Below are 72089 nucleotides of genomic sequence, written 5' to 3'. Positions count from 1 at the left end.
GGGACCAGCACCGCAGTCATGGAGTGGAGGCTAACAGAAGGCCCCAAGTCACCAGCCATACGGGTGAGCACTACACTGTATACTCAGGGACGTGGGCTACTTCTACCCGCTTACAGCAAGGTAGCCAGGAAGAGTGCAGACAGACGGGGAGGCCTACAACTCCACCTGACAAGGGGAACTCCTGCTTGCTCACAGACTGACCAGGCCTCTTATGCTAGCCAGTACTCCCGGGAGGGTCTACCTTATAATCATCAGTAAAGACCTTGAACTGCACTGCAAAGAGTCTGAGTCATTCCTGCTGCGCTCGTGCACCATCACCCCCATCATCCACACTCACTGCCCTGAGACTATACTCCTCCCGAGGGGAGTTATCCCATTCTATGCTGCGCACAGAACACCAGCCTCAGCGGTCTGCCTCGCAGCGGTGGTACTCCCTGACCGCAATCCACGGGTGGCGCAGTCGGACAATTAACCTCAAAACCTAAGAAAGACTGCCACTGGTTTGACCAGCCTGAGCCACGGGACTGGGTCACCGCCACGGAGACTACAGACCCCAGAGACCCGGCACCGGGTATCCCACACACGTGTACACACGGCCCAAGGGGCGCGTCACATGAAGTACAGCATATTACAAACATAAGTCCCATTATTGGGGAGTGGCTGTCCCATGGTATTTGCTTATGCTTTCCAAGCAAAAGCTGCCAAAACATAGGACGGAGCAACTTGCAATGCCCCTTACAAGAGCCATGCAGTACAGCATATTACAAACATAAGTCCCATTATTGGGGATAGGGTGTCCCATAGTATTTGCTTATGCTTTCCCAGCAAAAGCTGCCAAAAATTAGGATGGAGCAACTTGCTGTTAGGCACACGCCCGGACTGACTGGCGTGTGCGGGTGTTGTGGTTCCACTGGACCATGGACCGGAGAGTGCCTGGAGGGGCGTGACTAAGTATCTGGCCGATCCGACCAAGGTGGCACGACGGCATACGACGCCAGTGCACCAGGGAGAAACCGGGCAGAGGGACCAGGTGCTACTCCAGGTCAAACTCCGGACACGGGGGTTGACCCTCACTAGGATTACTGGAACAGGCAGGTTAGACTGGCACAGACTGGTGGATGTAAGCAAACACGGCAGGTATGCAGATGGGTGGATACAGGCGAGTATGCAGGCAGGGAGGTACTGGCCGAAAGGACGGGCTGGAGCACAGAGAGGTTAAGACCCAGTACAGACTGGGTCACAGAACCGCAGATGCGGTAGACAACCACAGCAGAGAGGGAACGCCCGAAGCGGTGGGAAAGAACAGAGCAGGACGGGGCTGCAGGAGCAGCGAGCACAAGCAGGGCAGGACAGGACTGCCGGAGCAGCGGGCAGAAGCAGGGCAGGGCGGAAACCGCAGAAGCAGTAAGCAAGATAAGAGCAGAGCAGAAACAGCAGGAGCGGCAAGCAAGGCAAGAGCAGAGTGAAAACCGCAAGAGCAGCAAGCTAAGCAGGAGCAGAGCGGACACCGCAGAGCGGTAAACAAGGCAGGAGCAGAGCAGAAACCGCAAGAGCGGCAAGCTAAGCAGTAGCAGAGCGGACACCGCAGAGCGGTAAACAAGGCAGGAGCAGAGCGGACACCGCAGAGCGGTAAACAAGGCAGGAGCAGAGTAGAAACCGCAAGAGCGGCAAGCTAAGCAGGAGCAGAGCGGACACCGCAGAGCGGTAAACAAGGCAGGAGCAGAGCAGAAACCGCAAGAGCGGCAAGCTAAGCAGTAGCAGAGCAGACACCGCAGAGCGGTAAACAAGGCAGGAGCAGAGCAGAAACCGCAAGAGCGGCAAACTAAGCAGGAGCAGAGCGGACACCGCAGAGCGGTAAACAAGGCAGGAGCAGAGCAGAAACCGCAAGAGCGGCAAGCTAAGCAGGAGCAGAGCGGACACCGCCGAGCGGTAAACAAGGCAGGAGCAGAGCAGAAACCGCAAGAGCGGCAAGCTAAGCAGGAGCAGAGCGGACACCGTAGAGCGGTAAACAAGGCAGGAGCAGAGCAGAATCCGCAAGAGCGGCAAGCTAAGCAGGAGCAGAGCGGACACCGCAGAGCGGTAAACAAGGCAGGAGCAGAGCAGAAACCGCAAGAGCGGCAAGCTAAGCAGGAGCAGAGCGAACACCGCAGAGCGGTAAACAACGCAAGGGGATAGGACTCTGTTCACAAAGAACAGACGGAGAAGGAAAGGCAGAACCAGAAGCACGCACAGTACTTACATAGAAGTAGCGAGCGTACACTAAATACACAACAGAGGTACAGAGACGACGAGAAGGAATTTAGGAGCGGGTTCAGACTCTGCAGAAAGATGCAGAAAGCAGACATAGAGGGAAAAGGGAGACAAGGTTAAAGTAGAAACGAGGCACAGACAACAGGGAACAGAGGAACGGGAATAGAGACAGCAAGGCAGGAACACAAACAGGACTCTGTTCAGACGGGAACAGATACCGCAAGGCAGGAACACAAACAGGACTCTGTTCAGACGGGAACAGATACCGCAAGGCAGGGACACAAACAGGACTCTGTTCAGACGGGAACAGATACCGCAAGGCACAGACAGGCAGATCTAGGAATACGGCCCCTAGAAGGCGAAAGAACAGGCAAGAAGCGTGTTCACAAGAACAGACCACAGTTCAGACACAGAACTGGAAAACAGGCAGGAAAACAGGATAGGACCTGGCATGTCAGAGACAAAAAAAAGCCAACTGACAAGAAACAATGCTCAGGCCCCATCTTGAGGAAGAAGGTGGTATAAATACCCAAAGATGGACAGCAATAGGCTGAAGGTGCAACAGGGGCGTGTCCGCAGCAGGTACAAGAAACAGGAAGTTCAGCGGGCGTCGCCCTATGCAGCCAAAGTGGAGCAGAGCAGAGCACAAGGAAAGAAGCCAGACCAGGAAGCTGGGCGGGAGATGAAGTTTGCGATCTTGCATGATGAGAGATGGAACACCATGCAAGAACGCCGCCAGGTATGCTACAGTACCCCCCCCCCTTACGCCCCCTCTTCTTCAGGCCTGCAAGGATCTTCCGCAGGGAATTTGGGGGCCAATCCCTCTCTTCAAGGAGAATACTTCTATTGTCCACAGGAGGAGACAAAACTGGTCTTATAATCTGGATGGCTAGGATGCGACTTCCCATCCAGCCATCTTCAGCAACAGATGAAACGGGTGAAGTACCAGAAACAGCACCCAAAAAAGTCTCTCTACATTTATTTTTAGGCAGCACCCCAAAAAGTTCAGGAGACAACTGGAGGTCCTCTGCCGGGTTGGAGGGGTGCAGAGACTCGGGGGTAGCCTCTGCTTCGGGGTACATCTTGTCAAGCTCACAGGATGAAATGGGCAAAGTATCAGGTACAAGGTGTAGAGAAGACACTGCCTCTTTGTTATGTGGTGGTACCCCGGAGGATTCAGGAAACAACTGGCGGTCCTCCGCCAGGTTGGAGGGATACCGAGACTCGAGGGTAACCTCTGCTTCGGAGTACACAAGGTCAGACTCACTGGAAGAAGCGGGCGAGGTATCAGGTACCGAGTAAAGGAGAGTCTCTGTCCATTCGCTATCAGGTAGCATCCCGGAGGGTTCAGGAGACGACTGGAGGTCCTCCGCCTGGTCGGAGGGGTGTAGAAACTCGGGGGTAACCTCTGCTTCGGAGTACACTAGGTCGGACTCACTGGAAGAATCGGGCGAGGTATCAGGTACCGAGTAAAGGAGAGTCTCAGTCCATTCGCTATCAGGTAGCACCCCGAAGGGTTCAGGAGACGACTGGAGGTCCTCCGCCTGGTCGGAGGGGTGTAGAGACTCGGGGGTAACCTCTGCTTCGGAGTACACTAGGTCGGACTCACTGGAAGAAGCTGGCGAGGTATCAGGTACAGAGAATAGGAGAGTCTCTGTCCTTTCGCTACCAGGTAGCACCCCGAAGGGTTCTGGAGACAACTGGAGGTCCTCTGCCTGGTCAGAGGGGTGTAGAGACTCGGGAGTAACTACCACTTTGAGGCACCCATTGTCAGGCCCACAGGACTGAGCGGACGAAGTATCGGGTACCGGGTGTAGGGAAGTCTCTCTCCAATTGTCATCGAGTGGTATCCCGGAGGATTCAGGAGGCAACAAGGGGTCCTCCGCCAGGTAGTAGAGGTGTACAGACTCGGAGGTAAACACAGCTTTGGAGCATCCTTGGACATGCACACTGGTTAAAGTGGGTGTAGAATCTGATGCCAGGTGCAGGAAGCTCTCCTGTGTGGACTCTGGATGGGTAGCAGTCTCTTCTGGCTGGAGAACTGGTGCAACACCCACGCACATCACCCGCTGGGGCTTCTCCGGGATACAGGAAGATGAAGCTTCAGCAGGGGCTTCAGGGTTAGGATCATCGAAAGCCAAAAGGAAGGCCACCAGGAAGGCCTGTAGGTCAAGAACGATAGGATCCTGTGCTTCCCATAGGGGGTTGATCCATTCCAAGGCATCACCCGCTAGGTTGGACATTATAAATCCCACCTTAACCCGATCAGAAGAATAGGCATTAGCATAGAACCGGAACTGCAGCAAGCATTGCCACACAAACGCACGGCATTGTTTTGGATCCCCGTAGTACCGTGGTGGATCCGCGGGAGCAGGTGCAGCTTCAGCAGGGACTCCAGGGTTGGGGTCATCGAAGACCATTAGGAAGGCCACCAGGAAGGCCTGCAGGTCAAGGACGATAGGATCCCAAGCTTCCCATAGGGGGGTGACCCACTTCAAGGCATCCCCCGCTAAGTAGTCAATTACAAATGCCACTTTAGACCAATCAGAAGGAAAAGAAAGAGGGTAGAACTTGAAGTGCAGCATGCATTGCGACACAAATGCACGACTTTGTTTTGGATCCCCATAGTACTGGGGCGGATCCGCAGGAACGGGTGCAGAAAGCTCCATCTGGACGGGTGCGAAATTAGCCTGGAACTCAGCTGGAGAAAAAAAAAAATTATTTATTTATTTTTAATGCACGTATTAGCTGGAAAACGTCTCAGAGAGCGAAGGCCATGGGGCTCAACGGGAACCATGGCCTGAGCATGCTGTTAGGCACACGCCTGGACTGACTGGCGTGTGCGGGTGTTGTGGTTCCACTGGACCATGGACCGGAGAGTGCCTGGAGGGGCGTGACTAAGTATCTGGCCGATCCGACCAAGGTGGCACGACGGCATACGACGCCAGTGCACCAGGGAGAAACCGGGCAGAGGGACCAGGTGCTACTCCAGGTCAAACTCCGGACACGGGGGTTGACCCACACTAGGATTAATGGAACAGGCAGGTTAGGCTGGCACAGACTGGTGGATGTAAGCAAACATGGCAGGTATGCAGATGGGTGGATACAGGCGAGTATGCAGGCAGGGAGGTACTGGCCGAAAGGACGGGCTGGAGCACAGAGAGGTTAAGACCCAGTACAGACTGGGTTACAGAACCGCAGATGCGGTAGACAACCACAGCAGAGAGGGAACGCCCGAAGCGGTGGGCAAGAACAGAGCAGGACGGGGCTGCAGGAGCAGCGAGCACAAGCAGGGCAGGACAGGACTGCCGGAGCAGCGGGCAGAAGCAGGGCAGGGCGGAAACCACAGAAGCAGTAAGCAAGATAAGAGCAGAGCAGAAACCGCAGGAGCGGCAAGCAAGGCAAGAGCAGAGTGAAAACCGCAAGAGCGGCAAGCTAAGCAGGAGCAGAGCGGACACCGCAGAGCGGTAAACAAGGCAGGAGCAGAGCAGAAACCGCAAGAGCGGCAAGCTAAGCAGGAGCAGAGCGGACACCGCAGAGCGGTAAACAAGGCAGGAGCAGAGCAGAAACCGCAAGAGCGGCAAGCTAAGCAGGAGCAGAGCGGACACCGCAGAGCGGTAAACAAGGCAAGGGGATAGGACTCTGTTCACAAAGAACAGACGGAGAAGGAAAGGCAGAACCAGAAGCACGCACAGTACTTACATAGAAGTAGCGAGCGTACACTAAATACACAACAGAGGTACAGAGACGACGAGAAGGAATTTAGGAGCGGGTTCAGACTCTGCATAAAGACGCAGAAAACAGACATAGAGGGAAAAGGGAGACAAGGTTAAAGTAGAAACGAGGCACAGACAACAGGGAACAGAGGAACGGGAATAGAGACAGCAAGGCAGGAACACAAACAGGACTCTGTTCAGACGGGAACAGATACCGCAAGGCAGGAACACAAACAGGACTCTGTTCAGACGGGAACAGATACCGCAAGGCAGGGACACAAACAGGACTCTGTTCAGACGGGAACAGATACCGCAAGGCACAGACAGGCAGATCTAGGAATACGGCCCCTAGAAGGCGAAAGAACAGGCAAGAAGCGTGTTCACAAGAACAGACCACAGTTCAGACACAGAACTGGAAAACAGGCAGGAAAACAGGATAGGACCTGGCATGTCAGAGACAAAAAAAAGCCAACTGACAAGAAACAATGCTCAGGCGCCATCTTGAGGAAGAAGGTGGTATAAATACCCAAAGATGGATAGCAATAGGCTGAAGGTGCAACAGGGGCGTGTCCGCAGCAGGTACAAGAAACAGGAAGTTCAGCGGGCGTTGCCCTATGCAGCCAAAGTGGAGCAGAGCAGAGCACAAGGAAAGAAGCCAGACCAGGAAGCTGGGCGGGAGATGGAACACCATGCAAGAACGCCGCCAGGTATGCTACACTTGCAATGCCCCTTACAAGAGCCATGCAGTACAGCATATTACAAACATAAGTCCCATTATTGGGGAGTGGGTGTCCCATAGTATTTGCTTATGCTTTCCAAGCAAAAGCTGACAAAAATTAGGACGGAGCAACTTGCAATGCCCCTTACAAGAGCCATGCAGTACAGCATATTACAAACATAAGTCCCATTATTGGGAAGTGGGTGTCCCATAGTATTTTCTTATGCTTTCCCAGCAAAAGCTGCCAAAAATTAGGATGGAGCAACTTGCAATGCCGCTTACAAGAGCCATGCAGTACAGCATATTACAAACATAAATCCCATTATTGGGGAGTGGGTGTCCCATAGTATTTGCTTATGCTTTCCCAGCAAAAGCTGCCAAAAATTAGGACGGAGCAACTTGCAATGCCCCTTACAAGAGCCATGCAGTACAGCATATTACAAACATAAGTCCCATTATTGGGGAGTGGGTGTCCCATAGTATTTGCTTATGCTTTCCCAGCAAAAGCTGCCAAAAATTAGGACGGAGCAACTTGCAATGCCCCTCACAAGAGTCATGCAGTACAGCATATTACAAACATAAGTCCCATTATTGGGGAGTGGGTGTCCCATAGTATTTGCTTATGCTTTCCCAGCAAAAGCTGCCAAAAATTAGGACGGAGCAACTTGCAATGCCCCTTACAAGAGCCATGCAGTACATCATATTACAAACATAAGTCCCATTATTGGGGAGTGGGTGTCCCATAGTATTTGCTTATGCTTTCCCAGCAAAAGCTGCCAAAAATTAGGACGGAGCAACTTGCAATGCCACTTACAAGAGCCATGCAGTACAGCATATTGCAAACATAAGTCCCATTATTTGGGGAGTGGGTTTCCCATAGTATTTGCTTATGCTTTCCCAGCAAAAGCTGCCAAAAATTAGAACGGAGCAACTTGCAATGCCCCTTACAAGAGCCATGCAGTACAGCCTATTACAAACATAAGTCCCATTATTGGGGAGTGGGTGTCCCATAGTATTTGCTTATGCTTTCCAAACAAAAGCTGCCAAAAATTAGGACGGAGCAACTTGCAATGCCCCTTACAAGAGCCATGCAGTACAGCATATTACAAACATAAGTCCCATTATTGGGGAGTGGGTGTCCCATAGTATTTGCTTATGCTTTCCCAGCAAAAGCTGCCAAAAATTAGGACAGAGCTACTTGCAAAGCCCCTTACAAGAGCCATGCAGTACAGCATATTACAAACATAAGTCCCATTATTGGGGAGTGGGTGTCCCATAGTATTTGCTTATGCTTTCCCAGCCAAAGCTGCCAAAATTAGGATGGAGCAACTTGCAATGCCGCTTACAAGAGCCATGCAGTACAGCATATTACAAACATAAGTCCCATTATTGGGGAGTTGGTGTCCCATAGTATTTGCTTATGCTTTCCCAGCAAAAGCTGCCAAAAATTAGGACGGAGCAACTTGCAATGCCCCTTACAAGAGCCATGCAGTACAGCATATTACAAACATAAGTCCCATTATTGGGGAGTGGGTGTCCCATATTATTTGCTTATGCTTTCCCAGCAAAAGCTGTCAAAAATTAGGACGGACCAACTTGCAATGCCCCTTACAAGAGCCATGCAGTACAGCATATTACAAACATAAGTCCCATTATTGGGGAGTGGGTGTCCCATAGTATTTGCTTATGCTTTCCCAGCAAAAGCTGCCAAAAATTAGGACGGAGCAACTTGCAATGCCCCTTACAAGAGCCATGCAGTACAGCATATTACAAACATAAGTCCCATTATTGGGGAGTGGGTGTCCCATAGTATTTGCTTATGCTTTCCCAGAAAAGCTGCCAAAAATTAGGACGGAGCAACTTGCAATGCCCCTCACAAGAGTCATGCAGTACAGCATATTACAAACATAAGTCCCATTATTGGGGAGTGGGTGTCCCATAGTATTTGCTTATGCTTTCCCAGCAAAAGCTGCCAAAAATTAGGACGGAGCAACTTGAAATGCCCCTTACAAGAGCCATGCAGTACATCATATTACAAACATAAGTCCCATTATTGGGGAGTGGGTGTCCCATAGTATTTGCTTATGCTTTCCCAGCAAAAGCTGCCAAAAATTAGGACGGAGCAACTTGCAATGCCACTTACAAGAGCCATGCAGTACAGCATATTGCAAACATAAGTCCCATTATTTGGGGAGTGGGTTTCCCATAGTATTTGCTTATGCTTTCCCAGCAAAAGCTGCCAAAAATTAGAACGGAGCAACTTGCAATGCCCCTTACAAGAGCCATGCAGTACAGCCTATTACAAACATAAGTCCCATTATTGGGGAGTGGGTGTCCCATAGTATTTGCTTATGCTTTCCCAGCAAAAGCTGCCAAAAATTAGGACGGAGCAACTTGCAATGCCACTTACAAGAGCCATGCAGTACAGCATATTGCAAACATAAGTCCCATTATTTGGGGAGTGGGTTTCCCATAGTATTTGCTTATGCTTTCCCAGCAAAAGCTGCCAAAAATTAGAACGGAGCAACTTGCAATGCCCCTTACAAGAGCCATGCAGTACAGCATATTACAAACATAAGTCCCATTATTGGGGAGTGGGTGTCCCATAGTATTTGCTTATGCTTTCCCAGCAAAAGCTGCCAAAAATTAGGACAGAGCTACTTGCAAAGCCCCTTACAAGAGCCATGCAGTACAGCATATTACAAACATAAGTCCCATTATTGGGGAGTGGGTGTCCCATAGTATTTGCTTATGCTTTCCCAGCCAAAGCTGCCAAAATTAGGATGGAGCAACTTGCAATGCCGCTTACAAGAGCCATGCAGTACAGCATATTACAAACATAAGTCCCATTATTGGGGAGTGGGTGTCCCATAGTATTTGCTTATGCTTTCCCAGCAAAAGCTGCCAAAAATTAGGACGGAGCAACTTGCAATGCCCCTTACAAGAGCCATGCAGTACAGCATATTACAAACATAAGTCCCATTATTGGGGAGTGGGTGTCCCATATTATTTGCTTATGCTTTCCCAGCAAAAGCTGCCAAAAATTAGGACGGACCAACTTGCAATGCCCCTTACAAGAGCCATGCAGTACAGCATATTACAAACATAAGTCCCATTATTGGGGAGTGGGTGTCCCATAGTATTTGCTTATGCTTTCCCAGCAAAAGCTGCCAAAAATTAGGATGGAGCAACTTGCAATGCCCTTCACAAGAGTCATGTAGTACAGCATATTACAAACATAAGTCCCATTATTGGGGAGTGGGTGTCCCATAGTATTTGCTTATGCTTTCCCAGCAAAAGCTGCCAAAAATTAGGACGGAGCAACTTGCAATGCCCCTTACAAGAGCCGTGCAGTACAGCATATTACAAACATAAGTCCCATTATTGGGGAGTGGGTGTCCCATAGTATTTGCTTATGCTTTCCAAGCAAAAGCTGCCAAAAATTAGGACGGAGCAACTTGTAATGCCCCTTACAAGAGCCATGCAGTACAGCATATTACAAACATAAGTCCCATTATTGGGGAGTGGGTGTCCCATAGTATTTGCTTATGCCTTGCAAGCAAAAGCTGCCAAAAATAAGGACGGAGGAACTTGCAATGCTGGCACCCTGGTGGTATAGTGGTGGTGGAGGCTGAGGATAAGGAGAAGAAGATTAAACAGCCGAAACGAGGAAGCGTATACCCATGTGTGGGTGTGAAGCGGTGCATGTGAATACACCTCCCGAAATAACACAGTGGATTTGACTTTATGTTACTCTGCTGTCATTTGGTGGTGATGAGAAGTCTGGCCCAATCCAGCCCTTGTTCATTTTGATAAGGGTCAGCTTGTCAGCATTGTCAGTTGACAGGCGAGTGTGCTTATCAGTTATAATTCCCACAGCGGCACTAAAAACACGCTCCGATAACACGCTAGCGGCAGGGCAGGCCAGGACCTCCAAGGCGTACAGAGCGAGTTCACTCCAAGTGTCCAGCTTGGATACCCAATAATTAAAAGGCACAGAGGAATCACGGAGGATGCTGGTACGATCGGCAAGGTACTCCCTCACCATCTTTTGAAACTTTCCACTCCTTGTGAGAGTACCCCGCGCCTCAGGGCCTGTAAGCTGGGTGGGGGTCAGAAAACTGTCCCAGAACATTGACAGTGTTCCCCTGCCTCTGCTGAATTGGAGTTGCATCTCTCTCGCCTGTACGCCTTGGTTGGGCAGCGAACTGTGACCTCTGCCGCTAGCATGTTCAGATGGGAATTTTTTTAAGAGTTCTGCAGCAAGGGCCTTCTGGTATTGCCCCATTTTTGTAGACCTCTCCACCTCAGGAATAAGAGAGTGAAAGTTCTCCTTGTAGCGGGGGTCTACAAGTGTCACCAACCAGTAATGACTGTCACCCAACATTTTGACAACGCGAGGGTCACGGTTAAGGCAGCTTAACATAAAGTCAGCCATGTGTGCCAGACTGGTAACGGGCAAGATTTCCGTGTCCTCACCAAGATGACGACTAACCATGCTCTCCTCCTCCTCCTCTTCCTCCTCCCCCCTGTCCTCAGGCCACCCATGCTGAACCGACGGCATGACACTTGTACAGGTTCTACCGTCTACAACGCATGATAGCTGTTATGCACACGCCCGGACAGACTGGCGTGTGCGGTTGATTGGTAGTGATTCCACTGGACCGTGCCGGAGAGTGAATGCCTGGAGGGGCGTAACTAGGTATTCACCCGATCCGACCAGGGTCGCACGACGGCATACGACGCCAGTGCACCAAGGAGGAACCGAGCAGAGGGACCAGGTGCTACTCCAGGACAGACCCCGGACACGGCTGTTGACCCACACAGGGGAATACAGGAACAGACTGGTAGGCTGGCACACAGACTGGTGGGTATAGGCAGGCACGACTGGTATGCAGGCAGGCGGGTAAGCAGGCAGGGGGGTACAGGCAAGCACAGCTAGAGTGCAGACAGGGAGGCACTAGCAGGTAGGAACACAGGCGGGATAGGGCCCAGTACACACTGGGACTCAGGAACATTACAGGCAGAGGGGTACAGGCAGGGCAGGACAGGACTGCCGGAGCAGCGGGCAGAAGCAGGGCAGGACAGGACTGCCGGAGCAGCGGGCAGAAGCAGGGCAGGACAGGACTGCCGGAGCAGCGGGCAGAAGCAGGGCAGGACAGGACTGCCGGAGCAGCGGGCAGAAGCAGGGCAGGACAGGACTGCCGGAGCAGCGGGCAGAAGCAGGGCAGGACAGGACTGCCGGAGCAGCGGGCAGAAGCAGGGCAGGACTCTGTTCACACGGAACAGACAGGAAGGGAAAGACAGAGCCAGACACCCACAGGGTACTTGCAGTGAAGTAGCGAGTGGACCACAAACTCACAAACGGGAGTACAGAGACAACAGGCAGGAGTTAGGTACGAGTTCAGACTCTGCAGAAAAAGGAAGGGAACGGACATAGAGGAAAAACAGGTAAAGGATAGGAGAGAGTTCAGACTGGAACTGAGTGTACGGAGGAGACCGACACTGCAGCGGGATACAGGAGCGGGTCTGGGAATACTGCCCCCAGAGAGGCGGGACGAACAGGCAAGGAGCGAGTTCAGACAGGACAGACAAGATACAGGAGCGGGTCTAGGTAATCGGCCCCTAGAAGGCGGGAGGAACAGGCTAGGAGCGTGTTCAGACAGGACAGACAAGATACAGGAGCGGGTCTAGGTAATCGGCCCCTAGAAGGTGGGGAGGAACAGGCTAGGAGCGTGTTCAGACAGGACAGACAAGATACAGGAGCGGGTCTAGGTAATCGGCCCCTAGAAGGCGGGAGGAACAGGCTAGGAGCGTGTTCAGACAGGACAGACAAGATACAGGAGCGGGTCTAGGTAATCGGCCCCTAGAAGGCGGGAGGAACAGGCTAGGAGCGTGTTCAGACAGGACAGACAAGAGAACACAGAAAGGACTCAGTTCAGACACGGGAACTAATACCGCAAAGCAGGAGACATACAGGACTTAGTTCAGACACGGGAACTAATACCGCAAAGCAGGAGATATACAGGACACAGTTCAGACACGGAAGCTGATACCGCAAAGCAGGAGACATACAGGACTAAGTTCAGACAGGCCTGGAAATACAGCCTCCAGGAAAGGCAGAAAAGGAAACAAAGGACGGGACCTGGCACCTTCAGAGTGCAAGCACACACTGAAGGAAACACTATGCTCAGGCAGGGATAGAAGGGAGCTGCTGAGCTATATACCAAGTGTCAGACAGCAATAGGCTGAGGACGCACAAGGGGTGTGACCCACAGCAGGTACAAAAAGCAGGAAGTGATCGGGCGCCGCCCTTAAGCAGCAGAAACAGACACAAACAGACAGACAGCATGGAGGGAAGCCAGAGAGACATTCTGGACAGGAGATCAAGTGCGCGCTCCTGCACAGTGGGAGATGGACCACTATGCAAGGACGCCGCCAGGTATGTTACAATAGCAGCCCCTGTTCTTCCTCCTCCTCCTCCTCTCCCTCATTGTCCCCCAATGCACGTTGGGATGAGATGAGGCTGGGCTGTGTGTAATCGCCCGCTGCGGCTTCTTGATCCATCTCATCATAGTCTGGCTGCAATGCCTCCTCTTTAATTCTCTGCAGAGAGCGTTGCAAAAGACAGACAAGTGGGATGCTGACACTAATGATGGCGTCATCGCCACTCACCATCTTGGTGGCCTCTTCAAAGTTTGTCAGGATGGTACATATGTCAGACATCCAGGTCCACTCCTGAGGTCTTATGTGTGGAGTCTTACCTGAATATCGACGGCCTTGTTGCAGCTGGTACTCCACAACTGCTCTCTTCTGCTCACAAATCATTTGCAACATGTGGAGGGTAGAGTTCCAACGTGTGGGGACATCACACACCAGTCGGTGTGCCGGAAGCTGCAAACGCTGCTGCAACACAGCAAGGGCGGCGGAAGCTGTAGCCGTCTTGCGAAAATGAGCTGACAGGCGGCGTACTTTCACGAGCAGATCTGGAACTCGGGGTACGATTTAAGAAATTGCTGAGTCACGAGGTTAAGCACATGAGCCAGGCATGGTACGTATGTGATCTCACCTCGCCTCAGAGCCGCCACCAGGTTTCGGCCATTGTCACACACGACCATGCCGGGATGTAGGTTCAGCGGTCTCAGCCACAGATCTGCCTGCTCTTTCACAGCTGTCCACAACTCACAAGCAGTGTGAGGTTTATCACCTAAGCTTATGAGTTTCAGCACAGCCTGTTGCCGCTTGGCGGAGGCAGTACTGCAATGCTTCCAGCTTGTAACTGATGTGGTGATATCTGAGATGGAGGCTGAACAGGAGGAGGAGGAGGAGGAGGATGCGCAGGAGCTGTACACTGTGGGGGCAACTCTGACTGACATAGGGCCCGCAATCCTCGGTGTGGGGAGGATTTGTTCCGTCCCAAGGTCCGACTGGGTCCCGGCTTCCATTATGTTTACCCAGTGTGCCGTCAGAGAGATGCACCGTCCCTGGCCACAAGCACTTGTCCACTTGTCCGTTGTCAGGTGGACTCTCCCTGTAACTGCGTTGTTGAGGGCACGGCAGATGATTTGGGACACGTGCTTGTGTAGTGCGGGGATGGCACACCGGGCAAAATAGTGTCGGCTGGGGACCGAGTACCGAGGGACCGCCACCGCCATAAGATTGCGGAAGGATTCCGTCTCCACCAGCATAAAAGGCAGCATTTCCAATGCAAGCAGTCGTGAAATGTGCGAATTTAGGACTGTGGCCTGTGGGGCGTTAGCTGCGAATTTCCGCTTTCGTTCAAAGGTCTGGGATATAGACAATTGAACGCTGCGGTGGGACGTGGACGTGGACGTTGATGCTGTTTCTTGAGAAACTGCCATAACAAGTGAAGACTGAGAGGAGGGGGCATCTTTGAATGCAGTATGGACAGGAGATTGCCTTGCACACACAACAGGGGGTTCTATTGCACGCACAACAGTGGAAGAAGCAGTGGTGACAGTCGCTGACACTGGTCGTGGACCCTGGGTTTCGCCCCACAAAGTCGGGTGCTTTGCTGCCATGTGCCTGATCATGCTGGTGGTGGTCAGGCTGGTAGTTTTGTCACCCCTGTTGATGCTGGCATGGCAGGTGGAACATATGGCCTTTTTGGGGTTATCAGCAGAGTCTTTAAAAAAATTCCAGACTCTGGAAGACCTACCGCTTGTACTGGCAAGGTCCCTCGTATTGGTGTTACGGGGAACGGTTGCCTGCCTTCTGTCTGCGGCCACCACACTGCTTCTTCCTGCCTGTTGGGGTACTCTGCCTTCCTCCCCCTGTGTGCTGCTGGCCTCACTCTGCATGTCCTCCTTCCATGTTGGCTCAGTTACTAGATCATCCACCACCTCCTCCTCTTCCACTTGCGCACCACGATCCTCTTCCTCACTTCCTGGCAATTGTGTCTCGTCATCGTCCACCTCTTGTGACAGATTGCCAACGTCGACTTCCTGTGGCCGTTCAAATATTTGGGCATCGCAACATGGTATCTCCTCTTCCACCACTTCAAGCGTATCAGGCGAGGGGCCCAAATATGGAAATGGACCAGTGAACAGCTTTTCTGAGTGTCCAAGTGTGGGATCACTTGCTGTCTGACGACACTCGGCATGGTGGGAGGAAGGAGCATCAGGGTGAGGAGGAGTATGCGGTTGAGACTCATGGCTACTAAGAGTTGACCGTGTGGAAGACAGACCGGAGGTGGTGGTGCCCAGGTAACTGGAAGTATTATCTGCTATCCAATTAATAACCTGTTCACACTGATCAGTTCTCAATACTGGTGTTGTTCTGTGCTTCCCTAGTAATTTGGTCAAGAAGTGGGAGCCAGAAGATGTGGCTGTTGGTTGTGGCACATTTTCACCTTGGCCACGGCCCCGTCCTCTGCACGAACCATCACCAGAACGTCCACTTCCACGTCCCTTGCCACGCGCCTTGCCCATTGTAAATGAAGTAAAATAGCTTACACTTGCACTATCAATGGAAAAAGGGTAATAAAGAGTAGATTAGAACCGTGGAAGAGGAAAACCACAGTTATTGCTTACTGGGGAATACCACACTTTTTTAAATAGAGATATTTGCGGCTGAACAGTGAGCGACACACTCAAACTGCTTTTTTTTTAGATACCAAAGGCCCAAAACTGGATAGTACAGCGATTTGACCCGTGGAACTGCGAAACCAAACTGGGATGTCGGGCCTGCACAAGACTATTTTCAACAGATATATTTTTGTGTCACAACAGTCAGGAGACACTACTGTTTTTCTTTACGGAAAAAACTACCAAAACCTGAATAATAGAGATTTTTTACCATGGGATGGCAAAACCACAGTTATTGTTTACTGGGGTATACCACACTTTTTTAAATAGAGATATTTGCGGCTGAACAGTGAGCGACACACTCAAACTGTTTTTTTTTTAGATACAAATGGCCCAAAATGGATAATACAAAGGTTTGAACCGTGGAAGTGCAAAACAACACTTCTGTTTCTCTAGCCTACACCAGACTATTTTCAACAGTTATATTTGTGTCTGAAAAATCAGAGACACGCTTTTTTTTTTTGGGGGGGGGACACACCAAAAGGTTAATAAGACGGGTATTTGTACAGTGTTAAGGAGGAAAAAAAAGGAGGATTTAGATGAAAAAAAAAGGATTTTTCCTGGCCCCCGACACCTGGTGCTATGACCAGCAATTTCAGCAACAGGAGCACACAGGACTGTAATGCAGCGTTTGCTGGTATAACCACTGTGTCTCCTATACAGCCTGCCTGCCTGGTATCTGGGATGGATATTAGTCCTGAAAAGGACTGTTTGTTTGTTCTGGCAGCCTTTACAGACCCTACACTAACTATTTCGCAGTTTATATCTCTCCCTAAATCAGCAGCGCTGTCCCTACACTGTCTAATATGGAGCGACTGTGTCCAAGATGGCGGCGCCCCATTTTAAATACTCGAGGTGATGCTGCGCGGCCAGCCAATCACTATAATGCCCACAACCAACATGGCTGCAGCATTACAGTGACTGGCTGGCAATCCCTGCATGTTCATTGGCTCTGTAAAGAGCGCCAAACATGCAGGGCGGAGACCCGAGCTCCCACCCGAGTAACCCGGAAATGCTCGGTGCTCGCCGAACATCCCGAGTAGCGTGATGCTCAGGAGAGTACCGAGCAGTGTCGAGCATGTTCGCTCAACACTAGATATTTTTACAAAAAAGTGAAATTTTCAAAAATTCAGAAAATTGACTGAAAACGACGAAATATCAAGGACTCATCGGGCGAATTGCTCTTGAACTGAAATCGGAATGCTCACTGACATTTCCCCTATCTGAAAGCCTGAAAAACACGGGAAAAATGATTAAGTCCAAAAAAAATGTTTTTTAAATTTTATCCCCGTGGGATATATATTCTACCCACACACATTTGGAACTCTCCTGGAGTACCCTCACACATATTATTCCCTCATTTAGTGGATATTTTCACAATAGAGTGAAATTTTCAAAAATTCTGAAAATTGGCTGAAAACGACTAAATATCAAGGACACATCGGGCGAATCGCTCTGGAAATGAAATCGGAATGCTCACTGACATTTCCCCTCTCTGAAAGTCTGATAAACGCTGGAAAAATGACAGTCCAAAAAAAATTTTTTTCCAACTTTTTTCAATTTTACCCCCGTGGGATATATATTCTACCCACACACATTTGGAACTCTCCTGGAGTACCCTCACACATATTATTCCCTCATTTAGTGGATATTTTCACAAAAAAGAGAAATTTTCAAAAATTCAGAAAATAGGCTGAAAACGACTAAATATCAAGGACACATCAAGCGAATCGCTCAGGAACTGAAATCGGAATGGTCACTGACATTTCCCCTCTCTGAAAGTCTGATAAACGCCGGAAAAATGACAGTCCAAAAAAAATTTTTTTTCAATTTTTTTCAATTTTACCCCCGTCGGACATATAATTCTACCCACACACATTTGGAATTCTCCTGGCGTACCCTCACACATATTATTCCCTCATTTAGTGGATATTTTCACAAAAAAGTGAAATTTTCAAAAATTCAGAAAATTGGCTGAAAACGACGAAATATCAAGGACTCATGGGGCGAATAGCTCTTGAACTGAAATCGGAACGCTCACTGACATTTCCCCTCTCTGAAAGTCTGATAAACGCCGGAAAAATGACAAAGTCCAAAAACAAATTTTTTTCCACTTTTTTCAATTTTATCCCCTTGGGATATATATTCTGACCACACACATTTGGAACTCTCCTGGGGTACCCTCACACATATTATTCCATCATTTAGTGGATATTTTCACAAAAAAGTGAAATTTTCAACTGAAAACGACTAAATATCAAGGCCACATCGGGCGAATCGCTCTGGACCTAAAATCGGAATGCTCACTGACATTTCCCCTTTCTGAAAGTTTGATGAACGCCGGAAAAATGACAGTCCAAAAATAATGTTTTTTCAACTTTTTTCAATTTTACCCCGTGGGTTATATATTCTACCCACACACATTTGGAACGCTCTTGGGGTACCCTCACACATATGATTCCCTCATTTAGTGGATATTTTCACAAACAAGTGAAATTTTCAAAAATTCTTAAAATTGGCTTCAAACGACGAAATATCAAGGACTCATCGGACGAATTGCTCTGGAACTGAAATCGGAATGCTCACTGACATTTCCCCTATCTGAAAGCCTGACAAACGGCGGAAAAATGATAAAGTCCAAAAAAATTTTTTTTTTAATTTTATCCCCGTGGGATATATATTCTACCCACACACATTTGGAACTCTCCTGGGGTACCCTCACATATATTATTCCCTCATTTAGCGGATAATTTCACAAAAAAGTGAAATTTTCAAAAATTCAGAAAATTGCCTGAAAACGACTAAATATCAAGGTCTCATCGGGCAAATAGCTCTGGAACTGAAATCGGAATGCTCACTGACATTTCCCCTCTTTGAAAGTCTGATAAACGCCGGAAAAATGACTAAGCCCAAAAATACAATTTTTTTCAATTTTACCCCCGTGGGATATATATTCTACCCACACACATTTGGAACTCTCCTGGGGTACCCTCACACATATTATTCCATCATTTAGTGGATATTTTCACAAAAAAGTGAAATTTTCAACTGAAAACGACTAAATATCAAGGCCACATCGGGCGAATCGCTCTGGACCTGAAATCGGAATGCTCACTGACATTTCCCCTTTCTGAAAGTTTGATGAACGCCGGAAAAATGACAGTCCAAAAATAATGTTTTTTCAACTTTTTTTAAATTTTACCCCGTGGGTTATATATTCTACCCACACACATTTGGAACGCTCTTGGGGTACCCTCACACATATGATTCCCTCATTTAGTGGATATTTTCACAAACAAGTGAAATTTTCAAAAATTCTTAAAATTGGCTTCAAACGACGAAATATCAAGGACTCATCGGGCGAATTGCTCTGGAACTGAAATCGGAATGCTCACTGACATTTCCCCTATCTGAAAGCCTGACAAACGGCGGAAAAATGATAAAGTCCAAAAAAATTTTTTTTTTAATTTTATCCCCGTGGGATATATATTCTACCCACACACATTTGGAACTCTCCTGGGGTACCCTCACATATATTATTCCCTCATTTAGCGGACAATTTCACAAAAAAGTGAAATTTTCAAAAATTCAGAAAATTGCCTGAAAACGACTAAATATCAAGGTCTCATCGGGCAAATAGCTCTGGAACTGAAATCGGAATGCTCACTGACATTTCCCCTCTTTGAAAGTCTGATAAACGCCGGAAAAATGACTAAGCCCAAAAATACAATTTTTTTCAATTTTACCCCCGTGGGATATATATTCTACCCACACACATTTGGAGCTCTCCTGGGGTACCCTCACACATATTATTCCCTCATTTAGTGGATATTTTCACAAAAAAGTGAAATTTCAAAAATTCAGAAAATTGTCTGAAAACGACTAAATATCAGTGCCACATCGGGCGAATCGCTCTGGAACAGAAATCTGAATGCTCACTCACATTTCCCCTCTCTGAAAGTCTGATAAACGCCGGAATAATGACTAAGTCCAAAATAATTTTTTTTTCAACTTTTTTCAATTTTACCCCCGTGGGAAATATATTCTACACACACACATTTGGAACTCTCCTGGGGTACCCTCACACATATTATTGCCTCATTTAGTAGATATTTTTGAAATAAAGTGAAATTTTGAAAAATTCCGAAAATTGGCTGAAAACGACTAAATATCAAGGACACATTGGGCGAATTGCTCTGGAACTGAAATCGGAATGCTCACGGACATTTCCCCTTTCTGAAAGTCTGATAAACGCCGGTAAAATGACAGTCCAAAAAAAAAATTTTCTAAACTTTTTTCAATTTTACCCCCGTGGGATATATATTCTACCCAAACACATTTGGAACTCTCCTGGGGTACCCTCACACATACTATTCCCTCATTTAGCGGATAATTTCACAAAAAAGTGAAATTTTCAAAAATTCAGAAAATTGCCTGAAAACGACTAAATATCAAGGTCTCATCGGGCAAATAGCTCTGTAACTGAAATTGGAATTCTCACTGACATTTCCCCTCTTTGAAAGTCTGATAAACGCCGGAAAAATGACTAAGTCCAAAAATACAATTTTTTTCAATTTTAAGCCCGGAGGATATACATTCTACACACACACATTTGGAACTCTCCTGGGGCACCCTCACACATATTATTCCCTCATTTAGTAGATATTTTCACAAAAAAAGTGAAATTTTAAAAAATTCAGAAAATTGCCTGAAAACGATGAAATATCAAGGACTCATTGGGCGAATTGCTCTGGAACTGAAATCGAAATGCTCACTGACATTTCCCCTATCTGAAAGTCTGATAAATGCCGGAAAAATGACTAAGTCCAAAAAAAAAAATTTTTCAACTTTTTTCAATTTTACACCCGTGGGATATATATTCTACCCACACACCTTTGGAACTCTCCTGGGGTACCCTCACACATATTATTCCCTCATTTAGTGGATATTTTCGCAATAAAGTGAAATTTTAAAAAATTCAGAAAATTGGCTGAAAACGACGAAATATCAAGTACTCATCAGACGAATTGCTCTGGAACTGAAATTGGGATGCTCACTGACATTTCCCCTCTCTGAAAGTCTGACAAACGCAGGAAAAATGACCGTCCAAAAAAAAATTGTTCTCAACTTTTTTCAATTTTACCCCCGTGGGATATATATTCTACCCACACACATTTGGAACTCTCCTGGGGTACCCTCACACATACTATTCCCTCATTTAGTGGATATTTTCACAAAAAAGTGAAATTTTCAAAAATTCAGAAAATTGCCTGAAAACGACGAAATATCAAGGACTCATTGGGCAAATTGCTCTGGAACTGAAATCGGAATGCTCACTGACATTTCCCCTCTCTGAAAGTCTGATAAACGCCGTAAAAAAGAATAAGTCAAAAAAAAATTTTTTTTTACAATTTTACCCTCGTTAAATATATATTCTACCCACACACATTTGGAACTCTCCTGGGGTACCCTCACACATATTATTCCCTCATTTAGTGGATATTTTCATAAAAAAGTGAAATTTTCAAAAATTCAGAAATTTGCCTGAAAACGACTAAATATCAGGGACTCATCCGGCAAATCGCTCTGGAACTGAAATTGGAACGCTCACTGACATTTCCCCTATCTGAAAGTCTGATAAACGCCAGTTAAATGACTAAGTCCAAATAAAAATGTTTTCAACTTCTTTCAATTTTACCCCCGTGGGATATATATACTACCCACACACATTTGGAACTCTCCTGGGGTACCCTCACACATATTATTCCCTCATTTAGTGGATATTTTCACAAAAAAGTGAAATTTTCAAAAATTTAGAAAATTGGCTGAAAACGACTAAATATTAAGGAATCATCGGGCAAATCGCTCTGGAACTGAAATCGGAATGCTCACTGACATTTCCCCTATCTGAAAGTCTGATAAACGCCAGTTAAATGACTAAGTCCAAATAAAAATGTTTTCAACTTTTTTCAATTTTACCCCCGTAGGATATATATTCTACCCACACACATTTGGAACTCTCTTGGGGTACCCTCACACATATTATTCCCTCATTGAGTGAATATTTTCACAAAAGAGTGAAATTTTCAAAAATTCAAAAAATTGCCTGAGAACGACAAAATATCAGGGACTCATTGGGCAAATCGCTCTGGAACTGAAATCGGAATGCTCACTGACATTTCCCCTCTCTGAAATTCTGATAAACGTCAGAAAAATAACAAAGTCCAAAAAAAAAATTTTTTTCAACTTTTTTCAATTTTACACCCGTGGGATATATATTCTACCCACACACATTTGGAACTCTCCTGGGGCACCCTCACACATACTATTCCCTCATTTAGTGGATATTTTCATAAAAAAGTGAAATTTTCAAAAATTCAGAAATTTGCCTGAAAACGACTAAATATCAGGGACTCATCCGGCAAATCGCTCTGGAACTGAAATTGGAACGCTCACTGACATTTCCCCTATCTGAAAGTCTGATAAGCGCCAGTTAAATGACTAAGTCCAAATAAAAATGTTTTCAACTTCTTTCAATTTTACCCCCGTGGGATATATATACTACCCACACACATTTGGAACTCTCCTGGGGTACCCTCACACATATTATTCCCTCATTTAGTGGATATTTTCACAAAAAAGTGAAATTTTCAAAAATTCTGAAAATTGCCTGAAAACGATTAAATATCAGGGACTCATCGGGCAAATTGCTCTGGAACTGAAATTGGAATGCTCACTGACATTTCCCCTCTCTGAAAGTCTGATAAACGCCGGAAAAATGACAAAGTAAAAAATTATATATTTTTTTCAATTTTACCCCCGTGGGATATATATTCTACCCACACACATTTGGAACTCTCCTGGGGTACCCTCACATATTATTCCCTCATTTAGTGGATATTTTCACAAAAAAATGAAATTTTCAAAAATTCTGAAAATTGGCTGAAAACGACGAAATATCAAGGACAAATCGGGCGAATCGCTCTGGAACTGAAATTGTAATGCTCACTGACATTTACCCTCTCTGAAAGTCTGATAAATGCCGGAAAAATGACTAAGTTCAAAAAAAAAATTTTTTTTCAACTTTTTTAAATTTTACCCCCGTGGGATATATATTCTACCCACACACATTTGGAACTCTCCTGGGGTACCCTCACACATAATATTCCCTCATTGAGTGAATATTTTCACAAAAGAGTGAAATTTTCAAAAATTCAAAAAATTGCCTGAGAACGACAAAATATCAGGGACTCATTGGGCAAATCGCTCTGGAACTGAAATCGGAATGCTCACTGACATTTCCCCTCTCTGAAATTCTGATAAACGTCAGAAAAATAACAAAGTCCAAAAAAAAAATTTTTTTCAACTTTTTTCAATTTTAGACCCGTGGGATATATATTCTACCCACACACATTTGGAACTCTCCTGGGGCACCCTCACACATACTATTCCCTCATTTAGTGGATATTTTCATAAAAAAGTGAAATTTTCAAAAATTCAGAAATTTGCCTGAAAACGACTAAATATCAGGGACTCATCCGGCAAATCGCTCTGGAACTGAAATTGGAACGCTCACTGACATTTCCCCTATCTGAAAGTCTGATAAGCGCCAGTTAAATGACTAAGTCCAAATAAAAATGTTTTCAACTTCTTTCAATTTTACCCCCGTGGGATATATATACTACCCACACACATTTGGAACTCTCCTGGGGTACCCTCACACATATTATTCCCTCATTTAGTGGATATTTTCACAAAAAAGTGAAATTTTCAAAAATTCTGAAAATTGCCTGAAAACGATTAAATATCAGGGACTCATCGGGCAAATCGCTCTGGAACTGAAATTGGAATGCTCACTGACATTTCCCCTCTCTGAAAGTCTGATAAACGCCGGAAAAATGACAAAGTAAAAAATTATATATTTTTTTCAATTTTACCCCCGTGGGATATATATTCTACCCACACACATTTGGAACTCTCCTGGGGTACCCTCACATATTATTCCCTCATTTAGTGGATATTTTCACAAAAAAATGAAATTTTCAAAAATTCTGAAAATTGGCTGAAAACGACGAAATATCAAGGACAAATCGGGCGAATCGCTCTGGAACTGAAATTGTAATGCTCACTGACATTTACCCTCTCTGAAAGTCTGATAAATGCCGGAAAAATGACTAAGTTCAAAAAAAAAATTTTTTTTCAACTTTTTTAAATTTTACCCCCGTGGGATATATATTCTACCCACACACATTTGGAACTCTCCTGGGGTACCCTCACACATAATATTCCCTCATTTAGTGGATATTTTCACAAAAAAGTGAAATCTTCAAAAATTCAGAAAATTGGCTGAAATGACGAAATATCAAGGACACATCGGACGAATCGCTCTGGAACTGAAATCGGAACGCTCACTGACATTTCCCCTATTTGAAAGTCTGATAAACGCCAGTTAAATGACTAAGTCCAAATAAAAATGTTTTCAACTTTTTTCAATTTTACCCCCGTAGGATATATATTCTACCCACACACATTTGGAACTCTCTTGGGGTACCCTCACACATATCATTCCCTCATTGAGGGGATATTTTCACGAAAAAGTGAAATTTTCAAAAATTCAAAAAATTGCCTGAAAATGACTAAATATCAGGGACTCATTGGGCAAATCGCTCTGGAACTGAAATTGGAACACTCACTGACATTTCCCCTCTCTGAAAGTCTGATAAACGCCGCTGGAAAAATGACTAAGTCTCCCCAAAATTATTTTTCTATTTTTTCAATTTTACCCCCGTGGGATATATTCTACCCACACACATTTGGATCTCTCCTGTGGTACCCTCACACTTATTATTCCCTCATTTAGTGGATATTTTCACAAAAAAGTGAAATTTTCAAAAATTCTGAAAATTGCCTGAAAACGACGAAATATCAAGGACAAATCGGACGAATCGCTCTGGAACTGAAATCGGAATGCTCACTGACATTTCCCCTCTCTGAAATTCTAATAAACGCCAGAAAAATGACAAAGTCCAAAAAAAAAATTTTTTTCAACTTTTTTCAATTTTACACCCGTGGGATATATATCCTACCCACACACATTTGGAACTCTCCTGGGGTATCCTCACACATACTATTCCCTCATTTAGTGGATATTTTCACAAATATAGGAAATTTTCAAAAGTTCAGACAATTGGCTGAAAACGACGAAATATCAAGGACTCAACGGGCGAATTGCTCTGGAACTGAAATTGGAATGCTCACTGACATTTCCCGTATCTGAAAGTCTGATAAACGCCAGTTAAATGACTAAGTCCAAATAAAAATGTTTTCAACTTTTTTCAATTTTACCCCCGTGGGATATATATTCTACCCAAACACATTTGGAACTCTCCTGGGGTACCCTCACACATATTATTCCCTCATTTAGTGGATATTGTCATAAAAAAGTGAAATTTTCAAAAATTCACAAAATTGGCTGAAAACGACTAAACATAAAGGAATCATCAGGCAAATCGCTCTGGAACTGAAATCGGAACGCTCACTGACATTTCCCCTATCTGAAAGTCTGATAAACGCCAGTTAAATGACTAAGTCCAAATAAAAATGTTTTCAACTTTTTTCAATTTTACCCCCGTGGGATATATATTCTACCCACACACATTTGGAACTCTGTTGGGGTACCCTCACACATACTATTCCCTCATTTAGTGGATATTTTCACAAAAAAGTGAAATTTTCAAAAATTCTGAAAATTGCCTGAAAACGACTTAATATCAAGGATACATCGGGCGAATCGCTCTGGAAGTAAAATTGTAATGCTCACTGACATTTACCCTCTCTGAAAGTCTGATAAATGCCGGAAAAATGACTAAGTTCAAAAAAAAATTTTTTTTTCAACTTTTTTCAATTTTACCCCGGTGGGATATATATTCTACCCACACACATTTGGAAATCTCCTGGGGTACCCTCACACATACTATTCCCTCATTTAATGGCTATTTTCATAAAAAAGTGAAATCTTCAAAAATTCAGAAAATTGGCTGAAAACGACTAAATATCAAGGACTCATCGGGCAAATAGCTCTGGAACTGAAATCAGAACGCTCACTGACATTTCCCCTCTCTGAAATTCTGAAAAACGCCGGAAAAATGACTATGTCCAAAAAAAAAATTTTTAAACTTTTTTCAATTTTACACCCGTGGGATATATATTCTACCCACACACATTTGGAACTCTCCTGGGGTACCCTCACACATATTATTCCCTCATTTAGTGGATATTTTCACAAAAAAGTTAAATTTTCAAAAATTCTGAAAATTGGCTGAAAACTACTAAATATCAAGGAATCATCGGGCAAATCGCTTTGGAACTGAAATCGGAACGCTCACTGACATTTCCCCTCTCTGAAATTCTGAAAAACGCCGGAAAAATGATTATGTCCAAAAAAAAATAAAAAAATTTTTTTTTAACTTTTTTCAATTTTACACCCGTGGGATATATATTCTACCCACACACATTTGGAACTCTCCTGGGGTACCCTCACACATATTATTCCCTCATTTAGTGGATATTTTCACAAAAAAGTTAAATTTTCAAAAATTTAGAAAATTGGCTGAAAACGACAAAATATCAAGGAATCATCGGGCTAATCGCTTTGGAACTGAAATCGGAACGCTCACTGACATTTCCCCTCTCTGAAATTCTGATAAACGCCGGAAAAATGACTAAGTCAAAAAAAAAATTTTTTACAACTTTTTTCAATTTTACCCAAGTTGGATATATATTCTACCCTCACACATATTATTCCCTCATTTAGTGCATATCTTCACAAAAAAGTGAAATTTTCAAAAATTCAGAAAATTGGCTGAAAACGACTAAATATCAAGGACTCATTGGGCAAATCGCTCTGGAACTCAAATCGGAATGCTCACTGACGTTTCCCCTATCTGAAAGTCTGATAAACGCCAGTTAAATGACTAAGTACAAAAAAAATGTTTTCAACTTTTTTCAATTTTACCCTAGTCAGATATATATTCTACACACACACATTTTGAACTCTCCTGGGGTACCCTCACACATATTATTCCCTCATTTAGTGGATATTTTCACAAAAATGTGAAATTTTCAAAAATTCAGAAAATTGGCTGAAAACGACTAAATATCAAGGACTCATCGGGCGAATCGCTCTGGAACTGAAATCGGAATGCTCACTGACATTTCCCCTCTCTGAAAGTCTGACAAACGCCGGAAAAATGATTAAGTCCAAAAAAGATTGTTTTCAACTTTTTTCAATTTTACCCCCGTGGGATATATATTCTACCCACACACATTTGGAACTCTCCTGGGGTACCCTCACACATATTATTCCCTCATTTAGTGGATATTTTCACAAAAAAATGAAATTTTAAAAAATTTCTGAAAATTGCCTGAAAACTAGTGTTGAGCGAATATGCTCAACACTGCTCGGTACTCGCCCGAGCATCGCGCTACTCGGGATGTTCGGCGAGCACCGAGCATTTCCGGGTTACTCGGGCGGGAGCTCGGGTCTCCGACCTGCATGTTTGGCGCTCTTTACAGAGCCAATGAACATGCAGGGATTGCCAGCCAGTCACTGCAATGCCGCAGCCATGTTGTTTGTGGGCATTACAGTGATTGGCTGGCCGCACAGCGTCACCTCAAGTATTTAAAACCGGGCGCTGCCATCTTGGACACAGTCGCTCCGGATCAGACAGTGTAGGGACAGCGCTGCTGATTTAGGGAGAGATATATCCTGCAAAATAGTTAGTGTAGGTTCTGTAAAGGCTCCCAGATCAAACAAACAGTCCTTCTCAGGACTAATATCCATCCCAGGTATATCAGGCAGGCAGGCAGGCAGGCTGTATTGGAGACACAGTGGTTATACCAGCAAACGCTGCATTACAGTCCTGTGTGCTGCTCCTGTTGCTGAAATTGCTGGACTTAGCTCCAGGTCCCGGGGGCCAGGAAAAATCCTTTTTTTTAATCTAAATCCTCTTTTTTTTTTCCTCCTTCACAATGTACAAATACCCATCTTATTAACCTTTTGGTGCCCTCAACCCCCCCCCAAAAAAAAGTGTGCCTCTGATTTTTCAGACACAAATATATCTGTTGAAAATAGTCTGGTGTAGGCCAGAGAAATAGAAGTGTGGTTTTGCAATTCTATGGGCCATTTGTATCTAAAAAAAACAGTTTGAGTGTGTCGCTCACTGTTCAGCCGCAAATATATATATATTTTAAAAAGCCTGGTATACACCAGTAAATTATTACTGTGGTTTTGATGTTCCACGGTAAAACATCTCTATTATCCTGTTTTTGGCATTTTTTGCTGTATAAAAATAATAAGTGTCTCCCTGATTTTTCAGACACAAATATATCTGTTGAAAATAGTCTGGTGTAGACCAGAGAGACTGAAGTGTGTTTTTGCTGTTCCACGGTAAAAAATCTCTATTATCCTGCTTTTTGCATTTTTTGCTGTAAAAAAAAAAATAGTGTCTCCCTGATTTTTCAGACACAAATATATCTGTTGAGAATAGTCTGGTGTAGGCCCGAGAAATACAAGTGTGGTTTTGCAGTTCCACGGTACAAACCTCTGTATTATCCACTTTTGGGCCATTTGTATCTAAAAAAACAGTTTGAGTGTGTCGCTCACTGTTCAGCCGCAAATATATATATATTTTAAAAAGCCTGGTATGCACCAGTAAACTATAACTGTGGCTTTGCTGTTCCACGGTAAAAAAATCTCTATTATTCAGGTTTTGGTAGTTTTTTCCGTAAAGAAAAACAGTAGGGTCTCCTGACTGTTGTGACACAAAAATATATCTGTTGAAAATAGTCTTGTGTAGGCCCAACATCCCAGTGTGGTTTCGCAGTTCCACGGGTCAAATCGCTGTACTATCCAGTTTTTGGCCTTTGGTATCTAAAAAAAAAGCAGTTTGAGTGTGTCGCTCACTGTTCAGCCGCAAATATATCTATTTAAAAAAATGTGGTATACCCCAGTAAACAATAACTGTGGTTTTCCTCTTCCACGGTTCTAATCTACTCTTTATTACCCTTTTTCCATTGATAGTGCAAGTGTAAGCTATTTTACTTCATTTACAATGGGCAAGGCGCGTGGCAAGGGACGTGGAAGTGGACGTTCTGGTGATGGTTCGTGCAGAGGACGGGGCCGTGGCCAAGGTGAAAATGTGCCACAACCAACAGCCACATCTTCTCGCTCCCACTTCTTGACCGAATTACTAGGGAAGCACAGAACAACACCAGTATTGAGAACTGATCAGTGTGAACAGGTTATTAATTGGATAGCAGACAATACTTCCAGTTACCTGGGCACCACCACCTCCGGTCTGTCTTCCACACGGTCAACACTTAGTAGCCGAGAGTCTTGACCGCATACTCCTCCTCACCCTGATGCTCCTTCCTCCCACCATGCCGAGTGTCGTCAGACAGCAAGTGATCCCACACTTGGACACTCTGAAGAGCTGTTCACTGGTCCATTTCCATATTTGGGCCCCTCGCCTGATACGCTTGAAGTGGTGGAAGAGGAGATCCCATATTGCGATGCCCAAATATTTGAACAGCCACGGCCACAGGAAGTCGACGTTGGCAATCTGTCACAAGAGGTGGACGATGACGAGACACAATTGCCAGGAAGTGAGGAGGAGGTTCGTGGTGCGCAAGTGGAAGAGGAGGAGGTGGTGGATGATCTAGTAACTGACCCAAGGAAGGAGGACATGCAGAGTAAGGCCAGCAGCACACAGGGGGAGGGAGGCAGAGTACCCCAACAGGCAGGATGAAGCAGTGTGGTGGCCGAGACAGAAGGCAGGCAACCGTTCCCCGTAACACCAACACGAGGGACGTTGCCAGTACAAGCGGTAGGTCTTCCAGAGTCTGGAATTTTTTTAAAGACTCTGCTGATAACCCCAAAAAGGCCATATGTTCCACCTGCCATGCCAGCGTTAGCAGGAGTGACAAAACTACCAGCCTGACCACCACCAGCATGATCAGGCACATGGCAGCAAAGCACCCGACTTTGTGGGGCGAAACCCAGAGTTTGCTTCTTCCACTGTTGTGCGTACAATAGAACCCCCTGTTGTGTGTGCAAGGCAATCCCCTGTCCATACTGCATGTAAAGATGCCCCCTCCTCTCAGTCTTCACTTGTTATGGCAGTTTCTCAAGAAACAGCATCAACGTCCACGTCCACGTCCCACCGCAGCGTTCAATTGTCCATATCCCAGACCTTTGAACGAAAGCGGAAATTCGCAGCTAACGCCCCACAGGCCACAGTCCTAAATTCGCACATTTCACGACTGCTTGCATTGGAAATGCTGCCTTTTAGGCTGGTGGAGACGGAATCCTTCCGCAATCTTATGGCGGTGGCCGTCCCTCGGTACTCGGTCCCCAGCCGACACTATTTTGCCCGGTGTGCCATCCCCGCACTACCCAAGCACGTGTCCCAAAGCATCTGCCGTGCCCTCAACAACGCAGTTACTGGGAGAGTCCACCTGACAACGGACACGTGGACAAGTGCTTGTGGTCAGGGACGGTACATTTCTCTGATGGCACACTGGGTAAACATAGTGGAAGCCGGGACCCAGTCGGACGTTGGGACGGAACACATCCTCCCCACACCGAGGATTGCGGGCCCTATGTCAGTCAGAGTTGCCCCCACAGTGTACAACTCCTGCGCATCCTCCTCCTCCTCCTCATGTTCAGCCTCCATCTCAGATATCACCACATCAGTTACAAGCTGGAAGCATTGCAGTACTGCCTCCGCCAAGCGGCAACAGGCTGTGCTGAAACTCATAAGCTTAGGTGATAAACCTCACACTGCTTGTGAGTTGTGGACAGCTGTGAAAGAGCAGGCAGATCTGTGGCTGAGACCGCTGAACCTACATCCCGGCATGGTCATGTGTGACAATGGCCGAAACCTGGTGGCGGCTCGGAGGCGAGGTGAGATCACACACGTACCATGCCTGGCTCATGTGCTTAACCTCGTGGTTCAGCGGTTTCTTAAATCGTACCCCGAGTTGCCAGATCTGCTCGTGAAAGTATGCCGCCTGTCAGCTCATTTTCGCAAGTCAGCTACAGCTTCCGCCGCCCTTGCTGTGTTGCATCAGCGTTTGCAGCTTCCGGCACACCGACTGGTGTGTGATGTCCCCACACATTGGAACTCTACCCTCCACATGTTGCAAAGGATTTGTGAGCAGAAGAGAGAAGTTGTGGAGTACCAGCTGCAACAAGGTTGTCGATATTCAGGTCAGACTCCACACATAAGACCTCAGGAGTGGACCTGGATGTCTGATAATATGTACCATCCTGACAAACTTTGAGGAGGCCACCAAGATGGTGAGTGGCGATGACGCCATCATTAGTGTCAGCATCCCACTTGTCTGTCTTTTGCAACGCTCTCTGCAGAGAATTAAAGAGGAGGCATTGCAGCCAGAGAATGATGAGATGGATCAAGAAGCAGTAGCGGGCAATTACACACAGCCCAGCCTCATCTCATCCCAACGTGCATTGGGGGACAATGAGGGAGAGGAGGAGGAGGAGGAAGAACAGGAGCTGCTATCATGCGTTGTAGACGGTAGTACCTGTACAAGTGTCATACCGTCGGTTCAGCGTGGGTGGCCTGAGGACAGGGGGGAGGAGGAAGAGGAGGAGGAGGAGGAGAGCATGGTCAGTTGTCATCTTGGTGAGGACACGGAAATCTTGCCCGTTACCAGTCTGGCACGCATGGCTGACTTTATGTTACGCTGCCTTAACCGTGACCCTCGCGTTGTCAAAATGTTGGGTGACAGTCATTACTGGTTGGTGACACTTGGAGACCTCCACTACAAGGAGAACTTTCACTCTCTTATTCCTGAGGTGGAGAGGCCTACAAAAATGGGGCAATACCAGAAGGACCTTGCTGCCGAACTCTTAAAAAAATTCCCATCTGAACACGCTAGCGGCAGAGGTCACAGTTCGTTGCTCAACCAAGGCGTACAGGCGAGAGAGATGCAACTCCAATCCAGCAGAGGCAGGGGAACACTGTCAACGTTCTGGGACATTTTTCTGACACCCGCCCAGCTTACAGGCCCTGAGGCGTGGGGTACTCTCACAAGGAGTGGAAAGTTTCAAAAGATGGTGAGGGAGTACCTTGCCGATCGTACCAGCATCCTCCGTGATTCCTCTGTGCCTTTTAATTATTGGGTATCCAAGCTGGACACTTGGAATGAACTCGCTCTGTACGCCTTGGAGGTCCTGGCCTGCCCTGCCGCTAACGTGTTATCGGAGCGTGTTTTTAGTGCCGCTGGGGGAATTATAACTGATAAGCGCACTCAACTGACAATGCTGACAAGCTAACCCTTATCAAAATGAACAAGGGCTGGATTGGGCCAGACTACTCATCACCACCAAATGACAGCAGAGTAACATAAAGTCAAATCCACTGTGTTATTTCGGGAGGTGTATTCACATGCACCGCTTCACACCCACACATGGGTATACGCTTCCTCGTTTCGGCTGTTTAATCTTCTTCTCCTTATCCTCAGCCTCCACCACCACTATACCACCAGGGTGCCAGCATTGCAAGTTCCTCCGTCCTAATTTTTGGCAGCTTATGGGAAAGCATAAGCAAAGACCATGGGACACTCACTCCCCAATAATGGGACTTATGTTTGTAATATGCTGTACTGCATGGCTCTTGTAAGGGGCATTGCAAGTTGCTCCGTCCTAATTTTTGGCAGCTTTCGCTGGGAAAGCATAAGCAAATACTATGGGACACCCACTCTCCAATAATGGGACTTATGTTTGTAATATGCTGTACTGCATGGCTCTTGTAAGGGGCATTGCAAGTTTCTCCGTCCTAATTTTTGGCAGCTTTTGCTGGGAAAGCATAAGCAAATACTATGGGAGAACCACTCCCCAATAATGGGACTTATGTTTGTAATATGCTGTACTGCATGGCTCTTGTAAGGGGCATTGCAAGTTGCTCCGTCCTAATTTTTGGCAGCTTTTGCTGGGAAAGCATAAGCAAATACTATGGGAGACCCACTCCCCAATAATGGGACTTATGTTTGTAATATGCTGTACTGCATGGCTCTTGTAAGGTGCATTGCAAGTTGCTCCGTCCTAATTTTTGGCAGCTTTTGCTTGCAAGGCATAAGCAAATACTATGGGACACCCACTCCCCAATAATGGGACTTATGTTTGTAATAGGCTGTACTGCATGTGACGCGCCCCCTGGGCCATGTGTACACGTGTGTGGGATTCCCGGTGCCGGGTCTCTGGGGCCTGTAGTCTCCGTGGCGGTGACCCGGTCCCGTGGCTCAGGCTGGTCAAACCAGTGGCAATCTTTCTTAGATTTTGAGGTTAATTGTCCACCCGTGGATTGCGGTCAGGGAGTACCACCGCTGCATGGCAGACCGCCGAGGCTGGTGTTGTGAGCGCAGCATAAAATGGGATAACTCCCTTCGGGAGGAGTATAGCCTCAGGACAGTGAGTGTGGATGATGGGGGTGATGGTGCACGAGTGCAGCAGGAATGACTCAGATTCTTTGCAGTGCAGTTCAGGGTCTTTACTGATGATTATAAGGTAGACCCTCCCGGGAGTACTGGCTAGCATAAGAGGCCTGGTCAGTCTGTGAGCAAGCAGGAGTTCCCCTGGCCAGGTGGAGTTGTAGGCCTCCCCGTCTGTCTGCACTCTTCCTGGCTACCTTGCTGTAAGCGGATAGAAGTAGCCCACGTCCCTGAGTGTACCGTGTAGTGCTCACCCGTATGACTGGTGACTTGGGGCCTTCTGTTAGCCTCCGCTCCACGACGGCGGTGCTGGTCCCTTGCTTGTGACTGAGCCTCTGGGCTTCTATGGCCAGAGGACCTGAAATCCCCTGCCGGCTGGTTTCTGCTGCTGGATATATAAGTCCTCACAGCTTCGGACTCCTGTGTCCGGTTCCTATTGTCTTCTGACAGGGCGAGCTCTGCTCAGCTTCCAGCCCCTCGTCTTTAGCTCCTAGCTCCTACAGAGCTCCTTGCTGTTACTTTCCCTTGCTCTCACTCTGACTCTGACTGTTCTCTGTTCTCTGACTCACTCAACCCCACCCCAGATCCAGTTTATAAGGGCAGAATTCTCCCCTCCCAGGACTGGGGCAGGAGGATGTTGCATGTTTAAGGGATCCTGACCAGGAAACCTCCCACTTGCTCTCCGAGGTAATATCTCTATTACTGTGGTGACCAGACCCCTGGGGTGCCACACATGGCTCTTGTAAGGGGCATTGCAGTACCTCATAATTTTTGGAAAGCATTCCATTCAATGCTTAGGCCAACAGTGCACAGGAGACCCAGTTGCTATAAATGGAAAAAAAGGTTTAGTTAACGCCCTTTGACCTCCATGTCATTTCCAAGGGGCATTGGAGTGCCTCGAAATTTTTGGTAGGCATTGCACTCACTGTATGCCCTATAACTGTGTAGCCGAACCGCTCCTTTTGTTACATAAACATATCCTACAAGACATATCTGGTTGACTGGCCTGATATTGATGTGAATGGTCCCTGTTCCTCCTGCTCTTTCTCTTTTGCCACTACCTCATCCATCATTTATCACCTGAAGCTTTGTTTTAACGGGAGTCATAGAACTTGCATAATAGCAGGAAAACATCCAGCAATCCTCGGAGGAGGTAGGATATGCGCCAAAACGCTGACCTCCTCAGGCCTAGCCGCTACTACATACATGCGCTTGCATTACAACAAAACAAAGCAGTTGCTAACTTCTATCATCCTCATCATGCTCCTCACCTTGGCACTCTCAACTCCCCTGATGGAGAAGCCAGGGCCCACCGGAGGAGTCTGATAGTCCGGTGGGCTCGGCCAATGCTGCCCTAAAGCAGGCCAGGCTAAGAAAAGTGTGGGAAAGGTTACCGGTACAAATAGGGGTGGCTGGGGACCGAGTAAGGACACCCGGCCACCCCCTGGAGGCTGGGGAGCAAGCGGGGACACCCGGCCACCAGGCGGCTGGGGACTTAGTATGGATACCAGGCCGCCGACACAGCCATGGCGTGGTGGCCAGATTCCGCCTCCACATGCCTAAAAGGCCCAATTTAAAGTGCAAGCAAGCAAGCAGTATGGTATTGCAGCCTGGGGGTGGGCGGGTGGCAGGCTGCATACTTGCGCTTGCATTGCAAGGAATGGGAGAGGTACAATTGAACACTGCCCTGGGACAAGGACTTGAATGGGGATAGTTGCAAGTCTGCAACGACAGGTGCAAGGTGGGAGGCATCTTCGCATGTACCATGAACAGGGGTTTGGCATGCACACACTACAGCGGAATAGGCTCTCCTTTCCACTAAATGCACTGGGGAGGGCAGAGGTAATGTTTTGGTATACGCGCTTAATATTATGTATAAGGGACACCAGGACAAATAGGGGCGGCTGGGGACTGAGTATGGATACCTCGCTGCTGAAGCAGACATGAGGTAGTGGCCAGCTTCGGACTCCTCTAAACTAAAAGGCCCCATTTCAAGTGCAAGCTAGCAGTATGAATTGCAGTCTGGGGGTGGGTGGGTGGCAGGCTGCACACTTACACTTGCATTAAAAGAAAACATAGCAGATGCTAACTTCTGTCATCATCATCATGCTCCTCACCTTGGCACTCTCAACTCCACCGATGGAGAAGTCAAGGCCCACCGGAGGAGTCTGATACTCTGGTGGGCTCGTCCAATGCTGCCTAAAGCAGGCCGGGCTAAGAAAAGTGTGTGGGGGGATGTTCCAAGGAGAAATGGGGGAGGCTGGGGACTGTTTATGGACACCCGACTGCCCCCAGGCGGCTGGGGACCATGTGGACACCCCGCCGCCGGGCGGCTGGGGACTGAGTATGGATTCCAGGCCGCCAACACAGCCATGACGTGGTGGCCAGATTCTGCCTCCACATGCCTAAAAGGCCCAATTTCAAGTTCAAGCAAGCAAGCAGTATGGTATTGCAGCCTGGGGGTGGGTGGGTGTTAGGCTGCATACTTATGCTTGTATTGCAAGGAATGGGGGAGGTACAATTGAACACTGCCCTGGGACTAGAACTTGCATGGGGATAGTTGCAAGTCTGCATCTTCTGATGCGGCAAGGATCACTTATGATGGGCACACTTTTAGACAGTGACCTGGGAGTCAGAGATGCTTCCATGGGTCTTCCCCATGCTGTTCCCATGTCTTTTCAGCACTTTATGCATGTGTCACACAGCACATGGCCAGATAAGGTTGTAAAATGTTAAAATGACATTTCCCGGTGAATGCATTTGTCATAGTTGAAAGCAATACAAAAGTGCAAAAACACATAAAAAATGCTACTTGTGAACATAGCCGAAGGTGTGGAGGAGTAATTTTGTTTTTGGTCATTTATTTTAACTTATACACAAGTCTTTTCCCTGGAAAGGATGTTCCTTAACATATTTCACAGGAAAAAAGTTTCACTTTCGTTTTATTGTGAGCCTGTAAAAGTGGCTTAATACCTCTGACCACGTTGTTGACAGCAGTAACCTGGGGGTCAGAAATGCTTCCTGGGGCGATCCCCATGCTGTCCCCATGACATTTGAGCACTGTCACTATCGTTTTGGGCACTTGTTAGGCTTTTAAAAGACTGCCGGGGGAGCCACCGCAAAAATGCTCAAGTCTCCCATAGACTAACATTGGGCTCGTTGCTCGGGTCGAGCACCCGAGTATCACGGCGAGCTTGGCCCGAGTTTCGAGCACCCGAGCATTTCAGTGCTCGCTCAACACTACTGAAAATGACTAAATATCAAGGACTCATCGGGTGAATCGCTCTGGAACTGAATTGGAACGCTCACTGACATTTCCCCTCTCTGAAAGTCTGATAAACGCCGGAAAAATGACTAAGTCCAAAAAAAAATTTTTTTTCAACTTTTTTCAAATTTACCCCCATGGGATATATATCCTACCCACGCACATTTGGAGCTCTCCTGGGGTACCCTCACACATATTATTCCCTCATTTAGTGGATATTTTCACAAAAAAGTGAAATTTTCAAAAATTCAGAAAATTGGCTGAAAAGGACTAAATATCAAGGACTCATTGGGCAAATCGCTCTGGTACTGAAATCGGAGCGCTCACTGCCATTTCCCCTATCTGAAATTCTGATAAACGCCGGAAAAATGACTAACTCCAAAAAAAAAATGTTTTCAACTTTTTTCAATTTTACCCCCGTGGGATATATATTCTACCCACACACATTTGGAGCTCTCCAGGGGTACCCTCACACATATTGCTCCCTCATTTAGAGCTTATTTTCACAAAAAAAGTGAAATTTTCAAAAATTCAGAAAATTGGCTGAAAACGACTAAATATCAAGGACTCATCAGGCAATTCGCTCTGGAACTGAAATCGGAACGCTCACTGACATTTCCCCTCTCTAGAAGTCTGATAAACGCCGGAAAAATGACTAAGTTAAAAAAAAAAATTATTTTTGAACTTTTTTACATTTTTTCCCCCGTGGGATATATATTCTACCCACACACATTTGGAACTCTCCTGCGGTACCCTCACACATATTATTCCCTCATTTAGTGGATATATTCACAAAAAGTGAAATTTTTAAAAATTCAGATAATTGGCTGAAAACGACAAAATATCAAGGACACATCGGGCAAATCGCTCTGGAACTGAAATCGGAACGCTCACTGACATTTCCCCTCTCTGAAATTTTGATAAATGCTGGAAAAATGACTAAGTTCAAGAAAAAAATGTTTTCAACTTTTTGCAGTTTTACCACCGTGGGATATATATTCTACCCACACACATTTGGAACTCTCCTGGGGTACCCTCACACATATTATTCCCTCATTTAGTGGATATTTTCACAAAAAAGTGAAATTTTCAAAAATTCTGAAAATTGGCTGAAAACTAGGAAATATCATGGACTCATCGGGCGAATCGCTCTGGAACTGAAATCGGAAAGCTCACTGACATTTTCCCTATCTGAAAGTTTGATAAACGCCGGAAAAATAACAGTCCAAAAAAAATTTTTTTTTCAACTTTTTTTAATTTTACACCCGTGGGATATATATTCTACCCACACACATTTGGAACTCTACTGGGGTACCCTCACACATATTATTCCCTCATTTAGAGGTTATTTTCACAAAAAAGTGAAATTTTCAAAAATAGAAAAAATTGGCTGAAAATGACTAAATATCAAGGACTCATCGGGCAAATCGCTCTGGTACTGAAATCAGAATGCTCACTGACACTTCCCCTCTCTAAAAGTCTGATAAACGCTGGAAAAATGACTAAGTTCAAAAAAAAAATTTTTATTAACTTTTTTCAATTTTACCCCCGTGGGATATATATTCTACCCACACACATTTGTAATCTCCTGGGGTACCCTCACACATATTATTCCCTCATTTAGTGGATATTTTCACAAAAAAGTGAAATTTTCAGAAATTCAGAAAATTGGCTGAAAATGACTAAATATCAAGGACTCATCGGGCGAATCGCTCTGGAACTGAAATCGGAATGCTCACTGACAGTTTCCCTTTCTGAAAGTTTGATAAACGCCAGAAAAATAACAGTCCAAAAAAAAATTTTTTTCAACTTTTTTAAATTTTACCTCCGTGGGATATATATTCTACCCACACACATTTGGAACTCTCCTGGGGTACCCTCACACATATTATTCCCTCATTTAGTGGATATTTTCACAAAAAAGTTAAATTTTAAAAAATTCAGAAAATTGGCTAAAAAGGACGAAATATCAAAGACTCATCGGGCGAATCACTCTGGAACTGAAATCGGAATTCTCACTCACATTTCCCCTATCTGAAAGTCGGATAAACGCCAGAAAAATGACTGAGTCCAAAAAAAATTTTTTTCAACTTTTTTCAATTTTACCCCGTGGGATATATATTCTACCCACACACATTTGGAACTCTCCTGGGGTACCCTCACACATATTATTCCCTCATTTAGAGGAATATTTTCACAAAAAAGTGAAATTTTCAGAAATTCATAAAATTGGCTGAAAATGTATAAATATCAAGGACACATCGGGCGAATCGCTCTGGAACTGAAATCGGAAAGCTCGCGTACATTTTTCCTCTCTGAAAGTCTGATAAACGCAAGAAAATAACAGTCCAAAAAAAATATTTTTTTTTACTTTTTTCAATTTTACCCCCGTGGGATATATATTCTACCCACACACATTTGGAACTCTCCTGGAGTATCCTCACACATATTATTCCCTCATTTAGCGGATATTTTCACAAAAATGTTAAATTTTCAAAAATTCTGAAAATTGGCTGATAACGACTAAACATCAAGAACTCATCGGGCGAATCGCTCTGGAACTGAAATCGGAATGCTCACTGACATTTCCCCTATCTGAAAGTCTGATAAACGCCGGAAAAATGACTAAGTCGAAAAAAAAAAATGTTTCAACTATTTTCAATTTTACCCCCGTGGGATATATAATCTACCCACGCACATTTGGAACTCTCCTGGGGTACCCTCACACATATTATTCCCTCATTTAGTGGATATTTTCACAAAAAAGTGAAATTTTCAAAAATTCAGAAAACTGGCTGAAAACGACTAAATATCAAGGACTCATCGGGCGAATCGCTTTGGAACTGAAATCGGACCGCTCACTGACAGTTTCCCTATCTGAAAGTTTGATAAACGCCAGAAAAATAAAGTCCAAAAAAACTTTTATTTCAACTTTTTTAAATTTTACCCCCGTGGGATATATATTCTACCCACACACATTTGGAACTCTCCTGGGGTACCCTCACACATATTATTCCCTCATTTTGTGGATATTTTCATAAAAAAGTGAAATTTTCAAAAATTAAGAAAATTGGCTAAAAACGACGAAATATCAAGGAGTCATCGGGCGAATCACTCTGGAACTGAAATCGGAATTCTCACTGACATTTCCCCTATCTGAAAATCTGATAAACGCCAGAAAAATGACTGAGTTCAAAAAAAATTTTTTTCAACTTTTTTCAATTTTACCCCCGTGGGATATATATTCTACCCACACACATTTGGAGCTCTCCTGGAGTACACATATTATTCCCTCATTTAGTGGATATTTTAACAAAAAAGTGAAATTTTCAAAAATTTAGAAAATTGGCTGAAAACGACTAAATATCAAGGACTCATCGGGCGAATCGCTCTGGAACTGAAATCGGAATGCTCACTGACAGTTTCCCTATCTGAAAGTTTGATAAACACCAGAAAAATAACAGTCCAAAAAAAAATTTTTTTCAACTTTTTTAAATTTTACCCCCGTGGGATATATATTCTACCCACACACATTTGGAACTCTCCTGGGGTACCCTCACACATATTATTCCCGCATTTAGTGGATATTTTCACAAAAAAGTGAAATTTTCAAAAACTCCGAAAATTGGCTGAAAATGACTAAATATCAAGGACTCATCGGGCGAATCACTCTGGAATTAAAATTGGAATTCTCACTGACATTTCCCCTATCTGAAAGTCTCATAAACGCCGCAAAAATGACTATGTATAAAAAAAAATTTTTTTCAACTTTTTTCAATTTTACCCCGTGGGATATATATTCTACCCACACACATTTGGAACTCTCCTGGGGTACCCTCACACATATTATTCCCTCATTTAGTGGATATTTTCACAAAAAAGTGAAATTTTCAAAAACTCCGAAAATTGGCTGAAAACGAATAAATATCAAGGACTCATCGGGCGATTCGCTCTGGAACTGAAATCGGAACGCTCACTGACATTTCCCTTCTCTGAAAGTCTGATAAACGCCAGAAAAATTACTAAGTAAAAAGAAAAATTTTTTTCAACTTTTTTCAATTTTACCCCCATGGGATATATATTCTACCAACACACATTTGGAACTCTCCTGGGGTAACCTCACACATATTATTCCCTCATTTAGTGGATATTTTCACAAAAAAGTGACATTTTCAAAAACTCCGAAAATTGGCTGAAAACGACTAAATAACAAGGGCTCATCGGGCGAATCATTCTGGAATTGAAATCGGAATTCTCACTGACATTTCCCCTCTCTTAAAGTCTGATAAACGCCAGAAAAATGACTAAGTAAAAAAAAAAAATTTTTTCAACTTTTTTCAATTTTACCCCCGTGGGATATATATTCTACCCACACACATTTGGAACTCTCCTGGGGTACCCTCACACATATTATTCCCTCATTTAGTGGATATTTTCACAAAAAAGTGAAATTTTCAAAAATTCAGAAAATTGGCTAAAAGCGACAAAATATTAAGGACTCATCGGGCGATTCGCTCTGGAACTGAAATCGGAACGCTCACTGACATTTCCCCTATCTGAAAGTCTGCTAAACGCCGGAAAAATGACTAAATCTGAAAAAAAAATTTTTTCAACTTTTTTCAATTTTACCCCCGTGGGATATATATTCTACCCACACACATTTGGAACTCTCCTGGAGTACACATATTATTCCCTCATTTAGTGGATATTTTAACAAAAAAGTGAAATTTTCAAAAATTTAGAAAATTGGCTGAAAACGACTAAGTATCAAGGACTCATCGGGCGAGTCGCTCTGGAACTGAAATCGGAATGCTCACTGACAGTTTCCCTATCTGAAAGTTTGATAAACGCCAGAAAAATAACAGTCGAAAAAAAATTTTTTTTCAACTTTTTTAAATTTTACCCCCGTGGGATATATTTTCTACCCACACACATTTGGAACTCTCCTGGGGTACCCTCACACATATTATTCCCTCATTTAGTGGATATTTTCACAAAAAAGTGAAATTTTCAAAAACTCCGAAAATTGGCTGAAAACGACTAAATATCAAGGACTCATTGGGCGAATTACTCTGGAATTGAAATTGGAATTCTCACTGACATTTCCCCTATCTGAAAGTCTCATAAACGCCGGAAAAATGACTATGTACAAAAAAAAATTTTTTCAACTTTTTTCAATTTTACCCCGTGGGATATATTTTCTACCCACACACATTTGGAACTCTCCTAGGGTACCCTCACACATATTATTCCCTCATTTAGTGGATATTTTCACAAAAAAGTGAAATATTCAAAAATTTAGAAAATTGGCTGATAACGACTAAATATCAATGACTCATCGGGCGCTTCGCTCTGGAACTGAAATCGGAACGCTCACTGACATTTCCCCTCTCTGAAAGTCTGATAAACGCCGGAAAAATGACTAAGTAAAAAAAAAAAATGTTTTCAACTTTTTTCAATTTTACCCCCGTGGGATATATATTCTACCCACACACATTTGGAACTCTCCTGGGGTACCCTAACACATATTATTCCCTCATTTTGTGGATATTTTCATAAAAAAGTGAAATTTTCAAAAATTAAGAAAATTGGCTAAAAACGACGAAATATCAAGGAGTCATCGGGCGCATCACTCTGGAACTGAAATCGGAATTCTCACTGACATTTCCCCTATCTGAAAGTCTGATAAACGCCAGAAAAATGACTGAGTTCAAAAAAAATTTTTTTCAACTTTTTTCAATTTTACCCCCGTGGGATATATATTCTACCCACACACATTTGGAACTCTCCTGGAGTACACATATTATTCCCTCATTTAGTGGATATTTTAACAAAAAAGTGAAATTTTAAAAAATTTAGAAAATTGGCTGAAAACGACTAAATATCAAGGACTCATCGGGCGAATCGCTCTGGAACTGAAATCGGAATTCTCACTGACATTTCACCTATCTGAAAGTCTCATAAACGCCGGAAAAATTACTAATCCAAAAAAAAAAATGTTTCAACTTTTTTCAATTTTACCCCGTGGGACATATATTCTACCCACACACATTTGGAACTCTCCTGTGGTATCCTCACACATATTATTCCCTTATTTAGTGGATATTTTCACAAAAAAAGTGAAATTTTCAAAAATTCAGAAAATTTGCTGAAAACGACTAAATATCAAGGACTCATCGGGCGAATGACTCTGGAACTGAAATCGGAATGGTCACTGACATTTCCCCTCTCTGAAAGTCTGATAAACGCCGTAAAAATGACTAAGTCCAAAAAAAAATTATTTTCAAGTTTTTTCAATTTTACCCACGTGGGATATATATTCTAACCACACACATTTGGAACTCTCCTGGGGTAATCTCACACATATTATTCCCTCATTTAGCAGATATTTTCACAAAAAAGTTACATTTTCAAAAATTCTGAAAATTGGCTGATAACGACAAAATATCCAGGACTCATACGGCAAATCGCTCTGGAAATGAAATCGGAACGCTCACTGACATTTCCCCTATCTGAAAGTCTGATAAACGCCAGAAAAATGACAGTCCAAAAAAAAATTTTTTTCAACTTTTTTAAATTTTACCCCGTGGGATATATATTCTACCCACACACATTTGGAACTCTCCTGGGGTACCCTCACACATATTATTCCCTCATTTAGCGGATATTTTCACAAAAAAGTGAAATTTTAAAAAATTCTGAAAATTGGCTGATAACGAATAAATATCAAGGACTCATCGAGCGATTCGCTCTGGAACTGAAATCGGAACGCTCACTGACATTTCCCTTCTCTGAAAGTCTGATAAACGCCAGAAAAATTACTAAGTAAAAAGAAAAATTTTTTTCAACTTTTTTCAATTTTACCCCCATGGGATATATATTCTACCAACACACATTTGGAACTCTCCTGGGGTAACCTCACACATATTATTCCCTCATTTAGTGGATATTTTCACAAAAAAGTGACATTTTCAAAAACTCCGAAAATTGGCTGAAAACGACTAAATAACAAGGGCTCATCGGGCGAATCATTCTGGAATTGAAATCGGAATTCTCACTGACATTTCCCCTCTCTTAAAGTCTGATAAACGCCAGAAAAATGACTAAGTAAAACAAAAAAATTTTTTCAACTTTTTTCAATTTTACCCCCGTGGGATATATATTCTACCCACACACATTTGGAACTCTCCTGGGGTACCCTCACACATATTATTCCCTCATTTAGTGGATATTTTCAGAAAAAAGTGAAATTTTCAAAAATTCTGAAAATTGGCTAAAAGCGACAAAATATTAAGGACTCATCGGGCGATTCGCTCTGGAACTGAAATCGGAACGCTCACTGACATTTCCCCTATCTGAAAGTCTGCTAAACGCCGGAAAAATGACTAAATCTGAAAAAAAAATTTTTTCAACTTTTTTCAATTTTACCCCCGTGGGATATATATTCTACCCACACACATTTGGAACTCTCCTGGAGTACACATATTATTCCCTCATTTAGTGGATATTTTAACAAAAAAGTGAAATTTTCAAAAATTTAGAAAATTGGCTGAAAACGACTAAGTATCAAGGACTCATCAGGCGAGTCGCTCTGGAACTGAAATCGGAATGCTCACTGACAGTTTCCCTATCTGAAAGTTTGATAAACGCCAGAAAAATAACAGTCGAAAAAAAATTTTTTTTCAACTTTTTTAAATTTTACCCCCGTGGGATATATTTTCTACCCACACACATTTGGAACTCTCCTGGGGTACCCTCACACATATTATTCCCTCATTTAGTGGATATTTTCACAAAAAAGTGAAATTTTCAAAAACTCCGAAAATTGGCTGAAAACGACTAAATATCAAGGACTCATTGGGCGAATTACTCTGGAATTGAAATTGGAATTCTCACTGACATTTCCCCTATCTGAAAGTCTCATAAACGCCGGAAAAATGACTATGTACAAAAAAAAATTTTTTCAACTTTTTTCAATTTTACCCCGTGGGATATATTTTCTACCCACACACATTTGGAACTCTCCTAGGGTACCCTCACACATATTATTCCCTCATTTAGTGGATATTTTCACAAAAAAGTGAAATATTCAAAAATTTAGAAAATTGGCTGATAACGACTAAATATCAATGACTCATCGGGCGCTTCGCTCTGGAACTGAAATCGGAACGCTCACTGACATTTCCCCTCTCTGAAAGTCTGATAAACGCCGGAAAAATGACTAAGTAAAAAAAAAAAATGTTTTCAACTTTTTTCAATTTTACCCCCGTGGGATATATATTCTACCCACACACATTTGGAACTCTCCTGGGGTACCCTCACACATATTATTCCCTCATTTTGTGGATATTTTCATAAAAAAGTGAAATTTTCAAAAATTAAGAAAATTGGCTAAAAACGACGAAATATCAAGGAGTCATCGGGCGCATCACTCTGGAACTGAAATCGGAATTCTCACTGACATTTCCCCTATCTGAAAGTCTGATAAACGCCAGAAAAATGACTGAGTTCAAAAAAAATTTTTTTCAACTTTTTTCAATTTTACCCCCGTGGGATATATATTCTACCCACACACATTTGGAACTCTCCTGGAGTACACATATTATTCCCTCATTTAGTGGATATTTTAACAAAAAAGTGAAATTTTAAAAAATTTAGAAAATTGGCTGAAAACGACTAAATATCAAGGACTCATCGGGCGAATCGCTCTGGAACTGAAATCGGAATGCTCACTGACAGTTTCCCTATCTGAAAGTTTGATAAACGCCAGAAAAATAACAGTCCAAAAAAAAATTTTTTTCAACTTTTTTAAATTTTACCCCCGTGGGATATATATTCTACCCACACACATTTGGAACTCTCCTGGGGTACCCTCACACATATTATTCCCTCATTTAGTGGATATTTTCACAAAAAAGTGAAATTTTTCAAAAACTCCGAAAATTGGCTGAAAACGACTAAATATCAAGGACTCATCGGGCGAATCACTCTGGAATTGAAATTGGAATTCTCACTGACATTTCCCCTATCTGAAAGTCTCATAAACGCCGCAAAAATGACTATGTACAAAAAAAAATATTTTTCAACTTTTTTCAATTTTACCCCCATGGGATATATACTCTACCAACACACATTTGGAACTCTCCTGGGGTAACCTCACACATATTATTCCCTCATTTAGTGGATATTTTCACAAAAAAGTGAAATTTGCAAAAATTCAGAAAATTGGTTAAAAACGACGAAATATCAAGGACTCATCGGGCGAATCACTCTGGAACTGAAATCGGAATTCTCACTTACATTTCCCATCTCTGAAAGTCTGATAAACGCCGGAAAAATGAGTAAGTCCAAAAAAAAATTTTTTGCAACTTTTTTCAATTTTACCCCCTTGGGATATATATTCTACCCACACACATTCGGAACTCTCCTGGGGTACCCTCACACATATTATTCCCTCATTTAGTGGATATTTTCACAAAAAAGTGAAATTTTCAAAAATTCAGAAAATTGGCTGAAAACGATGAAATATCAAGGACTCATCGGGCAAATCACTCTGGAACTGAAATCGGAATTCTCACTGACATTTCACCTATCTGAAAGTCTCATAAACGCCGGAAAAATTACTAATCCAAAAAAAAAAATGTTTCAACTTTTTTCAATTTTACCCCGTGGGACATATATTCTACCCACACACATTTGGAACTCTCCTGTGGTATCCTCACACATATTATTCCCTTATTTAGTGGATATTTTCACAAAAAAAGTGAAATTTTCAAAAATTCAGAAAATTTGCTGAAAACGACTAAATATCAAGGACTCATCGGGCGAATGACTCTGGAACTGAAATCGGAATGGTCACTGACATTTCCCCTCTCTGAAAGTCTGATAAACGCCGTAAAAATGACTAAGTCCAAAAAAAAATTATTTTCAAGTTTTTTCAATTTTACCCACGTGGGATATATATTCTAACCACACACATTTGGAACTCTCCTGGGGTAATCTCACACATATTATTCCCTCATTTAGCGGATATTTTCACAAAAAAGTTACATTTTCAAAAATTCTGAAAATTGGCTGATAACGACAAAATATCAAGGACTCATAGGGCGAATCGCTCTGGAACTGAAATCGGAACGCTCACTGACATTTCCCGTCTCTGAAAGTCTGATAAACGCCGGAAAAATGAATAAGTCCAAAAAAAAACTTTTTTGCAACTTTATTCAATTTTACCCCCTTGGGATATATATTCTACCCACACACATTTGGAACTCTCCTGGGGTACCTTCAAACATATTATTCCCTCATTTAGTGGATATTTTCACAAAAAAGTAAAATTTTCAAAAATTCAGAAAATTGGCTGAAAATGACGAAATATCGAGGACTCATCGAGCGAATCGCTCTGGAACTGAAATCGGAACGCTCACTGACATTTTCCCTATCTGAAAGTCTGATAAACGCAAGAAAAATAACAGTCCAAAAAAAAAATTTTTTTAACTTTTTTCAATTTTACACCGTGGGATATATATTCTACCCACACACATTTGGAACACTCCTTGAGTAACCTCACACATATTATTCCCTCATTTAGCGGATATTTTCACAAAAATGTTAAATTTTCAAAAATCCTGAAAATTGGCTGATAACGACTAAACATCAAGGACTCATCTGGCGAATTGCTCTGGAACTGAAATCGGAATGCTCACTGACATTTCCCCTATCTGAAAGTCAGATAAACGCCAGAAAAATGACTGAGTCCAAAAAAAATTTTTTTCAACTTTTTTCAATTTTACCCCGTGGGATATATATTCTACCCACACACATTTGGAACTCTCCTGGGGTACCTTCACACATATTATTCCCTCATTTAGCAGATATTTTCACAAAAAAGTTAAATTTTCAAAAATTCAGAAAATTGGCTGATAACGACAAAATATCAATGACTCATAGGGCGAATCGCTCTGGAACTGAAATCGGAACGCTCACTGACATTTCCACTATCTGAAACTCTGATAAACGCGGGAAAAATGACTAAGTCCAAAAGAATTTTTTTTAAACTTTTTTCATTTTTACCCCCGTGGGATATATATTCTACCCACACACATTTGGAACTCTCCTGGGGTACCCTCACACATATTATTCCCTCATTTAGTGGATATTTTCACAAAAAAGTGAAATTTTCAAAAATTCAGAAAGTTGGCTGAAAACGACAAAATATCAAGCACTCATCGGGCGAATCGCTCTGGAACTAAAATCGGAACGCTCACTGACAGTTTCCCTATCTGAAAATTTGATAAACGCCACAAAAATAACAGTCCAAAAAAAAATTTTTTAAACTTTTTTCAATTTTACCCCGTGGGATATATATTCTACCCACACACATTTGGAACTCTCCTGGGGTACCCTCACACATATTATTCCCTCATTTAACGAATATTTTCACAAAAAAGTGAAATTTTCAAAAATTCTGAAAATTGGCTGAAAACGACTAAATATCAAGGAATCATCGGGCAAATCGCTCTGGAACTGAAATCGGAATGCTCACTGACATTTCCCTTTTCTGAAAGTCTGATAAACGGCGGAAAAATGACTAAGTCCAAAAAATTTTTTTTTCAATTTTACCCCCGTGGGATATATATTCTACCCACACACATTTGGAACTCTCCTGAGGTACCCTCACACATATTATTCCCTCATTTAGTGGATATTTTCACTAAAAAGTGAAATTTTCAGAAATTCATAAAATTGGATGAAAAAGACTAAATACCAAGGACTCATTGGGCGAATCGCTCTGGAACTGAAATCGGAATGCTCACTGACATTTCCCGTATCTGAAAGTCTGATAAACGCTGGAAAAATGAGTCCAAAAAAAATTTTTTTCAACTTTTTTCAATTTTACCCCCGTGGGATATATATTCTACCCACACACATTTGGAACTCTCCTGGGGTACCCTTACACATATTATTCCCTCATGGGATATTTTGCACAAAAAAGTGAAATTTTCAAAAATTCTGAAAATTGGCTGAAAACGACTAAATATCAAGGACTCATCTGGCGAATCACACTGGAACTGAAATCGGAATTCTCACTGACATTTCCCCTCTCTGAAAGTCTAATGAACGCGGGAAAAATAGCTAAGTCCAAAAAAAAATTTTTTCAATTTTTTTCAATTTTACCCCCGTGGGATATATATTCTACCCACACACATTTGGAACTCTCCTGGGGTACCCTCACACATATTATTCCCTCATTTAGTGGATATTTTCACAAAAAAGTGAAATTTTCAAAAATTCCGAAAATTGGCTGAAAACGACTAAATACCAAGGACTCATTGGGCGAATCGCTCTGAAACTGAAATCGGAATGCTCACTGACATTTCCCCTATCTGAAAGTCTGATAAACGCCAGAAAAATGACTGAGTCTAAAAAAAAATTTTTTTCATCATTTTTCAATTTTACCCCGTGCAATATATATTCTACCCAAACACATTTGGAACTCTCCTGGGGTACCCTCACACATATTATTCCCTCATTTAGTGAATATTTTCACAAAAAAGTGAAATTTTCAAAATTTTAGAAAATTGGCTGATAACGACTAAATATCAAGGACTCATCGGGCGATTCGCTCTGAAACTGAAATCGGAACGCTCACTGACTTTTCCCCTCTCTGAAAGTCTGATAAACGCCGGAAAAATGACTAAGTCCCCAAAAAATTTTTTTTCAACTTTTTTTAATTTTACCCCCGTGGGATATATATTCTACCCACACAAATTTGGAACTCTCGTGGGGTACCCTCACACATATTATTCCCTCATTTAGTGGATATTTTCACAAAAGAGTGAAATTTTCAAAAATATCATGGACTCATCGGACGAATCACTCTGGAACTGAAATCGGAACGCTCACTGACATTTCCCCTATCTGAAAGTCTGATAAACGCCGGAAAATTAAGAGTCCAAAAAAAAATTTTTTTAAACTTTTTTCAATTTTACCCCGTGGGATATATATTCTACCCAAACACATTCGGAACTCTCCTGGGGTACCCTCACACATATTATTCCCTCATTTAGCGGAAATTTTTACAAAAAAGTGACATTTTCAAAAATTCAGAAAATTGGCTGATAACGACTAAATATCAAGGAGTCATCGGGCGATTCGCTCTGGAAGTGAAATCGGAACGCTCATTGACATTTCCCCTCTCTGAAAGTCTGATAAACGCCTGAAAAATTACTGAGTCCAAAAAAAAATTGTTCAACTTTTTTCAATTTTACCCCCGTGGGATATATATTCTACCCACACACATTTGGAACTCTCCTGGGGTACCCTCACACATATTATTCCCTCATTTAGTGGATATTTTCACAAAAGAGTGAAATTTTCAAAAACTCCGAAAATTGGCTGAAAACGACTAATTATCATGGACTCGTGGGGCGAATCGCTCTGGAACTGAAATCGGAACGCTCACTGACATTTCCCCCATCTGAAAGTCTGATAAACGCCAGAAAAATTAATAAGTCCAAAAAAAAAATTTTTTTTCAACTTTTTTCAATTTTACCCCCGTGGGATATATATTCTACCCACACACATTTGGAAGTCTCCTGGGGTACCCTCACACATATTATTCCCTCATTTAATGGATATTTTCACAAAAAAGTGAAATTTTCAAAACTTTAGAAAATTGGCTGAAAATGACTAAATATCAAGGACTTATCGGGCAAATCGCTCTGGAACTGAAATCGGAATGCTCACTGACATTTCCCCTATCTGAAAGTCGGATAAACGCCGGAAAAATGACTAAGTCCCCAAAAAATGTTTTTTAAGCTTTTTTCAATTTTACCCCCGTGGGATATATATTCTACCCACACACATTTGGAACTCTCCTGGGGTACCCTCACACATATTATTCCCTCATTTAGCGGATATTTTCACAAAAAAGTGAAATTTTCAAAAATTCAGAAAATTGGCTGATAACGACTAAATATCAAGGACTCATTGGGCGAATCGCTCTGGAACTGAAATCGGGACACTCACTGACATTCCCCCTATCTGAAAGTCTGATAAACGCCGTAAAAATGAATAAGTCCAAAAAAAAAATTTTTTTTCAACTTTTTTCAATTTTACTCCCGTGGGATATATATTCTACCCACACACATTTGGAACTCTCCTGTGGTACCCTCACACATATTATTCCCTCATTTAGTGAATATTTTCACAAAAAAGTGAAATTTTCAAAAACTCCAAAAATTGTCTGAAAATGACTAAATATCATGGACTCATGGGGCGAATCGCTCTGGAACTGAAATCGGAATGCTCACTGACATTTCCCCTCTCTGAAAGTCTGATAAATGCCAGAAAAATGACTAAGTCCAAAAAAAAATTTTTTTCAACAATTTTCAATTTTACCCCTGTGGGATATATATTTTATCCACACACATTTGGAACTCTCCTGGGGTACCCTCACACATATTATTCCCTCATTTAGCGGATATTTTCACAAAAAAGTAAAATTTTCAAAAATTCAGAAAATTGGCTGAAAACGAATAAATATCATGGACTCACCGGGCGAAATCGCTCTGGAACTGAAATAGGAAAGCTCACTGACATTTCCCCTCTCTGAAAGTCTGATAAACGCCGGAAAAATGACTATGTCCAAAAAAATTTATTTAAACTTTTTTCAATTTTACCCCTGTGGGATATACAGTACAGACCAAAAGTTTGGACACACCTTCTCATTTAAAGATTTTTCTGTATTTTCATGACTAGGAAAATTGTACATTCACACTGAAGGCATCAAAACTATGAATTAACACATGTGGAATTATATACTTAACAAAACAGTGTGAAACAACTGAAAATATGGCTTATATTCTAGGTTCTTCAAAGTAGCCACCTTTTGCTTTGATGACTGCTTTGCACACTCTTGGCATTCTCTTGATGAGCTTCAAGAGGTAGCCACCGGAAATCGCCTTCCAACAATCTTGAAGGAGTTCCCAGAGATGCTTAGCACTTGTTGGCCCTTTTGCCTTCACTCTGCATTCCAGCTCACCCCAAACCATCTCGATTGGGTTCAGGTCTGGTGACTGTGGAGGCGAGGTCATCTGGCGTAGCACCCCATCACTCCCCTTCTTCGTCAAATAGCCCTTACACAGCCTGGAGGTGTGTTTGGGGTCATTGTCCTGTTGAAAAATAAATGATGGTCCAACTAAACGCAAACCGGATGGAATAGCATGCCGCTGCAAGATGCTGTGGTAGCCATGCTGGTTCAGTATGCCTTCAATTTTGAATAAATCGACAACAGTGTCACCAGCAAAGCACCCCCACACCATCACACCTCCTCCTCCATGCTTCACGGTGGGAACCAGGCATGTAGAGTTCATCCGTTCACCTTTTCTGCGTCGCACAAAGACACTGAGGTTGGAACCAAAGATCTCAAATTTGGACTCATCAGACCAAAGCACAGATCTCCACTGGTCTAATGTCCATTCCTTGTGTTCTTTAGCCCAAACAAGTCTCTTCTGCTTGTTGCCTGTCCTTAGCAGTGTTTTCCTAGCAGATATTTTACCATGAAGGACTGCTGCACAAAGTGTCCTCTTAACAGTTGTTGTAGAGATGTGTCTGCTGCTAGAACTCTGTGCGGCATTGACCTGATCTCTAATCTGAACTGCTGTTAACCTGCGATTTCTGAGGCTGGTGACTTGGATAAACTTATCCTCAGAAGCAGAGGTGACTTTTGGTCTTCCTTTCCTGGGGCGGTCCTCATGTGAGCCAGTTTCTTTGTAGCGCTTGATGGTTTTTGTAACTGCACTTGCGGACACTTTCAAAGTTTGCCCAATTTTTCGCACTGACTGACCTTCATTTCTTAAAATAACGATGGCCACTAATTTTTCTTTACTTAGCTGCTTTTTTCTTGCCATAATACAAATTCTAACAGTCGATTCAGTAGGACAATCAGCTGGGGTTCCACCAGACTTCTGCACAACACAACTGATGGTCCCAACGCCATTTATAAAGCAAGAAATCCCACTTATTAAACCTGACAGGGCACACCTGTGAAGTGAAAACCATTTCCGGTGACTACCTCTTGAAGCTCATCAAGAGAATGCCAAGAGTGTGCAAAGCAGTCAGCAAAGCAAAAGGTGGCTACTTTGAAGAACATAGAATATAAGACATATTTTCAGTTGTTTCACACGTCTTTGTTAAGTATATAATTCCACATGTGTTAATTCATAGTTTTGATGCCTTCAGTGTGAATGTACAATTTTCAAAGTCATGAAAATACAGAAAAATCTTTAAATGAGAAGGTGTGTCCAAACTTTTGGTCTGTACTGTATATTCTACCCACACACATTTGGAACTCTCCTGGGGTACCCTGACATATTAATCCCTCATTTAGTGGATATTTTCACAAAAAAGTGAAATTTTCAAAAATTCATGAAATTGGCTGAAAACGACTAAATATCTAGGACTCATCTGGCGAATCGCTCTGGAACTGAAATCGGAACGCTCAATGACATTTCCCCTCTCTGAAAGTCTGATGAACGCCGGAAAAATGACTAAGTCCCCAAAAAAATGTTTTTCAACTTTTTTGAAATTTTACACCTGTGGGATATATTTTCTACCCACACACATTTGGAACTCTCCTGGGGTAACCTCACACATATTATTCCCTCATTTAGCGGATATTTTCTCAAAAAAGAGAAATTTTCAAAAATTCAGAAAATTGGCAGAAAACGACTAAATATCTAGGACTCATCGGGCGAATCGCTCTGGAACTGAAATCGGAATGCTCACTGACATTTCCCCTATCTGAAAATCTGATAATCGCCGGAAAAATGACTAAACCCAAAAAAATTTTTTTTCAACTTTTTTCAAAATTCAACTTTTTTTCAAAAATATTTTCAACTTTTTTCCCTGTAGGATATATATTCTACCCACACACAATTGGAACTCTCCTGAGTTACCCTCACACATATTATTCCCTCATTTAGCGGACATTTTCACAAAAAGTGAAATTTTCAAAAATTCATAAAATTGGCTGAAAACGACTAAATATCAAGGACTCATCGGGCAAATCTCTCTGGAACTGAAATAGGAATGCTCACTGACATTTCCCCTCTCTGAAAGTCTGATAAACGGCGGAAAAATGACTAAGCCCAAAAAAAATTTTTTTCAACTTTTTTCAATTTTACCCCTGTGGGATATATATTCTACCCACACACAATTGGAACTCTCCTGGGGTACCCTCACACATATTATTCCCTCATTTAGCGGATATTTTCACAAAAAAGTAAAATTTCCAAAAATTCAGAAAATTGGCTGAAAACGAATAAATATCAAGGACTCACCGGGCGAAATCCCTCTGGAACTGAAATAGGAAAGCTCACTGACATTTCCCCTCTCTGAAAGTCTGATAAACGCCGGAAAAATGACTAAGTCCAAAAAAAATTTTTTTCAACTTTTTTCAATTTTACCCCTGTGGGATATATATTCTACCCACACACAATTGGAACTCTCCTGGGGTACCCTCACACATATTATTCCCTCATTTAGCGGATATTTTCACAAAAAAGTAAAATTTCCAAAAATTCAGAAAATTGGCTGAAAACGAATAAATGACTAAGTCCCCAAAAAAATGTTTTTCAACTTTTTTGAAATTTTACACCTGTGGGATATATTTTCTACCCACACACATTTGGAACTCTCCTGGGGTAACCTCACACATATTATTCCCTCATTTAGCGGATATTTTCTCAAAAAAGAGAAATTTTCAAAAATTCAGAAAATTGGCAGAAAACGACTAAATATCTAGGACTCATCGGGCGAATCGCTCTGGAACTGAAATCGGAATGCTCACTGACATTTCCCCTATCTGAAAATCTGATAATCGCCGGAAAAATGACTAAGCCCAAAAAAATTTTTTTTCAACTTTTTTCAAAATTCAACTTTTTTTCAAAAATATTTTCAACTTTTTTCCCTGTAGGATATATATTCTACCCACACACAATTGGAACTCTCCTGAGTTACCCTCACACATATTATTCCCTCATTTAGCGGACATTTTCACAAAAAGTGAAATTTTCAAAAATTCATAAAATTGGCTGAAAACGACTAAATATCAAGGACTCACCGGGCGAAATCCCTCTGGAACTGAAATAGGAAAGCTCACTGACATTTCCCCTCTCTGAAAGTCTGATAAACGCCGGAAAAATGACTAAGTCCAAAAAAAATGTTTTAAACTTTTTTCAATTTTACCCCTGTGGGATATATATTCTACCCCCACACATTTGGAACTCTCCTTGGGTACTCTCACACATATTATTCCCTCATTTAGCGGATATTTTCACAAAAGAGTGAAATTTGCAAAAATTCAGAAAATTGTCTGAAAACGACTAAATATCAAGGACTCATCAGCCTCTGGAACTGAAATCGGAACGCTCACTGACATTTCCCCTCTCTGAAAGTCTGATAAACGCCGGAAAAATGACTAAGTCCAAAAAAAATGTTTTAAACTTTTTTCAATTTCACCCCTGTGGGATATATATTCTACCCACACACATTTGGAACTCTCCTGGGGTACCCTCACACATATTATTCCCTCATTTAGCGGATATTTTCACAAAAGTGAAGCTTTCAAAGTCAGAAAATTGGCTGAAAACAACTAAATATCAAGGACTCATCTGGCGAATCGCTCTGGAACTGAAATAGGAAAGCTCACTGAAATTTCCCCTCTCTGAAAGTCTGATAAACGGCGGAAAAATGACTAAGTCCAAAAAAAATTTTTTTTTAACTTTTTTCAATTTTACCCCCGTGGGATATATATTCTACCCACACACATTTGGAACTCTCCTGGGGTACCCTCACACATATTATTCCCTCATTTAGGGGATATTTTCACAAAAGAGTGAAATTTTCAAAAATTCTGAAAATTGGCTGAAAACGACTTAATATCAAGGATTCTTCAGGCGAATCTCTCTGGAACTGAAATAGCAATGCTTACTGACATTTCCCCTCTCTGAAAGTCTGATAAACGGCGGAAAAATGACTAAGTCCCCAAAAAAATTTTTTTGAACTTTTTTCAATTTTACCCCCGCAGGATATATATTCTACCCACACACATTTGGAAATCTCCTGGGGTACCCTCACACATATTATTCCCTCTTTCAGTGGATATTTTCACAAAAACTGAAATTTTCAAAAATTCATAAAATTGGCTGAAAACGACTAAATATCAAGGACTCATCAGGCAAATCGCTCTGGAACTGAAATCGGAACGCTCACTGACATTTCCCCTCTCTGAAAGTCTGATAAACCTCGGAAAAATGGCTAAGTCCAAAAAAATTATTTTTTCAACTTTTTTCAATTTTACCCCGATGGGATATATATTCTACCCACACACATTTGGAACTCTCCTGCGATACCCTCACACATATTATTCCCTCATTTAGTGGATATTTTCACAAAAAGTGAAATTTTCAAAAATTCTGAAAAGTGGCTGAAAAGGACTAAATAACAAGGACTCATCAGGCGAATAGCTCTGGAACTGAAATCGGAACACTCACTGAAATTTCCCCTCTCTGAATGTCTGATAAACGGCGGAAAAATGACTAAGTCCAAAAAAAAAATTTTGTAAACTTTTTTCAATTTTACCCCTGTGGGATATATATTCTACCCACACACATTTGGAACTCTCCTGGGGTACCCTCACACATATTATTCCCTCATTTAGCGGATATTTTCACAAAAGAGTGAAATTTTCAAAAATTCAGAAAATTGGCTGAAAACGACTAAATATCAAGGACTCATCGGGCGAATCGCTCTGGAACTGAAATCGGAACACTCACTGACATTTCCCCTCTCTGAAAGTCTGATAAACCGCGGAAAAATGGCTAAGTCCAAAAAAAAATTTTTTTAAACTTTTTTCAATTTTACCCCTTGGATATATATATTCTACCCACACACATTTGGAACTCTCCTGGGGTACCCTCACACATAGTATTCTCTCATTTAATGGATATTTTCACAAAAAAGTGAAATTTTCAAACATCCTGAAAATTGGCTTAAAACCACTAAATATCAATGTCTCATCGGTCGAATCGCTCTGGAACTGAAATAGGAAAGCTCACTGAAATTTCCCCTACCGGCGCGCACATTTTGAAGCTTTTTTTTTAAGCTTTTTTCACTGTTTTCAGAACATTAACAATAAGAACATGGAAGAGTCCAGGAGCCATTTGGTGAGCTGCATATCCTGCTACATGTTCACAGACTTGCCAGTGGAAAAGCAAAACTTCACATGCCAGAAATGCAAGCTTGTGTCCCTGTTGGAGGAAAAGTTGCGAAATCTAGAAGAGAGGTTAACTACCTTGAAAATCATTAAGGAAGTTGAAGAGTTCTTAGACAGAGCAGAATTATCTCTTCATGATTCAGAAAGAGAAGAAATTCGAACTGCACCTGACGAAACAGAGGAATGGAAGCATGTGACCCACAGAAGCAGGAGGATCGAGAGGCAGTCAGCACCCATACTGCTCAGGAACCAGTACCAGGCTCTCACGCAGGAGAACCATGAAGAAATACAGCAAAATAAGACTTTGCCAGCAATGAATAACCTTGTAAGCCCTCAGAATCCTCCTGGATGGAGAAAGAAGAATGTTGTGAAGAAAAAACGGAGAGTGGTGGTCATGGGGGATTCCCTGTTAAGAGGAACAGAGGCCGCAATCTGCAGACCAGACATAACCTCAAGAGAAATGTGATGTCTTCCAGGAGCAAAAATTAAAGATGTGTCTGACAGGATATCAAGACTCTTCAGACCTACAGATCACTACCCTTTCCTGCTAATACATGTGGGGACAAATGACACCGCAGGAAAAGACCTGGAAACCATCTGCAGTGACTTTGAAGACTTAGGCAAGAAAGTGAAAGAATTGGGAGCGCAGGTGGTCTTCTCATCCATCCTCCCAGTGGATGGCCATGGAACAATGAGGTGGAATAAGATTCTACAGGTGAACAACTGGCTACGTCGATGGTGCCGTCAACAAGGATTTGGATTTCTGGATCACGGAATGAATTACCTATACGATGGACTACTTGCTAGAGATGGGGTGCACCTTACGAAGACTGGAAAACATGTATTTGGAAGTCGCCTTGCTACACTCATCAGAAGAGCTTTAAACTAGAACAATGTGGGAAGGGAAGCAAAAGGCCAGAAAAAGCCATACAGCTGACAAATACTATTGAGATCTCTGCTACTGGAAGTGGAAAAGAAGAACAAAGACAAAAAAATCGAAATAATAAAAATATGGGAGGAAGAGAAACCAATCACAAACTAAAATGTTTTTATACAAATGCACAAAGCATGGGCAACAAACAAGAAGAATTGGAACTACTAATGCAGGAAAAGGAATATGATGTCATTGGAATCACTGAAACTTGGTGGGACGATACACATGATTGGAATAAAAGGCTAAAAGGATACAACTTATTTGCAAGAAACAGACTTGATAAACGAGGAGGAGGTGTTGCATTGTATGTTAGAAAAGCGTATATCTGCACAGAGATTGAAGCTTCAGAGACTGGGAGTTCTGTGGAAACTGTTTGGGTAAGAATACAAGGAGAGAACAACGGAAAGGACACCATTGTAGGCATTTACTACAGGCCACCTGGGCAAGCTGAAGATATGGATGAACTCTTTATGTATCAAATGACCAAGTTCTCCAAAAAATATGACGTAGTGGTCATGGGAGATTTCAACTATCCAGACATTTGTTGGGAATCTCTCTCAAGTAAAACTAACAGGTCAAGCAAATTCTTATCCTCTCTTGCTGACAACTTTATCTTCCAAAAGGTAGGGGAGAAAACAAGGGGATCTGCTACTTTGGATCTAATCCTTATAAACAGGGAGGAAATGGTTGAGGAGGTAAAGGTGGCTGGGACCCTAGGAGGCAGCGATCATGCTATTATAGAATTTTGGATAACTAGAGGAGGAAGACATGTGAAGACTCAAACTTCAAGGTTAGATTTTAGAAAGGCAGATTTTAAGAGACTCAGAAAGAGAATAGGAGGGATCCAATGGCTGGATGTCCTTAAGGACAAAAATGTCCAGGAAGGATGGGAAATTTTTAAAAATGAGATTCTCAAAGCACAATCGTTAACAATCCCGAAAAGTAGGAAGAATGGGAAGCATTTAAGGAAACCAGGATGGATGAACACAGAACTTAAACACATGCTAAAAAGAAAGAAAGAAATGTTTATTAAATGGAAAGAGGGAGGCATATCTAAAGAAGATTATAATGCAGTCTGCAGATCCTGCAGGGCACGTATCAGGTTAGCTAAAGCTGACAATGAATTAAGGCTTGCAAGAGATGTCAAAAGCAATAAAAAAGGATTTTGGGGGTATGTCAAAAGTAAAAGAAAAGTCAAAGATGCTATAGGATTTTTACAGGATGAAAATGGAGAAATGGTAAGAGAGGATGTTGAGAAGGCCGAACTTTTTAATTCCTATTTTGCATCTGTTTTCTCTCAGAAAGAAAATGTAACATCAACTGATCTTCACTGTCCTTTTAAAGGAATAGAGGAATCCAAGTTATCTGTAAACAGAAAGATTGTGAGGGAATATTTAGCTAACATAAATGAGTTCAAGTCTCCAGGTCCAGATGAATTACACCCCAGAGTACTGAAGGAGATCGTAGAAGAAATTTTAGAACCACTCTCCATAATCTTTGAAAATTCTTGGAGAACAGGAGAAGTCCCAGAAGACTGGAGAAGAGCAAATGTTGTTCCTATCTTCAAAAAGGGGAAGAAGGTGGACCCAGGGAACTATAGGCCGGTGAGTCTGACTTCTATACCAGGAAAGATCTTTGAACAAATTATTAAACAACATGTATGTAAGTACATGGATAACAATGAAGTGATTAATCAGAGTCAGCATGGGTTTGTAACTAACAAGTCATGTCAGACTAACTTAATTTCCTTCTATGACAGAATCACTGACTGGGTGGATCAGGGAAATGCTGTAGATATAGTATATCTTGACTTCAGCAAAGCATTTGACAAAGTATCTCACACCATCCTTATTGAAAAAATGACCAAGTATGCAATGGACCAGGCAACTGTTAGGTGGATTCATAACTGGCTTAGTGATCGGACTCAAAGGGTGGTTGTAAATGGCTTCACATCCAGCTGGATGAATGTCTCAAGTGGGGTACCACAGGGCTCCGTCCTGGGACCTGTATTGTTCAACATCTTTATCAATGATTTAGATGAAGGAATTGAGGGTAAACTGATTAAATTTGCTGATGACACAAAGCTAGGAGGGATAGCTAATACTAGAGAAGAGAGAGAGAGGATTCAAAAAGACCTAAATAAACTGGAGCAGTGGGCAGCAACCAACAGAATGGTTTTTAACAGGGAAAAATGCAAAGTACTACATCTGGGCAATAAAAATGAAAAAAGCATATACAGAATGGGAGGAATAGAGCTAAGCAACAGTACATGTGAAAAAGACTTAGGTATACTAATAGATCATAGACTGAACATGAGTCAACAGTGGGATGCAGCAGCAAAAAAGGCAAATACAATTCTGGGATGTATTAACAGAAGCATAAAGTCTAGATCACGTGAAGTCATTATCGGTCTTTACTCCTCTTTGGTCAGACCTCATCTGGAATACTGTGTACAGTTTTGGGCACCACATTTTAAAAAAGACATAGACAAACTGGAGCAAGTTCATAGAAGAGCGACCAGAATGGTGACTGGTCTACAAACCATGTCCTATGAGGAACGTTTGCAGGATTTGGGAATGTTTAGCTTGCAAAAAAGAAGACTGAGAGGAGACTTAATAGCTGTCTACAAATATGTCAAGGGCTGTCACATTGTAGAAGGATCATCTTTATTCTCATTTGCACAAGGAAAGACTAGAAGCAATGGGATGAAACTAAATGGGAGGAGACACAGATTAGATATTAGAAAAAACTTTTTGACAGTTAGGGTGATTAATGAGTGGAACAGGCTGCCACGAGAGGTGGTGAGTTCCCCTTCAATGGACGTCTTCAAACAGAGGCTGGACAGACATCTGTCTGAGATGATCTAGTGAATCCTGCTTTGAGCAGGGAGTTGGACCAGATGACCCAGGAGGTCCCTTCCAACTCTACCATTCTATGATTCTATGATTCTATGAAAGTCTGATAAACACCGGAAAAATGACTAAGTCCAAAAATATTTTTTTTCAACTATTTTCAATTTTGCCCCTGTGGGATATATATTCTACCCACACACATTTGGAACTCTCCTGCGATACCCTTACACATATTATTCCCTCATTTAGTGGATATTTTTTTGACAAAAAGTGAAATTTTCAAAAATTCTGAAAAGTGTCTAAAAAGGACTAAATAACAAGGACTCATCAGGCGAATCGCTCTGGAACTGAAATCGGAACTCTCACTGAAATTTCCCCTCTCTGAATGTCTGATAAACGGCGGAAAAATGACAGTCCAAAAAAAAAATTTTTTAAACTTTTTTCAATTTTACCCCTGTGGGATATATATTCTACCCACACACATTTGGAACTCTCCTGGGGTACCCTCACATATATTATTCCCTCATTTAGCGGATATTTTCACAAAAAAGTGAAATTTTCAAAATTCCTGAAAATTGGCTTAAAACCACTAAATATCAATGTCTCATCGGTCGAATCGCTCTGGAACTGAAATAGGAAAGCTCACTGAAATTTCCCCTCTCTGAAAGTCTGATAAACACCGGAAAAATGACTAAGTCCAAAAATATTTTTTTTCAACTTTTTTCAATTTTGCCCCTGTGGGATATATATTCTACCCACACACATTTGGAACTCTCCTGCGATACCCTCACACATATTATTCCGTCATTTAGTGGATATTTTTTTGACAAAAATTGAAATTTTCAAAAATTCTGAAAAGTGGCTAAAAAGGACTAAATAACAAGGACTCATCAGGCGAATCACTCTGGAACTGAAATCGGAACTCTCACTGAAATTTCCCCTCTCTGAATGTCTGATAAACGGCGGAAAAATGACTAAGTCCAAAAAAAAAATTTTTTAAACTTTTTTCAATTTTACCCCTGTGGGATATATATTCTACCCACACACATTTGGAACTCTCCTGGGGTACCCTCACACATATTATTCCCTCATTTAGTGGATAATTTCACAAAAAAGTGAACTTTTCAAAAATTCAGAAAATTGGCTGAAAACGGCTAAATATCAAGGACACATCAGGCGAATCGCTCTGGAGCTGAAATCGGAACGCTCACTGACATTTCCCCTCTCTGAAAGTCTGATAAACGCCGGAAAAATGACTAAGTCCAAAAAAAAATTTTTTTAAACTTTTTTCAATTTTACCCCCGTGGGATATATATTCTACCCACACACATTTGGAACACTCCTGGGGTACCCTCACACATATTATTCCCTCATTTAGTGGATAATTTCACAAAAAAGTTAAATTTTCAAAAATTCTGAAAATTGGCTGAAAACGACTAAATATCAAGGACACATCAGGCGAATCGCTCTGGAGCTGAAATCGGAACGCTCACTGACATTTGGCCTCTCTGAAATTCTGATAAACGCCGGAAAAATGACTTAGTCCAAAAAAAATATTTTTTTAAACTTTTTTCAATTTTACCCCCGTAGGATATATATTCTACACACACATTTGGAACTCTCCTGGGGCACCCTCACATATATTATTCCCTCATTTAGTGGATAAATTCACTAAAAAGTGAAATTTTCAAAAATTCAGAAAATTGGCTGAAAACGAATAAATATCAAGGACTCATCAGGTGAATCGCTCTGGAACTGAAATAGGAACGCTCACTGACATTTCCCCTCTCTAAAAGTCTGATAAACGCCGGAAAAATAACTAAGTCCCAAAAAAAATTTTTTTAAACTTATTTCAATTTTACCCCGTGGGATATATATTCTACCCACACACATTTGGAACTCTCCTGGGGTACCCTCACACATATTATTCCCTCATTTAGTGGATAAATTCACAAAAAAGTGAAATTTTCAAAAATTCTGAAAATTGGCTGAATACGAATAAATATCAAGGACTCATCAGGCGAATCTCTCTGGAACTGAAATCAGAACGCTCACTGACATTTCCCCTCTCTGAAAGCCTGATAAACGCCGGAAAAATGACTAAGTCCAAAAAAAAATTTTTTTCAACTTTTTTCAATTTTACCCCTTGGATATATATATTCTACCCACACACATTTGGAACTCTCCTGGGGTACCATCACACATAGTATTCTCTCATTTAGCTGATATTTTCACAAAAAAGTGAAATTTTCAAAAATCCTGAAAATTGGCTTAAAACCACTAAATATCAATGTCTCATCGGTCGAATCGCTCTGGAACTGAAATAGGAAAGCTCACTGAAATTTCCCCTCTCTGAAAGTCTGATAAACACCGGAAAAATGACTGAGTCCAAAAATATTTTTTTTAAACTTTTTTCAATTTTGCCCCTGTGGGATATATATTCTACCCACACACATTTGGAACTCTCCTGCGATACCCTCACACATATTATTCCCTCATTTAGTGGATATTTTTTTGACAAAAAGTGAAATTTTCAAAAATTCTGAAAAGTGGCTGAAAAGGACTAAATAACAAGGACTCATCAGGCAAATCGCTCTGGAACTGAAATCGCAACTCTCACTGAAATTTCCCCTCTTTGAATGTCTGATAAACGGCGGAAAAATGACTAAGTCCAAAAAAAAAATTTTTTAAACTTTTTTCAATTTTACCCCTGTGGGATATATATTCTACCCACACACATTTGGAACTCTCCTGGGGTACCCTCACACATATTATTCCCTCATTTAGCGGATATTTTCACAAAAGAGTGAAATTTTCAAAAATTCTGAAAATTGGCTGAAAACGACTAAATATCAAGGACTCATCGGGCGAATCGCTCTGGAACTGAAATCGGAACACTCACTGACATTTCCCCTCTCTGAAAGTCTGATAAACGCCGGAAAAATGACTAAGACCAAAAAAAAATTTTTTTCAACTTTTTTCAATTTTACCCCCTAGGGATATATATTCTACCCACACACATTTGGAACTCTCCTGGGGTACCCTCACACATATTATTCCCTCATTTAGTGGATAATTTCACAAAAAAAGTGAAATTTTCAAAAATTCGGAAAATTGCCTGAAAACGTATAAATATCAAGGACACATCAGGCGAATCGCTCTGGAACTGAAATCGGAACGCTCACTAACATTTCCCCTCTCTGAAAGTCTGATAAACGCCAGAAAAATGACTATGTCCAAAAAAAAATTATTTTAAACTTTTTTCAATTTTACCCCGGTGGGATATATATTCTACCCAAACACATTTGGAACTCTCCTGGGGTACACTCACACAAATTATTCCCTCATTTAGTGGATAAATTCACTAAAAAGTGAAATTTTCAAAAATTCTGAAAATTGGCTGAAAATGACTAAATATCGAGGACTCATCAGTCGAATCGCTCTGGAACTGAAATCGGAACGCTCACTTACATTTCCCCTCTCTGAAAGTCTGATAAACGCCGGAAAAATGACTAAGTCCAAAAAAAAAATTTTTTTAAACTTTTTTCAATTTTACCCCCGTGGGATATATATTCTACCCACACACATTTGGAACTTTCCTGGGGTACCCTCACACATATTATTCCCTCATTTAGTGGATAATTTCACAAAAAAGTGAAATTTTCAAAAATTCAGAAAATTGGCTGAAAACGACTAAATATCAAAGACACATCAGGAAAAACGCTCTGGAACTGAAATCGGAACGCTCACTGACATTTCCCCTCTCTGAAAGTCTGATAAACGCCGGAAAAATGACTTAGTCCAAAAAATATTTTTTTTAAACTTTTTTCAATTTTACCCCCGTGGGATATATATTCTACCCACACACATTTGGAACTCTCCTGGGGTACCCTCACACATATTATTCCCTCATTTAGCGGATATTTTCACAAAAAAATGAAATTTTAAAAAATTCAGAATGTGGCTGAAAGGACTAAATATCAAGGACTCATTGGGCTAATCGCTCTGGAACTGAAATCGGAACACTCACTGACATTTCCCTTCTCTGAAAGTCTGATAAACGCCAGAAAAATGACTAAGTCCAAAAAAAAAATTTTTTCAACTTTTTTCAATTTTACCCCCGTGGGATATATATTCTACCCACACACATTTGGAACTCTCCTGGGGTACCCTCACATATATTATTCCCTCATTTAGTGGATAATTTCACAAAAAAGTGAAATTTTCAAAAATTCAGAAAATTGGCTGAAAACAACTAAATATCTAGGACTCCTCAGACAAATCTCTCTGGCACTGAAATCGGAACGCTCACTGACCTTTCCCCTCTCTGAAAGTCTGATAAACGCCAGAAAAATGACTAAGTCCAAAAAAAAATTTTTTAAAACTTTTTTCAATTTTACCCCCGTGGGATATATATTCTACCCGCACACATTTGGAACTCTCCTGGGGTACCCTCACACATATTATTCCCTCATTTAGCGGATATTTTCACAAAAAAATGAAATTTTCAAAAATTCTGAAAATTGGCTGAAAACGACTAAATATCAAGGACTCATTGGGCTAATCGCTCTGGAACTGAAATTGGAACACTCACTGACATTTCCTCTCTCTGAGAGTCTGATAAACGCCGGAAAAATGACTTAGTCCAAAAAAAATTTTTTTTAAACTTTTTTCAATTTTACCCCGGTGGGATATATATTCTACCCAAACACATTTGGAACTCTCCTGGGGTACACTCACACAAATTATTCCCTCATTTAGTGGATAAATTCACTAAAAAGTGAAATTTTCAAAAATTCTGAAAATTGGCTGAAAATGACTAAATATCAAGGACTCCTCAGTCGAATCGCTCTGGAACTGAAATCGGAACGCTCACTGACATTTCCCCTCTCTGAAAGTCTGATAAACGCCGGAAAAATGACTTAGTCCAAAAAAATATTTTTTTTAAACTTTTTTCAATTTTACCCCCGTGGGATATATATTCTACCCACACACATTTGGAACTCTCCTGCGGTACCCTCACACATATTATTCCCTCATTTAGCGGATATTTTCACAAAAAAATGAAATTTTAAAAAATTCAGAATGTGGCTGAAAAGGACTAAATATCAAGGACTCATTGGGCTAATCGCTCTGGATCTGAAATCGGAACGCTCACTGACATTTCCCCTCTCTGAAAGTCTGATAAACGCCGGAAAAATGACAGTCCAAAAAAATATTTTTTAAAACTTTTTTCAATTTTACCCCCGTGGGATATATATTCTACCCGCACACATTTGGAACTCTCCTGGGGTACCCTCACACATATTATTCCCTCATTTAGTGGATAATTTCACAAAAAAAGTGAAATTTTCAAAAATTCGGAAAATTGCCTGAAAACGACTAAATATCAAGGACTCATTGGGCTAATCGCTCTGGAACTGAAATTGGAACACTCACTGACATTTCCTCTCTCTGAGAGTCTGATAAACGCCGGAAAAATGACTTAGTCCAAAAAAAATTTTTTTTAAACTTTTTTCAATTTTACCCCGGTGGGATATATATTCTACCCAAACACATTTGGAACTCTCCTGGGGTACACTCACACAAATTATTCCCTCATTTAGTGGATAAATTCACTAAAAAGTGAAATTTTCAAAAATTCTGAAAATTGGCTGAAAATGACTAAATATCAAGGACTCCTCAGTCGAATCGCTCTGGAACTGAAATCGGAACGCTCACTGACATTTCCCCTCTCTGAAAGTCTGATAAACGCCGGAAAAATGACTTAGTCCAAAAAAATATTTTTTTTAAACTTTTTTCAATTTTACCCCCGTGGGATATATATTCTACCCACACACATTTGGAACTCTCCTGCGGTACCCTCACACATATTATTCCCTCATTTAGCGGATATTTTCACAAAAAAATGAAATTTTAAAAAATTCAGAATGTGGCTGAAAAGGACTAAATATCAAGGACTCATTGGGCTAATCGCTCTGGAACTGAAATCGGAACGCTCACTGACATTTCCCCTCTCTGAAAGTCTGATAAACGCCGGAAAAATGTCTAAGTTCAAAAAAAAATTTTTTTCAACTTTTTTCAATTTTACCCCCGTGGGATATATATTCTACCCACACACATTTGTAACTCTCCTGGGGTACCCTCACACATATTATTCCCTCATTTAGTGGATAATTTCACAAAAAAAGTGAAATTTTCAAAAATTTAGAAAATTGACTGAAAATGACTAAATATCAAGGACTCATTGGGCGAATCGCTCTGGAACTGAAATCGGAACGCTCACTGACATTTCCCCTCTCTGAAAGTCTGATAAATGCCGGAAAAATGACTACGTCCAAAAAAAAATTTTTTTAAACTTTTTTCAATTTTACCCCCGTGGGATATATATTCTACCCACACACATTTGGAACTCTCCTGGGGTACCCTCACACATATTATTCCCTCATTTAGTGGATAAATTCACAAAAATGTGAAATTTTCAGAAATTCAGAAAATTGGCTGAAAACGACTAAATATATAGGACTCCTCAGACAAATCTCTCTGGAACTGAAATCGGAACGCTCACTGACATTTCCCCTCTCTGAAAGTCTGATAAACGCCAGAGAAATTACTAAGTCCAAAAAAAAATTTTTTAAAACTTTTTTCAGTTTTACCCCCGCGGGATATATATTCTACCCACACACATTTGGAACTCTCCTAGGGTACCCTCACACATATTATTCCCTCATTTAGCGGATATTTTCACACAAAAAATGAAATTTTCAAAAATTCAGAATGTGGCTGTAAACGACTAAATATCTAGGACTCATTGGGCTAATCGCTCTGGAACTGAAATCGGAACGCTCACTGACATTTCCCCTCTCTGAAAGTCTGATAAACGCCGGAAAAAAGACTAAGTTCAAAAAAAATTTTTTTTCAACTTTTTTCAATTTTACCCCCGTGGGATATATATTCTACCCACACACATTTGGAACTCTCCTGGGGTACCCTCACACATATTATTCCCTCATTTAGTGGATAAATTCACAAAAATGTGAAATTTTCAGAAATTCAGAAGATTGGCTGAAAACGACTAAATATATAGGACTCCTCAGACGAAACTCTCTGGAACAGAAATCGGAACGCTCACTGACATTTCCCCTCTCTGAAAGTCTGATAAACGCCAGAGAAATGACTAAGTCCAAAAAAAAATTTTTTAAAACTTTTTTCAATTTTACCCCCGTGGGATATATATTCTACCCACACACATTTGGAACTCTCCTGGGGTACCCTCACACATATTAATTATTCCCTCATTTAGCGGATATTTTCACAAAAAAATGAAATTTTCAAAAATTCAGAAAATTGGCTGAAAACGACTAAATATCAAGGACTCAGTGGGCTAATCGCTCTGGAACTGAAATCGGAACGCTCACTGACATTTCCCGTCTCTGAAAGTCTGATAAACGCCGGAAAAATGACTTAGTCCAAAAAAATATTTTTTTTAAACTTTTTTCAATTTTACCCCCGTTGGATATATATTCTACCCACACACATTTGGAACTCTCCTGGGGTACCCTCACACATATTATTCCCTCATTTAGTGGATGATTTCACAAAAAAGTGAAATTTTCAAAAATTCAGAAAATTGGCTGGAAAACGACTAAATATCAAGCGCACATCAGGCAAATCGCTCTGGAACTGAAATCGGAATGCTCACTGACATTTCCCCTCTCTGAAAGTTGATAAACGCCGGAAAAATGACTAAGTTCAAAAAAAAATTTTTTTCAACTTTTTTCAATTTTACCCCCGTTGGATATATATTCTACCCACACAGATTTGGAACTCTCCTGGGGTACCCTCACACATATTATTCCCTCATTTAGTGGATAATTTCACAAAAAAAGTAAAATTTTGAAAAATTTAGAAAATTGACTGAAAACGACTAATTATCAAGGACTCTTCAGGCGAATCGCTCTGGAACTGAAATCGGAACACTCACTGACATTTCCCCTCTCTGAAAGTCTGATAAACGCCGGAAAAATGACTACGTCCAAAAAAAAATTTTTTTTAAATTTTTTAAATTTTACCCCCGTGGGATATATATTCTACCCACACACATTTGGAACTCTACTGGGGTACCCTCACACATATTATTCCCTCATTTAGCGGATATTTTCACAAAAAAATGAAATTTTCAAAAATTCAGAAAATTGGCTGAAAACGACTAAATATCAAGGACTCATTGAGCTGATCGCTCTGGAACTGAAATCGGAACGCTCACTGACATTTCCCCTCTCTGAAAGTCTGATAAACGCCGGAAAAATTACTTAGTCTAAAAAAATATTTTTTTTAAACTTTTTTCAATTTTACCCCCGTTGGATATATATTCTACCCACACAGATTTGGAACTCTCCTGGGGTACCCTCACACATATTATTCCCTCATTTAGTGGATAATTTCACAAAAAAAGTAAAATTTTGAAAAATTTAGAAAATTGACTGAAAACGACTAATTATCAAGGACTCTTCAGGCGAATCGCTCTGGAACTGAAATCGGAACACTCACTGACATTTCCCCTCTCTGAAAGTCTGATAAACGCCGGAAAAATGACTACGTCCAAAAAAAAATTTTTTTTAAATTTTTTAAATTTTACCCCCGTGGGATATATATTCTACCCACACACATTTGGAACTCTACTGGGGTACCCTCACACATATTATTCCCTCATTTAGCGGATATTTTCACAAAAAAATGAAATTTTCAAAAATTCAGAAAATTGGCTGAAAACGACTAAATATCAAGGACTCATTGGGCTAATCGCTCTGGAACTGAAATCGGAATGCTCACTGACATTTCCCCTCTCTGAAAGTTGATAAACGCCGGAAAAATGACTAAGTTCAAAAAAAATTTTTTTTCAACTTTTTTCAATTTTACCCCCGTGGGATATATATTCTACCCACACACATTTGGAACTCTCCTGGGGTACCCTCACACATATTATTCCCTCATTTAGTGGATAATTTCACAAAAAAAAGTGAAATTTTCAAAAATTTAGAAAATTGACTGAAAACGACTAAATATCAATGACTCATCAGGCGAATCGCTCTGGAACTGAAATCGGAACGCTCACTGACATTTCCCCTCTCTGAAAGTCTGATAAACGCCAGAAAAATGACTAAGTCCAAAAAAAAATTTTTTAAAACTTTTATCAATTTTACCCCCGTGGCATATATATTCTACCCACACACATTTGGAACTCTCCTGGAGTACCCTCACACATATTATTCCCTCATTTAGCGGATATTTTCACAAAAAAATGAAATTTTCAAAAATTCAGAAAACTGGCTGAAAACTACTAAATATGAAGGACTCATTGGGCTGATCGCTCTGGAACTGAAATCGGAACGCTCACTGACATTTCCCCTCTCTGAAAGTCTGATAAACGCCGGAAAAATTACTTAGTCTAAAAAAATATTTTTTTTAAACTTTTTTCAATTTTACCCCCGTTGGATATATATTCTACCCACACAGATTTGGAACTCTCCTGGGGTACCCTCACACATATTATTCCCTCATTTAGTGGATAATTTCACAACAAAAGTAAAATTTTGAAAAATTTAGAAAATTGACTGAAAACGACTAATTATCAAGGACTCTTCAGGCGAATCGCTCTGGAACTGAAATCGGAACACTCACTGACATTTCCCCTCTGAAAGTCTGATAAACGCCGGAAAAATGACTACGTCCAAAAAAAAATTTTTTTTAAATTTTTTAAATTTTACCCCCGTGGGATATATATTCTACCCACACACATTTGGAACTCTACTGGGGTACCCTCACACATATTATTCCCTCATTTAGCGGATATTTTCACAAAAAAATGAAATTTTCAAAAATTCAGAAAATTGGCTGAAAACGACTAAATATCAAGGACTCATTGAGCTGATCGCTCTGGAACTGAAATCGGAACGCTCACTGACATTTCCCCTCTCTGAAAGTCTGATAAACGCCGGAAAAATTACTTAGTCTAAAAAAATATTTTTTTTAAACTTTTTTCAATTTTACCCCCGATGGATATATATTCTACCCACACAGATTTGGAACTCTCCTGGGGTACCCTCACACATATTATTCCCTCATTTAGTGGATAATTTCACAAAAAAAGTAAAATTTTGAAAAATTTAGAAAATTGACTGAAAACGACTAAATATCAAGGACTCTTCAGGCGAATCGCTCTGGAACTGAAATCGGAACGCTCACTGACATTTCCCCTCTCTGAAAGTCTGATAAACGCCGGAAAAATGACTGAGTCCAAAAAAAATGTTTTAAAACTTTTTTCAATTTTACCCCCGTGGGATATATATTCTACCCACACACATTTGGAACTCTCCTGGGGTACCCTCACACATATTATTCCCTCATTTAGCGGATATTTTCACAAAAAAATGAAATTTTCAAAAATTCAGAAAATTGGCTGAAAACGACTAAATATCAAGGACTCATTGGGCTAATCGCTCTGGAACTGAAATCGGAACGCTCACTGACATTTCCCCTCTCTGAAAGTCTGATAACCGCCGGAAAAATGACTTAGTCCAAAAAATATTTTTTTTAATCTTTTTTCAATTTTACCCCCGTTGGATATATTTTCTACCCACACACATTTGGAACTCTCCTGGGGTACCCTCACACATATTATTCCCTCATTTAGCGGATATTTTCACAAAAAAATGAAATTTTCAAAAATTCTGAAAATTGGCTGAAAATGACTAAATATCAAGGACTCATTGGGCTAATCGCTCTGGAACTGAAATCGGAACGCTCACTGACATTTCCCCTCTCTGAAAGTCTGATAAACGCCGGAAAAATGTCTGAGTCCAAAAAAAAATTTTTTAAAACTTTTTTCAATTTTACCCCCGTGGGATATATATTCTACCCACACACATTTGGAACTCTCCTGGGGTACCCTCACACATATTATTCCCTCATTTAGTGGATAATTTCACAAAAAAAAGTGAAATTTTCAAAAATTTAGAAAATTGACTGAAAACGACTAAATATCAATGACTCATCAGGCGAATCGCTCTGGAACTGAAATCGGAACGCTCACTGACATTTCCCCTCTCTGAAAGTCTGATAAACGCCAGAAAAATGACTAAGTCCAAAAAAAAATTTTTTAAAACTTTTATCAATTTTACCCCCATGGCATATATATTCTACCCACACACATTTGGAACTCTCCTGGAGTACCCTCACACATATTATTCCCTCATTTAGCGGATATTTTCACAAAAAAATGAAATTTTCAAAAATTCAGAAAACTGGCTGAAAACTACTAAATATGAAGGACTCATTGGGCTGATCGCTCTGGAACTGAAATCGGAACGCTCACTGACATTTCCCCTCTCTGAAAGTCTGATAAACGCCGGAAAAATTACTTAGTCTAAAAAAATATTTTTTTTAAACTTTTTTC

Source organism: Phyllobates terribilis, unplaced genomic scaffold, assembly GCF_046119375.1.
Source record: "Phyllobates terribilis strain yellow unplaced genomic scaffold, ASM4611937v1 Scaffold_3__8_contigs__length_932513732, whole genome shotgun sequence".
NCBI lineage: Eukaryota > Metazoa > Chordata > Amphibia > Anura > Dendrobatidae > Phyllobates > Phyllobates terribilis.
Note: the sequence above shows the minus strand (reverse complement) of the source record.